The 72,089-nt window shown below is 37.1% G+C and overlaps 2 long non-coding RNA genes across 2 annotated transcripts in view; both read right to left on the reverse strand.

The window, feature by feature from the left end:
- Window positions 1-27,328: 27,328 nt before the first annotated feature.
- Window positions 27,329-39,861, reverse strand: Gm42395. The gene is made up of 2 exons (XR_882150.1): window positions 39,576-39,861; window positions 27,329-27,929 (listed from the first exon to the last, which is right to left on the reverse strand). It is a non-coding gene; the product is annotated as a predicted gene, 42395 (long non-coding RNA).
- A 27,874-nt stretch (window positions 39,862-67,735) lies between these two features.
- The window catches only part of Gm32061 (predicted gene, 32061), an 85,606-nt gene continuing 81,252 nt past the window's right edge, over window positions 67,736-72,089 (reverse strand). Inside the window, exons 2-3 of the long non-coding RNA NR_166566.1 lie at window positions 71,807-71,864; window positions 67,736-71,039 (exon numbers count right to left, since the gene is read on the reverse strand). This is a non-coding gene — a long non-coding RNA (predicted gene, 32061). The remainder of the gene's footprint in view (window positions 71,040-71,806; window positions 71,865-72,089) is intronic.

Genomic DNA, 72,089 nt, shown 5'->3' on the forward strand with positions numbered 1-72,089 from the left:
GGGACTGCTTTTGTTCCTGTTGTCAGAATAATGGCATGCCTTTCAACCTGGATCATGGAATGAATAAAATGCAAGGAAATGTAATGAGCCTCTATCAGAGGTATAGCAAACAAGAAAGTAGCATTAACAATTATGTGATATTTGGTGCTATATTTTACTATAGCATTAGATCAGTGAAATAGGAATTTAAAAAGAAAAAAAGAAAAATCTATCCATTGTGAGGCACCACCCCAAATAAAATATTAAAATATTTTTCTCAAGCCCTCAGAAATCTAAACAATTCTAAAGATGTAATTGGCTCCAGAAAAAATTTAGTTATTTCAAATTTTATTGAGAACAATATCTGCTAAAATGTTTGTACATGGTGATTCATACTGGAGTTGTGAAAAGGTGAAGATATTGGAAACTGTTAATAACTAGTATGTTTGGCTAATGTCATTTACTATAGAAATATTCAGGTGTGAAAAATAAGGTGAGCATGGTTCCAAAATACCCTTAAATACATTCTCTCAGTCACTGAAACTTCCTCCTGAGACAAACTTTTACTCTCTGCATCCTGTCCCAATGCATTATGTACTAGGGACCAAGCTTGTAACACATGGCCTTTTTGTAGGGTGGAATGTGAGATATAAACTATATAGTACAAGAGCATCCAGTCACTGTTTCTCACATAAAAACCCCAGGGTACAAAATAACCAATGTATATCTAATTATTTTAGCTCCAATAAATTAAACTTAACTTGATGTACAATGTTTCATCAACATACAAGTAGTGCATATCTGAAAAGTAATTATAGAGTTACTATTCAAATATTAGAATCACCTGGAATAAAAAGTAACTACATTTTGAATGAGATTTATTGACAGAATTTCTTATTAATATTTGAGACTTAAAATTATCTTTGAGCCAATAATATTTCCTTTACCCTTCAGAGAGACACTGCTCTTTAATTCTCTATTTTATTGTGGCCAAGAAAGATGATAGAGAATGAGAGATACCCCACATGGTAGAGCTGTAAACCACAGACACCTGCTGGAAAGAGTACTGATAACACTGACAAAAGATGATCTGAGAAATAGGTTGTTTGTCAGAATGTCTGTGTGCAAGATTTCAGACTTTCCACGAAGCCTCAAGACCTGAATACTCCAACAATACTGTTTTCTCATTTTAACTAAAAGTATTTGAGAATATCCTGGCCCTGTGTCATATGTTGACAGATGAATAAAAGGCAATTTGCATTTGCATCTATAGATAATTAGGATACAAGACATCCTACTAGAGACTGCAGTCTGCTGATGTGATTCGAGGATTAGATGATGCTTCGATATTTTCATTCAAAAAGTTAGCACATATCTTGTGCTAACAAGAAAAAGTATGTGTAAGATGTTGGATTATAATAGATTTTATTGTTTTTATTTGACACCCTTGTTCTTTTTTCCACAGATCTTGACCCCCAGCACATACTGCCTTTTAAATATGAGTAGAAGCAGCCAGGCTTGTTTTAAAAGGGCTCATTAAAGAAAGAGTGATTACACTAATTTCTTCTATAAGAACGTGATGTAATTTCTGCCTAGAAAATAGAAGCTACATAACATGAAACTGTAATCAACTGCTTCTTACATATGTGAGCAATAAACAAATGTTCATGATCACAGATGATGAGATTGGAAAGTGTCTGATTGTGGCACAACACCTTATTAAGAGCCAACTAACAAATTTATCTTATTTTCAGTTATGCCAAAAGAAGAATCTGAGAACAAAGAACTATTGTTTTCCACATTAAATTTCATTAAATTTTCATTTTGCCATATATATATATAAACTTAAATTTCTTGTACCTTTTTTTGTTTGAACCTTTCTTAGGAGAAAGAAATCATCCAAGATTTTCCCTGACATGAATGGTCTTATCCTGATATGAGAGCCAAAAAAAGCAGAAGGAGGCAACACGGATGTCAGAGACCAGAAAGGGGGGGGGAGAGAGAGAGAAAGAGAGAGAGAGAGAGAGAGAGAGAGAGAGAGAGAGAGAGAGAGAGAGAATAACCGGAGTTATGTGGGAAAATGCCAATGCTGAAGATAAAATCTTATTGATATATAATCTCATTAATGAAATTTGCGAACACTTTAAAACACAGTTTCTCTCGAAATATTCTCTATATCTAATGACACCAGTGAACCAAATTCAAAGCCTCTCTTGCTATCCTGACTCAAGCAGCCAGTTGCCAGCACTCCATCCCTACCATTTGCTGAGCAGGGATTCTGAGAATTTGTTGGATTAAGTTGAAGCAAGATCTTCCCTAGATATTTCATAGCTGAGCTTCCTCGGGCTTGGCTGGCTAGCATACCCTGCAGGTCAGCAAACAGGTGTCCATACTGCACTGCAGTTTCTTGAGCCTGTAAAACTCATGTGATTACACATTCAGAGATAGCTGTGGAAAGTGGCTCTTCCGAAGAGTGACAATTTAGCACATCACATATCCAATTTCAAACATCCTGCTCTAGTGGCAGATGAGTCACACACACCACGCCAGCATCCCATCATCTCTGTTCAAGCTTGGCAGAAATATGTGGGCAGAGGCAGCAGGTGAGTAATGGGGTCACTGGGGAGCAGAACACTGATTTATAGATGGGCTTTCATTACCCAGAAGAGATCTCTCTATTCAACTCCTCTGAAATTTCATCTACGAGTACCTTAAAGAACCCTTTTCTATCATGGAGCTGCCTAACACAGCACACCTCTTTTCACAGATTATCAACAGAAATTGTTATGTCCTATATCTGAGTCCTATACTAAAACAATAGCTGAAACTTTTATATTTTATGTATGTGTGAAAACACAAAGGCAGACACAGGGCTCTGCCTGAGGTTTTTTGGAAACACCACACCAATATATATGGGTCCAAAACATCAGGGAATCAGACAGAAAAAAGACAGATGAGAAAACACTATCTTTCCATCCATGTTTTCTTTAACCTTCACAATCTTGAAAAGGCATATATGTAGAGCAACGAGACTGTTCTTACCCATGCACCTTCACCTTCCTTTGATTTATACAACAAACAGCCAGTTAACCTTAACCAGCTTTCCTGTTTTGTTGTCATTGTTGTTTGTTTTTGTTTGTTTGTTTCATTGGAGGTTATTAGGTTTTGATGAACAGACATCTAAAATGACCAAGGCTGATTGTGATATCCGAAGTCTCCTAACTCTAATTTCTAAATGCCATAGTGATTAGAATGCACCACAATGCCCAGCTCCTTTCTGTGTTTTATCAAAACTAATGTTGGTGTCTCAGTGAGTCTGATGTCAGCCTTTATTCATTATCTGATTAATTAGAACAATCTAACATACTAGAGAAATCCTGTTAATTATTTTCCTCTAAAGTTTTTGCTCCATACATGAAATTAATCTTGAGTGTCACTATATTGGATTGTGATGCTCCTAAGAAATTAGCACAGAGTCCCTGTGGTAGTGTGTGAGCATATGAAAGACATTTTAAAACCCAGAAGTACCCTTCTCAGGCTCATATTGCCATGCAACCACAGCAGGCAGACCTCTTATCCATAAAGCAATCACAAAGAAAACCTTTGGATGTTTACTTTCTGGTCTTAAAACCTGTTCCAAGTGCTCTGTTTACAGAGTAATTTAGGGATGAGAATGAGTGCTAGGGCTGACAGGGAGAGGAGCTGAGATTTATGACCTTGGTCCTCCTTCCTCCCTGTTCTCTCATCAATCCGCCAGATTGAAAAGTACCATTTATTAAATTACACTAGCTGCCCATTCATTCTGAGTCATAGCTCATGAAATATCAGATTTGTTCTCATCCAGAATTAGAGACTTCAAATTGTACCATCATACAGTTAGACTTGTTTTACTGGCAGAAGGATGGCTTTTTGTGGGAAGTCATCTTTATGATAGATTTTTGGGTGACATTTCAAACCTGTACCATTAATTCCCAAGAGCTGAAAGAAAGAAGTCGTTGGCAAGAACATACATGCAGGGCCATATTGCTGCTTACTTCTCTCTATTAGTCTTCAGGTATTGAGGGAAGTATAGGGCACAGAAAACGGCTGTTTACTTGCTGCAAATCACATAGATAACCAGTTCTGTTTCCAGAGAGAGATGGAGAGAGAGAGAGAGAGAGAGATAGAGAGAGAGAGAGGGGGGGGAGAGAGAGAGAGAGAGAGAGAGAGAGAGAGAGAGAGAGAGAGAGAGAGAAGAGAGAGCTGCCCAGACACAAAAGTTAACGTTTATTTCTCTCAGTTATATAATAGATTATGTCCAGTAACTTTACAAATGTTATATATGCAGCTTGCCAGAGATAACCAACCAACCAAGCAGTCAGCTCCTTGAGCAGAGAACAGAGAATCTCTAATGCATGGGAAAAGTTTTCTGTTCTCATATAATTATATTCTATATTTAAATTTTCTCTTCTGACCTTGACGATTATAGACTTTTTTTGGAATATCAATTTTCCTGGAAGCTTCTAGCTCCAAATTTTCAAAGGTGATTATGTAATGTAGAGTAACCACAAAAAATGAGGAAAGTAAAAGGGACTATCAGAGGGATATCTAAAAAAATGGAAGATCAGGGGAAAGTGATATGAATGGGGAATCTGGAAAAAACAGATTGGGCTCTAGTTTGGGGGGTAGGGGGTCAATAAAGAAACAAAAGGAAGATTGAATGAGAAATAAAGTCAAGGCCATTAAACAATGCAAAATCAGACACAACAAATATAAGTGTATGCAATTGTACCAGTTGTGCTGGCAATGCCCACCACAGAAGGTAGAGACTAAAACTTTAGTACCAGAAATGAGAGGCCTCTGAGTAGTTGAACAAGCTAGACTATATGATTCCCAAAGCAAAATATGCTATTGCAGTACACCTTTCTTGCCTCCCAGAGGTTAAAGTTAACTCTCTAATGCTAAAGACACCACACATTTCAGATTCTAAAAATTAAATCTGGACCTAACCTGCAATTCTTTTGCCAGCAGTCTAGCTTTCAGGGTACTAGAAGGTATGATGTAAACTATGTAGAGTAGGGAGTAAACAAAAGTTTTATATAGCTGTGATACCTATGAACTCTAACAATGACAATATGGAAAGACATCCCTAAAGATGCAAAAGTGGCGTCCATACCCTGAAGCTAACCAACAACTCTACAGTGAGCCTTACAGGTCACTCATTGGAAGAGAAAATATACCTAGTTCTAAAAAACTGGCCCACTACTCAAGACTTGTGAGGCGGTATATTCTAGAAGATGATTGACTACTGTCAACTTACTAGGCAAGCATGACTCCTAACTTTATTCTGAAACTTATCCTTATACCCACAGGTACTCTCATCTTTCATCAGTGATCTTTGTTTTGTAAGAAACAGAAAATCATTACTGAAAAACACAACAGGTCATAGAGGAGACATAAACAGATTTTTGTGGGCTAGCACCAACAGATACATCAAGATTAGAACTTCTACATTTATGTTTCAAGGATCATGGCACATAAAGAGTCAGAAAAACATCTAAGAGCTAGAGCACCAGGACATCTGTGTGAGGATGTGTTTCCTGGAAATGACAGGGAAGCTTCACGTGTCATACCTCAATACATTGACTGCCTAAATAAGACATGAACAATGAAAACATCTATGGACATGCTAATATGAAAAAGGAAATTTTCAAAGGCGTCTTGTCCATAATTATGCCTGAATAAGGGAGAATTAATCTTCCCCACAGATGGTATTCTTAATTAGATATCCAATACAAAGTGATCATCCCAAAAGCTAAATGGACTTAGAAAGTTGTATCTACATATTTACGTATTTGTACATGTATGTACCATAATAATCAAAAGATACCACCAATTTGTGATGAACTGAGGGAATATTGGATGGATTTGAGGAGAAGACATACAAAAGATTGAAGAGATGACACATGAATGATTATAATTTTATTTCAATTTTTAAAAATGTAATATAAAAACAAAATGTAGAATAAGTTGGACTTTATTAAAATTGGTGATTTCTTTGCAGGAGACACAACTAAATCAGGGAGAAGAAAGCTACATACTAGCAGGAGTGTTTGCAAAAACACGGTATCAAAAATGTAAGGGTCTCTTAAAATCTACCAAGAAGAAATCCAATAATTCAATGAAAAGTCAAACATGAACAGACATCTCATCAAAGAAGACACACAAATATAAATCTGTGTGTGAAAAGTTGTGCAGTTTGTCATCGTGGAAGTGCAAACTAGAGCCAGATTCCACAGTGCTCCCTGGAGTGGCTCAACTCCAAAAGACAAAGAAGCTGACAGTACACTTATGGTGAGCATCTGGGATGCAGAAACACTAACCCATTGCTGACTGGGATTCGAAGCAACACAGTCACTTTGGAAGACAGTTTGGCAGTCTGTCAAAGCTAAACACAACATTGCCATATGATCCAGCACTCACACTCCTAGTTATTAACCAACTGATCTGAAAAACTCATGTCCACACACATATTGTACATGAGAATGGTTACAAAACTTTTACTCATAATCAGTAAACACTCTAACAACCAATATTTCTCTCCACCAGGAATAGGGGAAAGGATAAACTGCTACATTCATGTAAACTGAATACTTTTTAACTACAAAATAGAATGTCCAGAACACACATAAATATGAAATATGGATGTAATATATATATTACAATATATGTACATTACATACAAATGTGTGTGCATACATTCATACATACAAGCATACATACATACTAAAGGACTACTTTGGGTGTAATTTCCTTTATGTAATATTGTGAGAAAGGCAAAACTGTAAACATTGTTATTGTTAGTGTCAGGGTTTTAGAGACATAGAATCTAGAACAGGTTAGTCCTTTTGGGGACCATGAACTGTGGTGTATGATAATTGTAACAGTAAGCTGTGCTGAGTCCTAACTGTTAAAGTGCAGAACTGCACATGAAAATTCCACTCCACATTCAGACTATCAATAAGGGATAGAGAATGCATGCACTGGCTACGGGTCCTTTGCAACATTACAGAGATTTCTCCACAAAAACGTGAAATCTCCTCGCGAACCCACCCCTTAATAGAAACCTTTCCTTTGGTCGCCAACATCGCTCTTTCCAAAACAAGCACGGATACGCTTAAAGAGGCCCAGAGTGAAAACTTCAATTTCTCTAGTACCCTGGCACCTCATTCCCTCACTCAGATCTAAAGCATATCACAGGGTTAACAGAGGAGGGGGGCAGGAAGCAGTTATATTTGTTCCAACCCTTCAAGCCTTTAATTATGTCTCATGAAACATCTCTTGCCCTTTTATTCTACATCACAACTATCAGTGATCAGACATTGTAATTATATTTTACATCTAAATTTGGGATACTCATAGCCCATCTCAAATCCCTGACTGCCATTTGCGTCAATAGGACTGCACACGCAAGAGCTGCGCAAATCGAGTGGGGTGTTTATATCTGCAGCAATAGTGAGAAGTAGTTTATTAATAATCACAACGTCACAAGGATGGATGGGGTTCAGGGAGACAGGGAGCATACAGCCTCCCTCCCAGTCAGACCGCCCACTATCAAATGCCCAGTGTAGAAGAAACCTACCCCCCCCAACACACACACACACACACACACACACCTGGACATATGCTGGAATATCCATGAACAGGCTTGGAGAACATTCCTCCCAGGACACAGAGACTAGGGCCCTGCCCTCCCCCTCTATATTTCTGAACACAAGTGACTCCTGAAAAGCTTTGTTCTCAGTGGCAACCCATTACTGATGGACCTGAAATCAGCTAACTTCAAGGATTCTTATTTCAAACACCCAAGCCTCGCTAAACAGAAGGCTATGGCCAATGTTTAAAAGAAACACTGTCCAGAGGGCTATAATCAATTTTGTCAACAGAAGTACAAAACAAAATAATGACAACAATCACAAAACAAACAAACAAAACCCTGCATATCTATGTCAGTGTACAGAATCCTGTCTCTGTGTGGGCTGCTCTGAAGGGTATTTTGGCACACTGTTGCAGTCCTAAGAGACATATGCTTCTGAGGTAGAGAGTAAGATAGCAAAAAAAAAAAAACTTCAATAAACATAATCTATAGTTCTGCTATCAGGGACCACTGAGCCCCATGTTTTCACTCTTTGTTTTTCTTTATTTAGGGGCCGTACTTGAAGCAACCCTCGACGCATCTGGTTTTGAACTCACCTCTCGTCGAGTCCCATCTGCCTTTTAAACTTCAAATCTTAAACCAGAGAAGATCAGGACTTCACCATCCATCCATACCTGAAGCGAAGGCCCCAACATTTCATCCCAAATGTCCACACCCACAGCATATTGGAGAGGGAGCAGGAGATCAGAAAGGCAGTTTATTTGGAGCCACTGAAGGCTGTCTTCACAATGATAGAGGAAATGGCTGCTGAGAGACTGTCAGCCCAAAGAAAAGAATGGTGGTTTAGGAGGGTCTGCATAGCTTCAATCTCATCCATCTTACCACGATTCCCACCCCTGCTTCTGCCATAACCCTAAAACAGGCACAAGAACATCAAAGAAGAGAGTGCAAGGCCAGAAGCCCCCTCCTCACAATGGGAGGGCTCCTAGCTTGCCTCTCCCTCCCTACTGCACGCTTCCCCTCCCAGCTGTTGACCTACACATTTGCTTTCAAAACAAAGCTTTTGCAGATGCAGACCACCACACACATTTCCAAAGAATGTGCCCAGCCTCATAGTCTTCACTGAGCCTGTTACACAATGGATAAGGAAAAGGGGCAACAAGGCATGGTGGGGAATGGGAATGGCAGACCTGTTTGTCAGTATTTCAGAAATCCTAAAACTACATGATATATTCATTCATATTCTCTGCAAATTCTTCATAGTCTCAACTGATACTCTCCAGCCTCAGCTTCTAACAAATCCCCCTGTGAATCTATAGGCATTGTAGTTTTTGTTATACTTATATTCTGCACACGAACCAAAGATCCCTTCAGACCTTCCTGCAGAAGATCAGCAAATTAAAGTAACTTAAGTGGAGGCAATTTAAGTCTGAACAGTTATAGAATATAAAACAGATGATTAGTGCTCTTGAGCCCAGGGAGATGAATAGGCTGAGGTTAGAATAGAGAAGGAGCCTGCCCAGCCCCCACCTCACCTCCCCCCAGCAAGAGATAAAGAGAGACAGACACAAAGAAGCTCCCTTAGTCTACAAAGCTCAGTGTGAAGACCCCCTTGATGCACAAAGGAACTCTGCTTTTTCCCTTGACCACACTGCTTCGTGCTGGCTCTCACGTACAGCCAGCCTCTCCACATTTACAACGAGGACTCCATAATTTCTGAAGTGCCTTAATGCTGAGGGCCCTACAGTAGTTTTACCCACATAGGGAATCTTCTGAATCACACATAATCATTTTCTTTAGTACTGGAGTATAAATGAAGCTAATGGGAAGATAGTGGCCATTTATGAAATGATAGTAATTTTTCCAATTTTGTGTTCTGCACTCAATTTCGAACTTCTGTTCCATTTTTTGATACAGTTCGGCACTCTGTACCATTATCGCAGTTTGCTTAATTAAAACTTTTCCATCTCACTCTCAGCTTCAAATCATCTTATACAGATGGGCCCCAATTAACTACACTGTAATTCAGCTCCCACAAAAACATCCAGGGGTATCAGCCAGAGAAGCCTAAGGGTTTACCTGCAATCACGATATTCTGTAGTAAGGCACCACACAACAAGCAAACCAACACCATTACATCCAGAAAGAAAGAACAAGGTGGAGATGTAAGAAGGTATTAAAAAAGAAAAGAAAGAAAGCCAGCTGTCCCATATTTCCATGCCCCCAAATTTCTATGACCTTACCAATTCATGACCCCTTCATTCTGTGATACCACCTGTGATGCCACCTCTCTGTGTCCCCATCACTAATTTCTGTACCCCAACATTTTACTGATTCCACCTCCCCATGGTCCCAGTTTTCTGTAACCATCTTTTATCCATGCCCCGCTCTTTGTGCTCCACTCCTCTTCTTCAAGGAGGGCAGAGACAAAGGAAACACTACTGTGCCTCCCTGAATCTCCTGAAGACAAAGGACCCCTTTTTATGTCTCTTTCCTATCTTCAAGTCTATTTTCCATTTCTGTCACAGATTTGCTTTGTCTTCAAAAATAAAGCCTATACAAAATGCACAGTTATATCAAGGTTCCCGGATAGCCTTGATTTCAATTGTCATTGCCTTGCACCTGGCCACAAGACAAAATGTTCATTCTGTCTCCTTTTCCAGCACCTTAGCAGTAAATAATACAACAGGAAGATGAAAGAAAAGTTTATGAGGCCAAGGAAATGCTGCATGCTTGCTTTCTTCAGCCACCGTGAAGTGTTTTCACAGTGACAAACTCTTAACCAAGTTTCAGTCACAGTCCTATGGACTATTCATTCTCTAAACACACCCACATTGGTGTAGCAGGGGGAGACAAAGAGGTGAATGTTTCCAAGATGTCTAAACATGGGGAGGTTATTCAGTGATAGAGAGGCATGCTTGAGGAGTAACAATAAGCCTGGACTAATCAATGAGACACCAAAAACCGGTTATCAGTCAGATATCATATTGCACATCTGTAATACCAGTATATGGAAGACTAAGGGGATCTTTTATGAAAATCCTGGACTACTGACAAGCAAGACCCAGTCTGAAAATACCTAAACTAAAGAGGAAAAAAATCAGAAACAATGCTATTCAGAACAGAATCTATATGTAAATAGGAAGAACAAGCATGTGATGACCTAGAGAAATACATACACATTTTGTTATGAAACTAGTGCACAGAGAAATGTATGCAGGCTCCAGGAATTTTTTATTTCCCACAGAGAATTAAATTGAGCTATCCCCCTCCATCCTGTTACACCACCTTGGATGAAATCTGGATTTCAACAACAGAAATCCTACAAGCTCATGGCAAGTGAACAGAGTTTGACTTGATGAGAATGGTCCAGACAGAAATAAATTAAATACATCATATACTTCAATGAGAATGGAGGTGCAACATACCAAGACCTATGACACACAATGAAAGTGGTTCTAAAATAAAAGGACATACATGGTATGTGCTCACCTATATCACTATATGTGGATATTAGCCAAAAGAGTTAAGATTACCCATGATACAACTCACAGACCATATGAAGTTTAACAAGAAGCAGGTGCAAAATATGTATGTTTCAATCCCACATAGAAGGGGGAACCAAATAATCATGGGAGGCAGAGGCAGGGAGGGACCTGGGTGGTAGAGTGGAGAGGGAGGGAAGAGGGGCATAATCAGAGAGATGGAGACAGGGTAGAAGCCCAGAGTGCCAAACGAATGAATAGAAAAATGCAGCAGTGAGTGGTGGAGAACAGGAGAACCACTAGAAAGTCCCAGACACCAGGGATGTGGGAGGATCTCAGGACAGAATGGTAATGACATTATCATAAATGCCCATCAGGTACAATGTTTGGCCAAAATATATCTGGTCTTTCAAACCAATTATAAGATTCCATAGAATTATGTAGCCTTTATAGTAGGTGGGTAAGAGTTCTACAGCTGGATCTAAAACAAAAAAAAATATGTAGTGTTTAGTTCTCACCAACATCTTTGCATGAACAAAATATTAAATCTATATGTTATAGTCCCCATCAGTATTCTGAGTTTGCATTCTCAGAAAAATCAATATAAGACATTTCTTGACTTTTGTATAATATATTGATGACCTCTTTTGGTTGCCTCCCAGAGTTTGAAGATAACTCTATATTGCTGAAGACAACATACTCTCCAAACACAGGACTCAGATGAATTGTGTAAAATCTGACCCTTTGAGCAGAAGAAAGAACAGCATTATTCTTGTTTATGGCTAATTTCCACTTATAACTGACTACCTACCATGCATGTTATTTTGGGTCTGGGTTACCTCACTCAGGATATAATTTTCTAGTTCCATCCATTTTCCTGAAAAATTCATGATGTCCTTGTTTTTAATGGCTGAATAGTATTCCATTATGTAAATGAACCACATTTTTTTAAAGTTCATTTTTCAGCTGAGAGACATCTCACATCCAGTTTCTGGCCATTATGGCTGCTATGAACACAGTTAAGCAAGTGTTCTCATGGGATGGTGGTGCATCTTCGGGTATATGCCTAGGAGTATTGTTTTTGGAGTCACTTGAACTCCCCTGAACACCAGTCAAATGGAGATTTCTCATGCCTGATACTATGGCACATGCCCTTGTGCACACATATAAACACACACACAGATAGATTAGATAGATGATAGATAGATAGATAGATAGATAGATAGATAGATAGATAGATAGATGAATAAATTACTAAATAAATGATTGTAATCAAAACAAACAGATTTTATGATAGATGCATAGATAGATAGATAGATAGATAGATAGATAGATAGATAGATAAATAGATAGATAGATAGATCAAGATTTTCATATGGGGGTCTTGAGCTGTTGTCCACACTGGTTTCAAGCTTCTGAGTTAGCTGACATTCCTTTCTGAGCCTCCCACCTAAGCGGGTCTACAAAAGTGTTTGGATGCATTACTGATTCTTCAATTTATTATCCTTTATACATTTCCAGTGTTGCTTTTTCTACTTTGCCCACACCCTTCAAGAGAATACATTGTTATGTAATACCATAGTCCCGCGTACTTTCCATTCTGACATGAGAAACAAATATATGTGAAGAAAATGTTCAACATGGAAAATTTTGAATTGTTTCCTTTATTAAGGTAAAATATACAAGACAAGAAGTTTATTATATTAGCCATTTTAAAATACACTGTTCAGGGGGTAGTAAGTGTATTGATAGTTTTTGGTTAATTCTCAGCAACATCCACCTTCGGAAGATATTTTAATTTCTAAAGCAACAACTCTTCACCTGTAGATTTAAAGCTCTCCAATGCCATTCTCACAGCTCTCACTGACTGAGTCTCTATATTAAGTTCTATGACTCTAAACACTGAGTAATAGATAAGGAATTAACTATTTCACTGAAATGGAATTATTAAAAAAATCTCTTAGTTACATTCTTATTTACATAAACTTAATCTATGTCCCACAAACTGTCATTTTAAATGAAAGAATAATAATTAACTCTATCCCTGTTCTCCATTTTATTTATTCATTTTCTCAAGGGGGTCTGGTGTTTCCTTGTGTCAGCTACCATTGATAATACTTTTTGAGGATATTCATGCAAAAAAATCTCATCAATACTTAGATATTTAATTCCTTTGAATATACATAGGGAGTGGAATTCTGGATTCCTGTCTTAATTCAATCTTTACTTTTGATGAATATCTATTAATTTTGCATCAGCATCATTGCTGCACTGGGAGTTCAAATCCTCCACATTTCCCATTCTGCAGGTTATGTCTTCACTGGAATTATGTTGGTTTTTTACTGTACAGAAGATTTTCCATTCATTAATGGATTGCTGTTGTTGTCTTAATGCCTGTACTATGATATTGTTCAAAAAGTCCTTTGCTCTGACTGTGAGTTCAAGTGCATTTCCTCATTTCTTATCCAACAGATTCAGAGTGAAAGGACTTATGCCAATGCCCATCATCTATTTTAAGCTGATTTTTGTTCAGTGTGAGAGATAATGATCATTTTTCTTCTTCTATGTATAGTTATCTGGTTTGCTTCACACCATTTATTGATGATGCCGTCTTTTCTTCGAAGTTTGTAATTTTGTCAAATTTTAGGTGGTTATAGGAGGCTGAACCCATACATGAGTTTTCCATTCAGGATTATTTCAAAAATATCATATCCTATGATCAAGTTAATTCCATCTCAGAGATGTGAGGATATTTCAACATATGTAATTTACTAAGTTTGACCCAAGAAATAAATAGCCACAATGACAAGAACCCCAAGATGATCTTGTTTTGTGGAACAGGGGAAATTAACAAAAACTCAACATCCCTTCCTTCACAATGAAATTAATAAAGAATGTATGGTTAGGGTGAACATATTTCATCATAAGAAAGTAAATCCACAATAAGCCCACTGACAACTTCATGCTAAGTGAAAAAAATAATTTTTACTAAATTAGGAACAATAAAAAACATTTCCACTCTCATCTCTCTTGTTCAACATAGTGGTTGATGTCCCAGTTAAACCAAAAAGAAAGTTAAAGAGGTTAAAGTGTCTACAAATGGGGGGGGAAGGGTTCTTAGTATCCTTATTTGCAAATGATATGAATTTATACATAAATAATTTACAGGCTCAACCAGAAAATATCTATGGCTGATACACACTAATTAAGCAGCAGGAGAGAAAGTAAATAAACTAGCCCCTTTCCTATACACAAACAGCAGGCATACTGAAAAGTAAATCAGGGAAACCATCCCATTCACAATAACCCCAAGATCAATTATCTTGCAGTAAATCTAACCATAAAATTAAAGGACACATGTAATGAAAACTTTAGAATACTTAAAAAAGAAAATATAAGAAGGTAAGTGATGACAGAAACTACTACCATACTCATGGATTTGTAGGAATAATACTGTGACAATTATTATCCTCCCAAAATAATCTACAGGTTAAGTGCAATTCACACCAAAATTACAACACAATATTTTACAGAAAGTATGATTTACTGCTCTACCAGAGACCATGCTTGACAAGAAGTACAAGCTACAACTGACCAGAAGACCAAAGAAGCCATAGAAAGCAAGAAACAAAACAACCAGCCAACAAAAACAAGCTCAGTAACCAGCCCCCTACAACTATAGTCATTCCAAGGCCAGATACATAAAGTTTAGCACAAGATCACCATCAACAGCGAACAAGGCCTTATGTTATCACCAAGGGCCAGTTATCCTAGTACAGGAAGCCCTGAATATCCCAGCCCATCTGAACCATAAGAAAAAGATATTTAAAACAACTTTATGAAGATGACTGAGGTCCTTAAAGCAGAAATAAATAAATCGGTTAAATAAATCAAGTAAAAGGCAAACAATTGGAGGAAATGAGTAAAAATCTTTTTTAAAAAAAGCAACAACATTGAGGAAAACTTAAAAAGACAGTTGAAGGAAATGAGTAAAACTGATCAAGAACTGAAAATAGAAGCAATAAAGAAAACACAAACAGTGGAAACTCTGAAAACAAAAATCATGGGCAAGTTAACAGGAAATACACACACAAGCATAACCAACAGAATATAAACAATGGAAGAAAGAATCTCAGGAATTGATGAATCAATAGAAAAAAATAGGTACATCAATCAAATATTAAGTTAAGAAAACCCATGATACAGCTCAGAGACCATATGAAGTTTAACAAGAAGCAAGTCCAAAATATGGATGTTTCAATCCCACATAGAAGGGGGAACAAAATAATTGTGGGAGGCAGAGGCAGGAAGGGACCTGGGTGGTAGAGGGGAGGGGGAGGGAAAGGGGGTCAGGATCAGAGAGGGAAAGACAAGATAGAAGCCCAGAGTGCCAAAAGAATGAATAGAAATATGCAGCAGTGTGAGGTGGGGATCAGGAGAACCACTAGAAAGTTTCAGACACCAGGGATGTGGGAGGATCTCAGGACAGAATGGTGATGACACTAGCCAAAATGCCCAATAGTGGAGAGATGGAACCTGAAGAGACTATCTCCAGTAGAAAGATATAGCCCCCAGTTAAGGAATGGGTCTACAATCCCACCTCAAAAATTTTGATCCAGAATTGTTCCTGTCTAAAGGAAATGCAAGGAAAAAACATAGCATAGAGACCGAAATGCCATGGTGAGATCACACCTCCTTGGCATTCATCCCATGCACATCAAACCCTGACACTCTTGCTGATGGCAAGATGTTCTTGCAGGTAGGAACCTACCAGCACCTGACAGAGTCTGATGCAGATACTTAACAGCTAACCATAGGACTGAGCCCACAAACCACTATTGATGAGTTAAGAAAAAAACTGAAGGAGCTGAAGGGAATTGTAACCCCATAGGAAGAACAGTATCAACCTGACCCCAGGGAGCTCCAGGGACTAAGGCATCAACGAAAGAACTTATGTGGATTTTCCACTGACCCCCACCCAAATCCTATGTAGCAGAGGAGTCCTTTGTCTGGCCTCAGTGGGAAGGGATGCACTTGATCCTGTGGAGACTTGATGCCCCAAAGAAAGAGGATTCTAGAGGGTGAGGTGGGAGTGGTTGTGTGGGTAGGCGGGGGAGCACCCTCTTAGAAGTGAAGGGGAGAAGGATGGGGTGAACTCTTGGGGGGGGGGTTCCAGGAAGGGGGCAACATTTGGAATGTAAATAAATAAAACAATTTAAAAAATAAAATATATTTTACATCATCATTCATATATATATGAATATATATGAAACTGTTGTACAAGAAACTGGCATCTCTTACAAGGCTGGTAATAATTATTGGTTACAGGATTCACAACTGGGTAATAGTCATCATTAATTTTCCCTCTGGAAGTTTGTGTAGCTCCTTTAAGTAATATGAAAACTACCCAGCATTGATAAAGCTTACAAGCCAATCACTCCTTTAGAATTGCTGCCTATCCCAACTGTCATCAGAGAAACTTTAGTAGACAGCTGATAAAAGCAGTGACAGAGACCCTCAGCCAGACATCTCAGATTTCAAGTTATGCTTAAAATCATAGTTGAAACAACACAATACTGGTATTAAGACCCAATGGAAAAGCTAAGGGAAGGATTGAAGTAGCTAAAGGGGATTGCTTCCCTATAGGAAGAACAACAATATCAACTAACCAGACCACACAGAGCTCCCAGAGACTAAACCACCAACCAAAGAGGGTGGTTGGTTTATGGAGGGATCTATGGCTCTGGGTACATATGTAGCACAGGATAATCTTATATATAGCATCAATGGGGAGGGAGGCCCTTAGTCCTGTGGAGGCTTGATGCCCCATCATAGGGGAATGCTAGGGTGGTGAGGTGGGAGTGAGTGAGTGGGTATAGGAACCTACAGATAAAAGGGAGGGGGCATGGGATGGGGAGGGGTTGGATAGGAAACAAGGAAGGGGAATACCATTTAAAATGTAAATAAGTAAAATGATTATAAAAACACACATTAAATGATGTAACATCATCTGGACATTTTTGGTCAAAAATCATATTCACTTTTAGATGATGCCTAACATATTTTTTCCATAATCTAAATGTGCATAAATGTACTTATTTCCAAAATAGTTATGAATATGAGTTATATTGCCATTATTTAAGTCATCAAAATCCTACCATTGTATGGACTTTGGCCAGATTTAACCTTTCTTATTCATTCTGTTCTTCTTACATTGGAACATGCATCATCTAAAATCTAAACATCCTGACCATATGTTCTGCTTCATGCTTTATGTCAATTATGACAGAAAGTCATTGTTGTTATTGTTTTTGCAACCTTATGGTATTGCATAGATGATTTATGCTGCTTGCATGGATATGGCCAGCTGGATTTTGAATCCTATCCTACATATTGAATACCATTAATTGGTCATTTGTGTGACCACTAAATTTAAAACAGGCACAGTTTCTTCATTTTAGATACTGTCCATTAATTTATTACAACATACAGTATCTGTAACAGGTCCAAAAATCTCTTCAAAACAAACTATGGAAGTAAACGTAAAAAGTCAACATTTCTGTGGCAATACAAGTGTAAATTGGATCTTTTTCACTTGAAGACAAGCTCAGTTTGACTTTTTTTTCTCAAATTAGTCATGAGAAAAAAATCATTTACAAAAATCAATCCTGTCATTTGCAACAACATGGACAGAACTGGAGATCATCAGCTTAAGTGAAATAAGCCAGACACAGAAACACAACCACCTGGTGTTCCCAATCATATGTGGAATCCAAAGTGTTATTCTCGTAAAGGCATTGATTGCAGTTATCAAGGGTTAGTAAAGGTGGGAAGAGATGGATCAATGCATAAAAAGTTATACTTAGATAAAAAAAAAAAGTTACCATGTGCATGAACAACAGGGAACCAAATGTTCTCTCAGTAGGGTGACTATATGTCACTATAATGCAACATACACTTCAGAAGTAGAAGGATTTATATGACATTCATCACAAAGAAACAATGTTTAAAATAATTTAAGTATTAAACAATGTATATATGGATTCACATATACATATATGTAGTGTGTCAGTTAAAAATAAATTGGGACTCGGGTACAGCAACATTGTAGATCATGAGCTTGATATGTGCCAGTTAAATGCCTAGTAGTAAAAATAAACAAATTAAATAAATATTTATTTTTTGAAAAAGGAAACTTCAAGAAGACTATCACTGAGTCGGTTATCTGAAATTTTCTAGCTAAATATTTGTATTGGTTTCAATACGCCTTTTAGTCTCATTTAGGATATCTAGTTAATGGTACATTTTAAAAGTACTTCCATGGTTTCTGTATCACAGAAACTAGAGACCATAATTGTTCTTCAAGTCACATACAACTCCATGGAGACAGTATTAAATAAAGAAGATAAAATTATTTTCACACAATCTGTCATCTTAATCCCATCAGTTATTCCTTGTTCATCACTGTTGTTGATGGATAGGCAATGGGTACACCACAAATCCAGACCTGTTAGAGTCAGGTCACACAAGATTAACCTACTTTTGGCTTTGAGTCTATTCAAATGGTGCAAGCTAGCCTCACTGTAGTGGAGAGATGTGTGTCAGCACTCCATCAGTATCTCAGCCTGAGGAGCTTAGTGGCTCATGGAAAATGGCTGTAAGTTTCAGAATGCAAGTTACATACATACATAACACTACATCCAAAACTATTCTTTCAATAAAATTATCTTTTCATATTGTCATCCTGGGTACCACAATCAGGCCCTTTGTCAAAATAATAATAACAGGAAAGATACTATGTTTAAAATCAATAGAAAAAAGGATGAGTTTCTATGAACCGTACTAGTTAGCAGTGGAAGTAATACTTAATATAGATTTTTTTAACATCCTGATTTCATGTCTATGTAGTAAGTTACTATAGAAATCAGAAAACAAAATTTTCCATTTGTAAGAAAAGTATACTGGGCACAGTGGCACATGTCTATTTTCACAAATATTTAAAGGAGTGATTCAGGGAATTTCTAGGGATCAGGAACTTGAAGCCAGCTTGAGAAATTTAATCAAATTCCTGACTCAAGATATTAACCACATACAGAAGAATGTATATTATGATTGCTAAACCCTGAAAAAACTATAGGAAAAAGAATATAAGACAAGGTTAGATATCAGAAACCCAAGCGTTTCCTGATATGAGCGTCTCTTCCAACCTTATTATATTTGCTAGAACCTTCATTATCATGATGATAAAAAAGGAAAAAAAATGGGAGGAGAGACCCTTGGTCCTGTGAGAGCTCTATGCCCCAGGATAGGGGAATGCTAGAGCAAGGAGGTGGGAGTGGATGGGTGGGTGGGAGAGCACCCTCATAGAAGAAGGAGGAGGGTGGATGGGATGGGGAGCTTCTGGGGTGGGGGGAGACTGAGAAATGGGAAAACATTTGAAATGTAAATTTAAAAATCCAATAAAAAATAAAATTAGTTTTAAAAAGGAAAACTGGAATTATTTCTTGAATGACATTTCTACCTTATGAATATGTTACTTCTATTAGAAATATAAGAGATATCATATGCAGTGTATTCTATTTTTCCTCAAAGGCTGTGGAAATGACATTTTATAATAAATTATTATGAATTTATTAATTTCCATAAGATTAACTCAGCAGTATCACACATAAGGTAGTATTCAAGAGTTAAAAATGTAAGAACTCTTTAAAGTTACACACACACACACACACACACACACACACACACAAACATACATATTCCAGTGTTGCAATGACATGGACATTTTTACATCTGTTAACAAAAAATTAAATACTTAATGAGATAAAGACATTAATTTTCTTGGTTTAACCATTGTATACAATACATGTGCACTGAATTATCAAAGAGTATGTAAGAAGTCTGTGTAATTAAAATATGATATAATGTAAAATATTTTAAGTCAAGTTAACAAACTGGCCTTGTATATACATGAAATATATACATGTACAGAGTAAAATATTTCTAGGATATAGGTGCAATTAATGAATGTATTCAACAAGGGTATATTAGACACAACATAGAAATGTAAATTTAATATATACTCGTATATACTACTGACATAAAAGAATAATTGGAAAATACATTTATATGACATTAAGTGATTGTTACACGTGCTTACTAACATTAAAGTATTTAAAAGAATACCACATTAACAATTGCTAGCCATCCTGTTGACATAATTAAAGATATCATAAGTAAATTTGTCAACTGGAAAACTCAGCTCTCTGACAGTTGCAGAACAGATGATCTAGGGAAGAGGATGAAAGTTATTCAAAATGGATTAATAAACCCAAAGAAATAGTAAATGTTTTATGGGACACATTACTCAATTTATTCTAAAACTTATGAGCAAATAGTAATTCCAAAAAACAGTCAAGCAAATATTTCTGAAATTGTATGAAGCTATTGTAACTCAAGTCATTTGTGGGAGAGCCAAAAGATAGACTCATATATCAATGGATTAGAAAAATTAACAGACTCAAACACATATTTGACTAGCTAACTTTTGACAGGATAACAATTAATATAGCAGTGTATGGGTTATTTTCACAAAAGTGATCCCCACAGCAATGAAACGCAATCTTTTTTTTTAATTACCATTTATTTACGGTTTAAAAATATCTACCTCTACAAGAAGAGAGTGGTACAGTTAATGTTTAATGATAAAAATAGCAAGAGAATTTTAAACTTTTGTGGTAATCAATGACAATAAAATGATCAGCATGCATTTGCCTTGCAATTTCATAAATTTATTCTTTTTAATAGCTCAGTAGTACTCCATTGTGTAAATGTATCACATTTTCTGTATCTATTCCTCTGTTGGGGGGCATCTGGGTTCTTTCTAGCTTCTGGCTATTATAAATAAGGCTGCTATGAACATAGTGGAGCATGGGGGGAGGGCATGGAGGACTTTTGGGATAGCATTGGAAATGTAAATGAAGAAAATAACTAATTAAAAAAAGAAAAAAAATGCCCTTCCGGCCCACTGCAGCACTGGGGTCCCTGGCCTGGGGAGTCTCCGGACATCCGCAAGGACCCACACAGGATCCGCCACGGGAACCTAATACCTCTGGTGAGTGGAACACAGCACCTGCTCCAATCCAATCGTGCGGGACCTGAGACTGCATTAATTAAGGAAGCAGATAGCCCGGCCTGATCCGGGGCTCAAGTCCCTTCCAGTCCACTGCAGCACCGGGGTCCCTGGCCTGGGGAGTCTCCGGACACCAGCAAGGACCCAACCAGGATCTGACACGGGAACCTAAGACCTCTGGTGAGTGGAACACAACTTCTGCCAGGAGGCAGGTTCAAACACCAGATATCTGGGCACCTTCCCTGCAAGAAGAGAACTTGCCTGCAGAGAGTGCTCTGACCACTGAAACTAAGGATAGAGCTAGTCTCCCAGGTCTGCTGATAGAGGATAACATAATCACCTGAGGAACAAGCTCTAACCAGAGACAACGATAACAACTAGCCCCAGAGAATAAAAGATGGCGAAAGGCAAATGTAAGAATCCTACTAACAGAAATCAAGACCGCTTACCATCATCAGAACTCAGCACTCCCACCCCACCTAGTCCTGGGCACCCCAACACAACTGAAAAGCTAGACCCGGATTTAAAAGCATATCTCATGATGATGGTAGAGGACATCAAGAAGGACTTTAAAAGCTCACTTAAAGAAATACAGGAGAACACTGCTAAAGAGTTACAAGTCCTTAAAGAAAAACAGGAAAACACAACAAAACAGGTAGAAGTCCTTATAGAAAAACAGGAAAACACATCCAAACAGGTGATGGAAAAGAACAAAACTATACTAGACCTAAAAAGGGAAGTAGACACAATAAAGAAAACCCAAAGTGAGGCAATGCTGGAGATAGAAACCCTAGGAAAGAAATCTGGAACCACAGACGTGAGCATCAGCAACAGAATACAAGAGATGGAAGAGGGAATCTCAGGTGCAGAAGATTCCATAGAGAACATTGGCACAACATTCAAAGATAATACAAAACACAAAAAGATCCTAACTCAAAACATCCAGGAAATCCAGGACACAATGAGAAGACCAAACCTATGGATAATAGGAGTTGATGAGAGCAAAGACTTTCAACTTAAAGGGCCGGGAAATATCTTCAACAAAATTATAGAAGAAAACTTTCCAAACCTAAAGAATGACTTGCCCATGAACATACAAGAAGCCTACAGAACTCCAAATAGACTGGACCAGAAAAGAAATTCCTCCCAACACATAATAATCAGAACAACAAATGCACTAAATAAAGAGAGAATATTAAAAGCAGTAAGGGAGAAAGGTCAAGTAACATATAAAGGCAAGCCTATCAGAATTGCACCAGACTTTTCACCAGAGACTATGAAAGCCAGATGAGCCTAGACAGATGATATACAGACACGAGGAGAACACAAATGCCAGCCCAGGCTACTATACCCGGCCAAACTCTCAATTACCATAGATGGAGAAACCAAAGTATTTCACGAGAAAACTAAATTCACACATTATCTTTCCATGAATCCAACCCTTCAAAGGAAAATAACAGAAAAAAAAAATACAAGGACGGAAATCATGCCCTAGAAAAAGCAAGAAAGTAATCCCTCCACAAACCAAAAAGAAGACAGCCACAAGAACAGAATGCCAACTCTAACAACAAAAATAAAAAGAAGCAACAATTACTTTTCCTTAATATTTCTTAATATCAATGGATTCAATTCCCCAATAAAAAGACATAGACTAACAGACTGGCTACACAAACAGGAACCAACATTCTGCTGCTTACAGGAAACCCATCTCAGGGAAAAAGACAGACACTACCTCAGAGTGAAAGGCTGGAAAACTATTTTCCAAGCAAGTGGTCTGAAGAAACAAGCTTGAGTAGCCATTCTAATATCGGATAAAATCAACTTCCAACCCAAAGTTATCAAAAAAGATAAGGAGGGACACTTCATACTCAACAAAGGTAAAATCCTCCAAGAGGAACACTCAATTCTGAATATCTATGTTTCAAATGCAAGGGCAGCCACATTCATTAAAGGCACTTTAGTAAAGCTCAAAGCACACATTGTACCTCACACAAGAATTAGTGGGAGACTTCAACACAACACTTTCATCAATGGACAGATCGTGGAAACAGAAAGTAAACAGGGACATAGTGAAACCAACAGAAGTTATGAAACAAATGGATCTGACAGATATCTACAGAACATTTTATCCTAAAACAAAAGGATATACCTTCTTCTCAGCACCTCACGGGACCTTCTCCAAAATTGACCATATAATTGGTCACAAAACAGGCCTCAACAGATACAAAAATATAGACATTGTCCCATGCATCCTATAAGACCAACATGGCTTAAGGCTGATCTTCAATAACAACATAAATAAGGGAAAGCCAACATTCATGTGGAAACTGAACAACAATCTTCTCAATGATACCTTGGTCAAGGAAGGAATAAAGAAAGAAATTAAAGACTTTTTAGAGTTTAATGAAAATGAATCCACAACATGCCCAAACCTATGGGACACAATGAAAGCATTTCTAAGAGGGAAACTCATAGCTCTGAGTGCTTCCAAGAAGAAACTGGAGAGAGCACACACTAGCAGCTTGAAAAAACATCTAAAAGCTCTAGAAAAAAAGGAAGAAAATTCACCCAAGAGGAGTAGAAGGCAGGAAATATTCAAACTCAGGGGTGAAATCAACCAAGTGGAAACAAGAAGAACTATTCAAAGATTTATCCATAGGAGGAGTTGGTTCTTTGAGAAAATCAACAAGATAGATAAACCCTTAGCTAGACTCACTAGAGGGCACAGGGACGACATCCTAATTAACAAAATCAGAAATGAAAAGGGAGACATAACAAAAGATCATGAAGAAATCCAAAACAGCATCAGATCCTTCTACAAAAGGCTATACTCAACAAAACTGGAAAGCCTGGAAGAAATGGACAAATTTCTAGACAGATACCAGATACCAAAGTTAAATCAGGATCAAGTTAACGATCTAAACAATCCCATATCCTCTAAAGAAATAGAAGCAGTCATTAATACTCTTCCAGCCAAAAAAAGCCCAGGACCAGATGGGTTTAGTGCATAGTTCTACCAGACCTTCAAAGAAGATCTAATTCCAGTTCTGCACAAACAATTCCACAAAATAGAAGTAGAGGGAACTCTACCCAACTCATTCTATGAAGTCGAAATTACTCTGATACCTAAAACACAGAGAGATCCAACAAAGATAGAGAACTTCAGACCAATTTCCCTTATGAATATCTATGCAAAGATACTCAATAAAGTTCTCGCTAACCGCATCCAAGAACACATTAAAGCAATCATCCATCCTGACCAAGTAGGTTTTATTCCAGGGATGCAGGGATGGTTTAATATACAGAAATCCATCAATGTAGTCCATTATATAAACAAACTCAAAGACAAAAACCACATGATCATCTCGTTAGATGCAGAAAAAGCATTTGACAAGATCCAACACCCATTCATGATAAAAGTCTTAGAAAGATCAGGAATTCAGGGCCCATAACTAAACATGATAAAAGCTGTCTACAGTAAACCAGTAGCCAACATCAAAGTAAATGGTGAGAAGCTTGAAGCAATCTCACTAAAATCAGGGACTAGACAAGGCTGCCCACTTTCTCCCTACCTATTCAACATAGTACTTGAAGTCCTAGCCAGAGCAATTCGACAACAAAAGGAGATCAAGGGGATACAAATTGGAAAAGATGAAGTCAAAATATCACTTTTTGCAGATGATATGATAGTATATCTAAGTGACCCTAAAAATTCCACCAGAGAACTCCTAAACCTGATAAACAGCTTTGGTGAAGTAGCTGGATATAAAATTAACTCAAACAAGTCAATGGCCTTTCTCTACACGAAGAATAAACAGGCTGAGAAAGAAATTAGGGAAACAACACCCTTCTCAATAGCCACAAATAACAAAATATCTTGGTGTGACTCTAACTAAGGAAGTGAAAGATCTGTATGATAAAAACTACAAGTCTCTGAAGAAAGAAATTAAAGAAGATCTCAGAAGATGGAAAGATCTCCCATGCTCATGGATTGGCAGGATACACATTGTAAAAATGGCTATCTTGCCAAAAGCAATCTACAGATTCAATGCAATCCCCATCAAAATTCCAACTCAATTCTTCAACAAATTAGAAAGACCATTCTGCAAATTCATCTGGAATAACAAAAAAACCTAGGATAGCAAAAACTCTTCTCAAGGATAAAAGTACCTCTGGTGGAATCACCATGCCTGACCTAAAGCTTTAATACAGAGCAATTGTGATAAAAACTGCATGACAGACAAGTAGACCAATAGAATAGAATCGAAGACCCAGAAATGAACACACACACTTATGGTCACTTGATCTTCGACAAGGGAGCTAAAACCATCCAGTGGAAGAAAGACAGCATTTTCAACAAATGGTGCTGGCACAACTGGTTGTTATCATGTAGAAGAATGCGAATCGATCCATACTTATCTCCTTGTACTAAGGTCAAATCTAAGTGGATCAAGGAACTTCACATAAAACCAGAGACACTGAAACTTATAGAGGAGAAATTAGGAAAAAGCCTGGAAATATGGGCACAGGGGGAAAATTCCTGAATAGAACAGCAATGGCTTGTGCTGTAAGATCGAGTATTGACAAATGAGGGACCTCATGAAACTGCAAAGCTTCTGCAAGGAAAAAGGCACCATCAATAAGACAAAAAGGCCACCAACAGATTAGGAAAGCATCTTTACCTATCTTAAATCAGATAGGTGACTAATATCCAATATATATAAAGAACTCAAGAGGGTGGACTCCAGAAAATCAAATAAACCCCTTAAAAGATGGGGCTCAGAGCTAAACAAAGAATTCTCACCGAGGAATACCGAATGGCTGAGAAGCACCTGAAAAAATGTTCAACATCCTTAATCACCAGAGAAATGCAAATCAAAACAACCCTGAGATTCCATCCCACACCAGTCAGAATGGCTAAGATCAAATATTCAGGTGACAGCAGATGCTGGCGAGGATGTGGAGAAAGGGGAACACTCCTCCATTGTTGGTGGGATTGCAAGCTTCTACAACCACTCTGGAAATCAGTCTGGAGGTTCCTCAGAAAATTGGACATGGTACTACCAGAAGATCCAGCAATACCTCTCCTGGGCATATATCCAGAAGATGTTCCAACTAGTAAGAAAGAAACATGCTCCAATATGTTCACAGCAGCCTTATTTATAATAGCCAGAATCTGGAAAGAACCCAGATGCCCCTCAACCGAGGAATGGATACAAAAAATGTGGTACATTTACACAATGGAGTACTACTCAGCTATTAAAAAGAATGAATTTTTGAAATTCCTAGGGAAATGGTTGGACCTGGAGGGCATCATCCTGGGTGAGGTAACACAGTCACAAAAGAACTCAAATGATATGTACTCACTGAGAAGTGGACATTAGCCCAGAAACTTATTATAGCGAGATATAAGGTACAATTTGCAAAACACATGAAACTGAAGAAGAACGAAGACCAAAGTGTAGACACTTTGCCCCTTCTTAGAATTGGAAACAATCACCCATGGATGGAGTTACAGAAACAAAGTGTGGATCTGAGACAAAACGATGGACCATCTAGAGACTGCCATATCCAGCGATCCATCCCATAATTAGCCTCCAAACTATGACACCATTGCATACACTAGCAAGCGTTTGTTGCAAGGACAGTGATATAGCTGTCTCTTGTGAGACTAGGCTGGGGCCTAGCAAACACAGAAGTGGATGCTCACAGTCAGCTATTGGATGGATCATATGGCCCCCAATGGAGGAGCTAGAGAAAGTATCTAAGAAGCTAAAGAGATCTGCAACCCTGTAGGTGCAACATTATGAACTAACCAGTACCCTGGAGCTCTTGTCTCTAGCTGCATATGTATCAAAATATGCCCTAGTAAGCCATCACTGGAAAGAGAGGCCCATTGGACAGGCAAACTTTATATGCCCCAGTACAGGGGAAAGCCAGGGCCAAAAAATGGGAATGGGTGGGTAGGGGAGGTAGGGGGGGACTTTTGGGATAGCATTGGAAATGTAACTGAGGAAAATACGTAACAAAAAATTTTTATCCATAAAAAAATGATCAGCATGAAAGAGAGACCACTGAGTTCACACCTCACCCTCAAAACTTTTTAAAGTTAACTTTTATTCTGTTCCTTTGATATGAAAGTGTTTTTTGTCTCTTGCAAATTCCATAATGTATCAGTTGGTAGAGTATTGTCACATTTTTCTGTCACCTGGAAATGTCATGTTTTTAAAAGTATTTTTCAGTAGACAGAGCTCCTGAGGTGGCTGTCCTTTCCATTAAGAACTTGAAAATTGTTGTTCCACCTCCCTCTGTCACCTATGGCTTTTGATGGTCATGTCACTGATTTTTCAAGTTGCTTTTATCCTGCAGGCAAGGTGTTTCTTCTCAAGGGCATCCAATACTTTTTCTTTGAGCTTTGGTGTTCTAAAATGACTATGGCATGTCTTAGTGTCTACTTGTCTGACTTCTCTGCTGAAGCATCCTTCTACTTCTTCAATAAGTGTGTTCACATCTCTTGCAAGTCTAGATTCTTTCAGACTTTTTTCTTTGAAGTTGCCAATCTTGCTGTCCTTTTTCTTCCAGTAACTCTTCCAGTGTAAAGTTTAAACCTCTTATATAGTCACAAAAAAACCTTGAGATTCTATGGTATTGCTTTGAGACTTCCTGAAGCTTCATTGAATCATTTGTTGGATCCATCCTAAAAAAAAAAAAAGCAAAAAACCTTCGATTCTATACTGTTTTACATTATTTTTTTTCTCATAGAACTTCTTGACACATCTGTATACATGGTCATCTTTTCTATGGATAAGAACATCTTGAAAACTTATTCTATCTGCTAGAACCTTTATTATCATGTTTAGTGAAAAGGGTGAGAATGGAATTACTTCACTTCCCTATTTTCTTGTAATTGTGTTACTTTTGTTAGAAATGATAGAACCAAAAATGTTCACAGTGTATATACAAGTTCAAAAATTCAAATAAATAGGTCCTGAAACTTGTGGTACTGTAGTATTCTTCCTGAACTATAAACCTTCAGAACTACACATTATATTGAGGACCTCCCTCTAGATAGGGAGGGGAAAAGTTTAGGATGAGCAACTGTAACTTCAAAGAAGGTTTTAATTGTCTTGAATCCAGATTTTCAACAGCTGTGAACTCACTTCAAGAAACAGAAAGTGGTTTCATCAGATAAAAGTTCAGACAGGTAGACATCAAGATATACCATACTCAACTTGGAACACCAAAGCTCAAGGAAAAAAATGAATGCAGTTGATAGAAACAACACCTTTCCTGTGGGGTAAAAGCAATTTGAAAAACAGTGGCATTCTCATTAGAAGCCACAGGGGACAGAGAGAGATAGAACAACAATTTTCAAGTTCTGAATGGAAAGAACAGCCACCTCAGGAGCTCTGTCTACTGGAAATATATATCTATAAATGCAGAAAAATCAAGGCATTTCAGGATAAAATGAAAATAATTTATCTAACAACTATCACCTTCAGGTGAGCTATGGCAGAAACCAGGGCAATAAAACATTTCTGAAGAAAATAAAGAAAAGAAAAAAAGAGAAGAGAAAAGAAGGAATGAAAGAAAAAGAGAGTTAGAGGAAGGGGAACAGAAGAAGAAAGGATAAAATGAAAAAATGTGTGCATTTATTAAATACTTTTCGTTGTTGAATGTCTCAGAATATGTTTAATGCTGGAAGAAAAAAATACAGTAAGTTCTTACTGAGGTAACAGTGTAAAAAGTATAATATTCAATATCACATGAAGAAGAAAATCATATTAAAATTTCCACACTTCATTTGAACTAGTAAAATTACAACCTCAATAGCTCATGGTAAGCTGTGTACACACATATATAATCAGAAAATCACACATAGTGAGAGTAGATAAGTATACATTAAATATCTTCTAGAAGCCAGACTTTTTGACTCATGCCTACAATTCTAGCACTAAGGTACTAGGACAAGGAAATGGTTGTGAGGTCCTATACAAACTGTTACATTATGAATGATAAACATTTCAATGTTTTTGTAGCTATATCATAACTGAATGATCTAAATTCCCAGCCTTTAAAAAAGTAAAATACACATAAAAGAAAGAAAACGTACAACAAAATAGACAAAGTATCATTAAAAAGAGGTATATAATCTTTTATTAGTTAGAAGCATGAAACAAATCAAAGTACTAACTCTCATTTTACCTAAAGAACCTAAAATCATAATAAATCTAAAGTAAGCACAGTAATGATAATTAAATAGTCAAAAGATCAAATTCAGGTTTTTAAAAACATACTGTAAAAACCAGTGAAACCAACTAACAGACTGTCAGATCATCAGGGAAACTGACAAAGGTCTGTGACGCTAAAAAGAGAAAGGAAAGATGCAAATTTTGGACAATGAGAATCAAACAAGAATTGGTACAATGGCTCTGAAGTTAATAACAAAAACACTATAAATAGTTCACCAAGGATTTAAAACTTGCTTGAAATGAACCAAGACAGGAAATACCACAAATGGCTACAACTCACTCAGCATGTATTACAAGGTTTGACTATTCCTATGATGGAAACTGAATAGAATGTACAATTTAAAAAATTTTCCCTATGAATACTCCACCTATGGACAATTGCACAGCATAACACTCCTAAGTCTTAAAATAATGAGCTTCAAGTTTATAGCATTTTTCAAGAGGGAAGGACTTGTTCCCAACTCATCTCATGAAACACTAAAAAAAAAAAAACCAAACAAATAAACAAACAAACAAAAAACCCAGAAGTTAGCACAAGGTAATAAACTGTAAATTGCTATAGACCAATGCACATCATGAACAAAGAGGTAAAAAAACACCCGAAGAAGCATTAGCGTTCGTTATTCAACAATAAATCAAACAAGAAACCTAAGTAGATTTTTTTTCTTTTGGAACATATATCCAGTTCAATACTTATTAAATTATAAATAAAATTGATTAAAATAGCTAAAGAACAGCAACTGTGTAGTCATTGGAAGCCTTGATGATAGTGAGCATGTTAAGTGCCCACTACACTAATCACGTCTTGATGTTTCTACGTGCACTGATGAAAGGAAAAGACATCTTAGGACTGCATTTGTAAGCACTCCAAATGATCTGAGCCTGGAAGAAGAGCACAGCCTGAATTCAGAAGCATAAAACAAGCTTTAATAACTAATACAACACAATGAGATCTAATCTCAAAACATACACATGCTAAAATTGTTTGGAAATCATGAAAACATAGACAAAAAGAATACCAGATACAATAATATTACTACCTCTGTGAAAAAGAGAGGTACTGAATACAAATTTACAGAATAGTTGAGGAATGTGTTTTGCTATGCAGCCTGTGTTAGCCTTAAACTACTCAGTCACTTGTATTTACTTTGCGAAGAGATTACTACCATGTGAACTCCTGACTGTTTAAAATGACAGTTTTGAACATAACCACGGAAGCATACAAAGATATAAGACTTTATGATTCACATTCTTGGGAAAAAAATGAAAGCAATCTTTTGAAACTGATCCTAAGGAAAATAGACATCCAGAAGATTAACTCAATTCTTCACCAAATCAAGTATCAAATAAGCATCAAGAATGTTAAGGAAATAAGGAAATCCTGTCTGAAGAATGCTAGATATATGCAAAGTATTTCATAGGTAAATAACAATAAACTGTTTGGTTTCTTTTAATAAAAAAACCAGACTTTGCTGTAAAAATTATATTTAAAATTTAAAGTTTAGGGCATAAATAAATTGAAAATGGAAACATAAATTGCTGAATAAATAGTGGACAAGTTCAAAGAAGACTCTGTTGAAATTAAACAATCTGAAAATGAAAATAAAAGCATTCAGAAGGATGAGAAGGGCTTTATTGACCTGCTGAACAGCATAAAGTACTATGGCAAGAAAATAACGAGTGTCAGGAGACCAGGAGGTGGAGAGAGGCAAAAAGAATATTCAAAGAAACAATATCTCTGAGCTTGATGAAAAACATTAATATACCCATCTAGACTCTATAATAAACTTCAAGTAAGATTAACTCAGAGACATCAATCTCAAAAACTCCTAATAACCACAATGTCAAAGCCGAGGACAAAGAGAAATACTGAAAGCCGAAAGAGTAGAGTACCACCATATACACAGCTCATCAGCAGTATGAACAGGTGCCTACTTAAACCATAGACGAACAAAGCATTGCAGAAGTTCACAATTAGAATGACGGGAGAAAAACAGCTGTCAATTAATACTGCTTATATTGAGAAAATGCATGTTGAAAACAGAAAGAAGAAAGCAGGATATCCTTTGACATAAAATAACAATAACAGCCAAAAGAAAACACAAAGGGTAAATTGAATTTTTCAATAAACCCATGCTGCAAGCAACAAGCACCGGGGTTTATTAAAATGAACGAAAAGAAAATTAAACATAAAGAGCTTTAGTGGCACTAACTATTGCAGTAAAATAGAAAAGTCAATAGAAAGAGATTTGTTGTTCGTAACTATGTTTTAATCCTATCTAATTTAATGGCAACTGCATAAAGGAATGATTACAAGTCTGTGCTGATGGGATTAAAATGTACAAAGGGGTAATTTGTCTGACAATAACAAGACAAATTAGAGGGAGGCAATACAGCTATAAAGGGGCATGATTCTTGTATACTATTCAATTAAGTTGCTTTTAATTTTCTCTAGATTGTTATAAATTAAGCTGCTAATTATAATGTTTAAAGGCTCCACTAAGAAAATTAAAAAAAAATACCATCAAAGAAAAAGCAAGAAAAATAAAATTGTACAGCAGCAAATATTTATTTCACAAGAAATTTTATACTTACAGAAGGAATTGATAGTATAAGATACAAGGAAACTAGTTACTTAGCAGGTGCGAATGCTATATCATAAGTTACTTAACTAAATGGAAGTAAATCCCAAAGAAAAGTAAGGAGGAAATATTAGAATAACAATTATATGCTCTATACATGAGATATAAATATGTCAGTTGGAGAAAACAGTTTACATAAAGGAATCAGAAAAACATAACCTATGCCAATATTGAAAATATTAACCTTTAAGATAAAAATTACTATTGAAGAAAAAGATGGATAGTATACAATAGCAAATTTCCCATTTATCACAAACACAAAATAGTTGCAAATTCATCTAACAATAGATGTCCAAATAGGTGAAGCAATACAGAATTCAAGGGAGAATAAGCAATTCAAACATAATTGTTGAATTTTTCAATAACCTACTTTCAATAATGGATAGAACAACTGCACAGAGAATTAGCATGGAAATAGAGCACTCCTACAGCACAACACACCAATTACACATAATAGACAAATGCGAAGCGCTCTACTCAGAAGCAGCAGAGCACACATTCTGCCCACGATGAACACAAAAACACTGTCCAGGGGCACCATATGTCAGGGCAAAATGAGTTTCAATCAATTCAAAAGGATTTTAATCATACACAGTATTATCCTACAAACAAAATGCCATAAAATTAGAAATCAAGGAAACAAAAAAAGCAGGCAAAGGGGAATCACAAATACAGAATGAATTAAATGACACAGTCTTAATTGATGTAAAATAAGAAAGCAAAATGAGAATTAGAAAATGCTCTGTGATGAATGAAAATGAAAGCACACAATGCCAAAATTTAAGTAATGCTAAAAACAAGTTTTTCCTAGGTATACTACATTTACATCGATCCTACATATGTTTATTTACTTAGAAAATTAGGATACCAAATAAATGACTCTATCTTGCATTTCAGAAAGCAAAAGTAACAATAGCTAACTAATGACAAAATGTGCAAAAAATTAAAAATTAGAAAAGAAATAAAAAATATAAATTCTCTATTTAGCCACCTAACCAGAGTGTGATATTTCATAACGGTGAACCATTAGTTGTACTAAAACAATATAAGAATGAAAATAAGCACTGAGTCTTAAAGAATAAATATATATAAAGCATATACAGACATGACATGAACAAGTTACAAAACCTAGTTAAACAGAAAATCTTTGTAGTAAGACATAAGCTCTGAAACTTGTTAAAAATTAGAAAACTAGAACAAATTAACAGCAAGCAATAATTTTGATAACTAATTTAAAAAATATTAAAAGCTAATAACCAAAGACATCTTCAAGGAGAAAAATACAAATGTTTAAAATTACCAGAAATCTTTCACAATTTTTTTCAATGAATGGAAAATGAAACTGTCTTTAAAATAATCAGTTTTGCCTAGGAAGAACTGAGCAAATATAAAACAAAATGAAAACCATAAACAACAGATACACATTGGAAGTGTAGATTCAGAAATCCTTAACAAAATACTATAAAACCAAAATACACCAAACCTGCGTGTGTATATGATGACTGTGCAACATAATTAAATAGCAACAACAAAGGGGAAAAGACGTCTGAATAGCGGCACTATTCACCATAATCTAAAGAGAAAAAGCACCTAGGTGAATGAGAGGAACAAAAAATCCTTTCCAAAGTTACACTGGATGGATACAAGGGTGTGCAACACATTAAACACTAAAGGTTGCATATTTTATACTTTGATTATGATCCTGAGAAATATACAACATTGGTGTGAAAACTTAGAATGACATGTGTCTCTGGGATAATGAAAAGTCTGTGCATAAGACATTTGGAATGATTGCAAACTTTGTGAATATACTAAACCTCACTGAACTTATAATTTAATTGATATTTCATAGAATTTGAGTACTTATATCTCAATTAAAATTAGTATCTAAGAGTCACGTAGATGTAGACATTGATTAACAATACAAAAGAAATATTAAAAAATATACTCATCACAGGGGCAAAACAAATAAATGGAGAGATTTGTCATTTCAACAAGTAGCATGAGAGTGATGAATATCAACAGATCAGTATGGATCATTAACTTAACTCTCACTCTGTCCAGATGTTGCTCCAAATGCACCACATATGTAAATGGAAAATGAATAAACAAAATTTTGTAGGAATAGGCTATTTTCAGGATATTCAAATAGAAAAATAGTTCTCAAACCAAGAAGTAAATTATGCAAAAAAAGAATTTGATAAGCTAGAAGTCAACAAAAATATTGTTATTGTACATTTTTTTTTGCTCAGAAATTATGAAAGTGTAAGCACCAACTACAAACTGGGTAAAAATATTTCTAAACCATGTATTTAATGTAGAAGTAAAATTTTAAAATATAAAGAAATAACAAGACATATGTCAAAGAGATAAGAGAAGTAAATTATCATGCCACTGAAAAGAACTACAAACAGTAAGTAAATACATGTGAGATGATCAAAATTATGTGAGAGTAAAAATAAGCAGGTTAAAATTATGATGTACTATATGTACAGCAGAAGGAAGAAAGGCAAGGAAGAGAAAAAGGAGGCCTGGATCTTGAGTGTGTTAATGCTCACACTCACTCTTGTGCCTGTACTCTGGGTTTAGAAGATGAAATGAGTTGAAAGAGTGCAAAAGAATACTCTGTGTCCTGTCTTAAGTTTATTGTTTGGAGGCACAACCTTGTTATGTATAGCAGAATGCACAAGAGCTTTTTGGTAGACCAAGCTGCATTCACATTTGCTGCAACCCTTCATCTAATTGCTGAGTGTGAGGATAATAGGTGTAGATACCCATAACCAGCTTTCTGCACCACTTCTCATATTATTCTGTAAATATATGATTATCTCATAAGTATACCAAAATTTTGTATTCTAATATGCTAACAATGAAAAATCAAAATAAAAAATAAATTCAAAGGATTTAATAACATCTCAAAATACAATATAAAGATAAAAGAATGTTATAAACAAGACCACATAAAAAACAATGATAATAATTCTTTCATTGTTGGTCAAAAAAAGCATCCATATTGACAATCTGTTTAGGCCCCTCGTAGCAGTCCACTTCTGGCTAATACAGGAAGGAACAGTGCTTTGTAGAACCTATTTCCCTGAAGCCTATTTCCTCTAATTTATTCTCTTATACCTAATGCATTTCTAGGGCCTTGTTCATCCAACACTGCAATTTTCTCTCAACAGAATCCCGTTCTAAGGGCCATAGAGTACATTCAAGGGCATAAATCCCCACACTTATTTGGAAACAACATGCCCACATTCATTTACTTTCTAAAAATCACTGTACCCCAGAGGATAATGTTCTGTCCTTTCATTCAATATGGATTTTAAATGTCTTTCTCTGAAACATAAATGATAGAGATAAACAGATAAATAAAATGCACCGTGTGTCCTCTAGGCATCCACTCTATTGAGGATGGTCTAATTCGCTTAGAAGACCTCCAATTACAAAAGGCATGTCTCAGTAAACTTATGTGAAACTTAAAGGATCCCAATAGCCTGTCTCCTTTTCAACAATTTCCAATCTAACCATCGCCTGAGGACTGATTTTCTTCGATCCTTTCCCATCCCCTCCAATTGCTCTATGTCTTGATCAAATTAATTTCAATGACATACACATAATACAACAAAGAGGAGGTACAAGAAAGAGAAAATAGAACCTAGAGGTGGTACACATTGCTGCTGTAGGGTGTGCGTGGCTCTATACCTCCACTTCTTCAGGGAACCTCAGAGTGATTAGATTAGTCCAGGGGTATTACTCCACTTGTCTTGAAGACACAAAGACTTCGTTCCTTGGTGGGCCCCTCACTCTGTGCAGATTGGAGGGAGTGGCTTCACTGCAAAGAATCTTGGAACTTGTGAATATATGTTATTGTTTTTACTTTTTTTATTTCCTAATTGATGGAATCAAAGATGTTAGGGAAGCTTTTATAGTAAAAAAATAACAAACAAATCTGAGGATATCACATAATATTAAAACCAATAAAGGAACAAAAGAAAATAACAAAACATCAAAACAAAAGAAAGCATTTGGAGAAATACCGCAGGTGCTTTTACACTGCTAAGGCAGAGCTCCTGCTCATTGTAAAACAAACAAACAAAAAACAAAACAAACACAAGCAAATCGATATGTGTGACCTGGGGATGTGAATAGCTACAGTAGAATGTCCTTCCCACACACACATTTACACACAGTGAAAAGCTTTTGTAATCTGAGCTTGGCTAATCATTAAACTAAAGCAAAGGTTATAATTTATCACTGTAAAATTAAGAAATTTTTTCATTCCTTAAATGGAAAGCTAGGCTAAGTGAAAAAACACAGTTCTTATGTCTTTGGAAACTGATGCAATATACACAAGGGCCCATCAAGATTGAGCCACTACATTTGGAAATAAACTGGCATTATGATCAACTGCTGCAAAACATTACCAACCCTTGCCACATGGACATTACTCCTGCATACTTTTTTTTAAATGATGAAATTATTCAAAATTGAGGAAAATATCATTATACACGCTGACCTCTAAAATAACGTAATTTAAACAACCTTGGGAAATTGGAGGCAACCTTCATTTCAAACACAGTATGCAATAATTAATTGAATGATGGTCTTTTTTCCCTGATAGACCCTCATGTTGCTGAAAAAAAATAATTGCCAAGCCTTCTTAGCAGCCTGGAAAGTGCTTGTAAAATTACTGTTAGGTGAAAATCAGAATATAAATTATATGTAGCTATCATTTCAACTACTCAGAAATGTGTATTCATATGCAAAAAAATCTGGCCAGGCACACAAACAATATTATACCACATTATATGTATGGCACTGAAATTCATTTGATCGAGAAGATAGAAGAATAGGAGGGGATGGGAGGGGAGGAGAGGGGAGGAAATCAGTCCTTAGGCGATGAGTAGAGTGGAAACTGTTGCCAGGGAGACGGGTTACCAGGCTCCTGAAATTGCGTAAATGAGAGGTGATGAAATTCCTAACCAAGGCAGAGGCTGTGAGGATAAAGGGAAAAGAAAATTGAGGTTATTATATATTTTAAAGAAAAAATCATTATCAGAAAAATGTAGGTTTTTTTTCATGGAAAAGTAATAACAAAAACACTGAAAGGAAACATCCGTTGGGTTTTCTATTATCATCATTTGGAATAATAATATTACACGTTGCTTGTAAATAATTTGAAAAGATAATGGTGGGCACTGTTAGTTAATTGCTTAATCAGTGCCAGGCATATCATCTTGTCATGATTCTATGCAGCACATGTGCTTGTTTTAATCAGTATTCTCAATTTAAAGAGGTGACTGAGGTTAAGTATCTCATTCCACATTATCTAAAAGATAAAAAAGCAGGAAATACAGAATTTCTGATAGAGAAAGAGAGTATATTTTGTAAAGAAAATGTCCAATTCCTGGATCAGAGTGATAAGATACACAGACCTCGGCCAAACTGAAAGCCTCTGTACATTTCTCAGCATTCACTTTTGGACTGTCTTCCTTCATTTTTTTAAATTTTATTTCCTTCCTTTGTCTTTCTGGTAAATATATTTCAAAAATACTTAATATAATTCACATAGGGTTTTTTCTTTATATTTCTGGAGGAGCAGAAATTTCAGCATTTGTCCCACTGCAGCATTCAAATAGTTAATAAGCCTTCATTCAGGCTTGTGGGCCTTTCAATTCAAGAAGAAAAAAGAAGCCAGCATCTCCCTTTGAGAGTCTGTTAGGCATGGACAGCTGGAATTGAAAAGTTAGAGGAAATTGTGTTAAGTCCAAAGGAACACCCACAGGTCATTTCAGATCATTTGTCCACAGAGAGTTAAAAATCGTGTCTTTGAAACTCTGCTGTCTCTCCTTAGGTAAATATTGGCAGAACTGAGAAGGACAGTCAGTGGATTATACTGTATATATATAATAAGTACAAGACAAAGGATCCCTGCTTCAATGATTAAGTGATATAGAGAAGTCAGGAGGGGGGGGGGATGGACACAAATAGGCTCTATATCACACAAAAGTAGACATTGCAGAAATGAAAATTCTCCAAACAGCAATATTGTCAGCTCACAACCATGGAATGATAACAGTGTTTTGTTTTTCATAGTTCCCAAGTTGCATAATAAGACATACACTATATGAAATTAATTAAAACCAGTGGATTTAGTTGCTCTGTTTCATGGGCTTTCATTAGAAACCATTGTGTAGTACCATTTTGATCTCCACTTACACTGCGTACCTCAAGATTCACTAAGTCTAGTCCTTTTCCTAGATAATGATCCATATGTCAGAAACATTGTTCAAGGTGTGTGTAACTTGTTTAAATCTATGGCTTTTCTGAAATGATAGTGTAGAAAGGGTCAACTACACATAAAACTGTAAGACCAATCATAAACCTGTCAGATTCTATTGATACATGCCTTTTTCTCTGCAGAAATAGCAATAAGATTAACAGGTAACAATTTTTAAAATGAAATATTTGCCTCAAATGTGGTCAATAAATACTTATTCTTTTTATACTAGCAATAAAAAAGACATGTATAAGACAGTTGTATGCCTTTTTAAAGTAATTTGAAGAAGCAAATTAGGTCAGTGAGACATTGTTCATTTCAAAATGAACAACTTTATGGGTTCTTGAATGCATGTATACATAAAGGATTAGTTTTTAGTAGACAGAATGTGAGCAATGAGAAATTCATATTGATGAGTTGACCACCAAAATATCTATGAAGGCAAACTGACAATGTACAGTTATATTAGTTAACAGAACAATTCTACATATATATGTAGAATACATATTTGACCACATCTATATACATATATACAGTGTGTGGCAATTTATACAAGCAAATTTCAGAAAAACCCTTGAATAGAAATTCATAAAACAATTATTTCAAAAATCTATGCCTCATTTATATGATAGAGTAGCAAATATTCCTAAGAGGGGAGAAGAAACTGAAATGAAAATGACTTCAATTTGAAGTGAGGTAAAAACCATGTTTAAATGCACTGCCATTATATTCCCTCCAAGTGTGCACATGTACAACATTGCTATAAAGTAAATAAACCCAAGCATTGCTTCTATGAAAAGAGATCCTAGCAGCAATGTAAAAGAGGCTGGAAATGGCTGAAAGTGAGCCTGTAACTCCAGCTGAGCAGAGTGACATAGGAAAATTGCAGAGGGTTTCTGACTTCCAGCCTAGTGCCAGGTTCTGCAAGGGACACCGTCTCAAAAAAAAAAAAAAAAAAAAAAAAACAGGTTTGAGAGTCACAGATAGATACCCAGAATCCTCCTTTGGCCTTCTGATAGGCACTCATGCTCACATGTATGTACACAAAATCTACAGACATATGCTATCCAGACATATACATATATTAAATAAAAATTGATGATGGTTGTGGTAATGATGATACAGAGGAATTTATTGGAAATTCTTCATTATAAATTTTATGCTACCTTAGCCTCAGTAATCGTGTCAGGCCTTGGGGACTCCCCTTGAGCTGGATCCCACTTTGGGCATGTCGCTGGACGATCTTTTCCTCGGTCTCCTCTCCATTTCCATCACTGAAGTTCTTTCAGACAGAAACAATTATGGGTCAGAGTTTTGACTGTGGGATAGCAAGCCTCACTTGCTGGTCTGTCTTTCTGTTGGATTATGCTCTGACAGTATTACTGAGTGCCCCCCAAAAGGGACCTATCATGATGACCTTCTGAAAGACCCAACAAGTGTCCAACCAATATACAGAAGCTGCTGACCCCTTTAGTTGAATTAGGGAAAAGCTGGTAGAAGCTAAGGAGGAGGGTGACCCTGTAGGAACACCAGCAGTTTCAGTTAACCTGGACTCCTGAAATCTCTCAGACACTGGACCACCAACCATGTAGCATATACCTGCTGATATGAGGCTCCCAACACATACACAGCAGAGGACTGCCAGGTCTTAGTTCAGTCAGAGAAGATGCACTTAACCTTCAAGAGACTGGAGGCCCCAGGAAGTTTAGAGGTCTGGTAAGCGGGAGGGAATAGGAGGATATCCTTGTTGAGATAGGGGAGGAGGAAGGAGGTATGGGGTGTGGAACAGTTGGAGGGTAGATGGGAGGGGAATAAAATCTGGAGTGTAAAATATAAATAAATAAAAAATTAAATTTTTAAATAAGGAAAGTTCTAAACCTAGATATGCTGCCTTAATGGATTTAAATAGAAATTAGTGGTTTAGTCCTGCAAAAATATCATTAAATTAAAAAAAAAAGAAAGAATTGCTTTTACAGATAGACAAACACAGAGATGAATTAAAATATAAATATGAACAGTATAAAGTTTGATATTTTTAATAGTGAAAGGCTCAGAGTTACATCATGATATCCCACATCAACATGTATAGCTGAAAAACACAAGTATTATGAACACAATGAGTTAACATGCCTTTCACATCACTGCCTATACTTTAGGCATGTATACTAGTCCAATTTCCATTACTGTGAATGAATCTCTGATACAGCAATGTAAGTGAGGAAATATTATGCTAAGAGCTCCTGGGAGTTGTGGCCATGATGTCAAAGAGGTAGCAAACAGCTTACCTTATGGTAAACAGGAGGCAGAAATAGAGTAGCTGCACTGTGCTTTCTCCCTTTTTCTCCTTTATATCATCTGAACCCTCACCATATGGGCTGGAATATTGCCCATTTGAAACAAGCCTTCCTATTTAGTCATCTCTGGAAATTCCCTCACAGCCATATCCTGAAATATACTCAGTTCAATCGAGTTGGTAGTAAAGATCAATGATCATAACAAGCACTGGAAGTATACCAAAAATGTCATATTTCTTTTACAGTGGGCTAACTTATTTGTAAGTCATAAGTCTGATAAGGGTCAAGTAAGTGAAATGGATTGTAAAGTTCTTTGGTGGGCTGCTAAAAAAGAGACCATAAATCAGATAATGAATAAACAACAGAAATTTACTTCTGCTATTTCTGAAGATTCGGAATCCAAAACTAGGGCATCCTTGGATCTAATATTTGATTTTAAAAGTACTACTTTCAGCTGTTCCTCATTCTGTAAACAGGAAGCAGGACAGAAATCCCTCTGTAACGAGGTCATTAATACTAGTCAAGAAGTTTTTCACAGAGGTCCTAATGATGTACCATTAGCCCCTCCTGATCTATCATTTTAGAGGTTAGAATTCCTTTCTTCTTCTCCTTCTCCTTCTCCTTCTCCTTCTCCTTCTCCTTCTCCTTCTCCTTCTCCTTCTCCTTCTCCTCCTCCTCCTCCTCCTCCTCCTCCTCCTCCTCCTCCTCCTCCTCCTTCTTCTTCTTCTTCTTCTTCTTCTTCTTCATCTTTTGGTTTTTCAAGACAGGGTTTCTCTGTGTTGCCCTGGCTGTCCTGAAACTCACGCTGTAGACCAGGCTGGCCTTGAACTCAAAAATCTTCCTGCCTCTGCCACCCAAGTACTGGGATTAAAGGCATGTGCCACCACTGCCCACTGAGGTTGGAATTTCAACATATACATTTATAAAGCAAAACAAAATTCATTCTGGTTAAATAATCCCCTAAAGCTCACTAAAATAAATAAATAAATAAATAAATAAATAAATAAATAGATAGATAAATAAATAAATAAATCGAAGTTTTCTAGTAATCTACACAAATATCTAATAAGCACATTAAATAATGTTTCAAATGTATAACACTTAAAGAAGTGAGCATCAAAACTACAATATTCAATTTTTCACTAACTGGACAGCATTATCCATTAAAACCAATATAACATGTATTGATAAAAATGTGGAGAGGCACATTTAAAAGCTGATAGAGAATGTAGAACAGTTGGGTAGCTCCACAAAAATAGTAGGAAGAATAAAATTCACAGCATTTTACACATTTCCAGGATTGAACTTCTATACCCCTTACCAATAGCTGAATAAATTTAGTTCGTATATGATGGAGAAATAAATACTTTCCCAGACAAAGGAAAGCTGAGTGAATAGGAGATCCAACATGTAAAACCATATTAAAATATGGAAATAAAATAATTTATAAAAGTACATGATTAATTTTAAAAGAAAGCAACATTAAAGACAAAATAGGGACAGGCAGCAAGGTACTGATGACAAGTGTAGACAAATAGAATGTGCAGGCCAGGTGACAAACCGGAACAAATTTTTGGTGAAAAAAAGGCAATATCACATAATGACATCAAAATCAAATGGTATAAATGTCACATATAAACTTGGTGGAATTTCTGTCTGGAAAATCACTTTATGAAATCCACTTACGAACCAGCAAAATGGATTAGCAGTTACTTCAATATGCCAAACAAACCTAGTGACCTGAGTACAATCCCTAGTACTCAAGAAAAGAAGTAAGGAGAGAACCAGTCCCAGCAAGTTGTCTTCTGGGTTGCTCTATTCACCAACTATGGAACAGGTATCATGCACACACAAATATATTCTCATACAGCAATCAATCAGACAGTATGGCTTCACTAGAATCCTAAGGAAATGATTAAGTGATTAAAGTGCTTAGCAAACTAAGAAAGTAAGAGGAACTGAGTTTGGATCCCTAGCATACATGTGAAATGCTGAGCATGATGGAATATCTGTAATACAAGCAGGGAGCAAGTGAAGAAGGGCCTAGTCACAGAACTCTTTGCAAGCTTATTTATCTTTATCTGTAATCTTCAATTTCAATGAAAAGTCCCTTTTCACAGGGAGTTAATGCTACTCATTAAAATAGATTTTCTATCACAGAATTTCTTTCAAATCAAGCAAAAACTAGACACAAAATAATTATATGTGGTGATTGATCTATGAAATATATTAATCTAATCTGTCCAAAATAAATACACAATCACAAAAAGAGAGATCAACTTCATATGTATTATATAAGTATGTGTATCATTTATCTATTAAAATACAATATTTTTGAAATGTTTACTCCTAATGACAAAATAATTATTGGATAGCACATGCAAATATAACATCCCCTAAGTCAACACAGGCAGAACATCCCTTGGAACAAATAAGAAGCACACAGTAAAAATGACAAAGTAGTGGTAGAATAGGAGATCTGGAAAAGATGAATTCTTTTTTTTTATGAATTCTTATATAAGAAGAATTCACATAGCACATTCAAAGCCATAGATAGAAATGCAGTGCAAACCAAGGTACTCATGGAGTATGTCCTGTAGAAAACCATAAATTCAGAAATCCAACAGGATCTAGGAGCACAAGCTAGAAACTGAAAGCAGAGTTTCTTCTACTCTGTACCTTAAATACTAGAACCAGTAAAGCCTACGAGAAAAAAATTGTGCAATGGTATGCCCTGTGTTAAACAACAACACAAAAATGCAAGAGTTAATGAAAACCAAATTCTGAAGAAACCAGACATTGTATTAAGAAAAAATATATTATAAAAGCTGCAATTATTATATCAAAGACTTAAACAGATTAGTTGATATTTTAAAAACATAATCAAATAAGTTAATAACAAGGGAGGTCACTTAGGAAATTCAAAACAGAGAGTGATAAAAAGAAATAAGAGTTTGACAAATTAGGAAAGGCATAGGTTCAGGATCACCATGAGGGAGGCTCAGTGTGCCAAGGCATTATCATAGATGTCCATAATACCAGCAGAATACAGTGGGAAGGGACAGTCAGGAGGGCTGGTAATTTTGAGGATAAAAAGGCTACACATTGAGCTTTAGGATAGCCTAAATTATACAGTAGGAACTTTCATCCAAATTAAAAAAAATACAGAGTTTGGATGTCATTTAATGGCACATCCACTGCCTATAAAGGCCTAGGTTGTTCTGACTCAGTATTGGAATAGAAGCAAAAATCTTATAATGGATGTGTGGTAGTATTGATATGACCAAGTAAAATAATCATTAATTAAATAAACACTATTAAATTATCCAAAGAGACACAAATCAAAAATCAAAAGTGATGAAAAACAGACTAAGCAAAAGAATTTGTGTGATTGTATTTCCTTAAAAAACAGAAGTAAGCAGAGTTGACATATTTCAAGAAATAATGACCATTAACTCTAAGATTATTAAAGAAAAGCAATGGCAGAGTCCTATGCAGATAACATTGAATCAACAGACAAACATTATTCAACCCTATAAAATAATAATGGTGGAGATAATATGAATGATAACTGTGTGAGGAAACATTAAGAAGCACATGCGTGTTCAAAGGAATGAAAGTAAAAGGACAAGAGGAGGAGTCTTGTGGCCTAAAACACACAGACACAGACACACACACATGCAGGCTCACACATATACACACAGAAGCACACACACACACACACACACACACACACACACACACATGAATTTGAACATTCAAACACACAAAGATAAAAATCCTGAAAGGAGAAGATGGCCTCAGAAAATAAAACGGTCTCCCATGCTCATGTGTTTGTAGGATTAGCTTAGTAAAAAAAAAAAAAAAAAAAAAAAAAAAAAAAAGCTATCTTACCAAAAGCAGTCTACAGATTCAATGTAATTCCCATCAAAATTCCAACATAATTCTTCACAGACATGGAAAGAGCAATTCTCAACTTCATTTGGGGAAAAAAAAATCCAGGACAATGAAAAGATTTCTCAACAATAAAAGAACTTCTCAAGGAATCACCATCCCTGACTTCAAGCTGTACTACAGAGCAATAGTGATAAAATGCACATGGCAATGGTACAGACATAGACAGGTCAATCAATGGAATAGAACTGAAGAGTCAGAAATAAACCCACACAGTTATGGTCACTTGATCTTTGACAAAGAAGCCAAAACCATACAGTGAACAAAGAAAGCATCTTCAACAAATGGTTCTGGTCTATCTGGCAGTCTGCTTGTAGAATAATGCAAATTGATCCTATATTTATCACCTGGTAGAGAGGTTAGGTCCAAATGGAACGAAAAAACTCAATATAACACCAGATACAATGAATCTAAGGGAGGAAAAGTAGGAAATAGCCTCCAATGCATTGGCACGGGGGTTGGGGGGAGCATTTCCTGAAGAGAACATAAATGTCTCAGGCTCTAAAATCAACAAGTGACAAATGTGACCTCATGAAACTTAAAAGCCACTGTAAAGCAAAGAACACTGTAAATAGGACAAAATGGCTAACAAAATGTTGGGAAAAAGATCTTCACTAACCCCACATCCAATAGAGCGCTAATACCCAAAGTATATAAAGAACTCAAGAAATAAAACTCAACAAACAAAAAGAAAACAATTAAAAATGGGGCACATAACTAAAAAGAGAATTCTCAACAAAGGAAATTGAATGGCCAAGAAGCACTTAAAGAAATATTTAACATTCTTAGTCATCAGGGAGATTCAAATCAAAATAACCCTGAGATTCGATCCTTACACATGTCAGAATGGCTAAGAAATAAACCTCAAGTGACAGAACATGCTGGTAAAGATATAAAGTCAGAGGAACACTGAGGCCCAATTAGGCAAACAGGATCCACAGGTAAGCAAACAGAGTCATGGACAGCTCCTGCTCCAGTTGTTGGGGGACCCATATGCGGAAAAAGCTGTACATCTCCCACATATGGAATGCACAACTTTCAATGGAATATCTATGTGATACCCCCTAATACCAAGAACAAGGGATGATTGCACAAAATACAGTGGAAAGATAGTAAGAGCCAGAGGTAACAAGAAAAAAAAAAAACTTTGGACATATAAGTTCAAACCAAACAAAACCTCAGCACTGAAAAGAGGAAGAAAAATCAAAGTTCCAGCCATAACCAAGAACATATTTGTAACTGATACCAGCTAAGAAAGAAAATTAGTTATTTTCAATGGAATGCCAGTGAGTATATCAACCATACTCAAAAGCAGGCTGCATAACTTTGAGTAGTTATCCAATATAAAACATATTCCATAACTTTGTTCTTGTTTCAGAGGGTTTCTGGAGTGGGAAATTTTTTCTTATTATTAGTATTATTCTTACTTTTTCTTAATTTTCTTCACTTTTGTTTTAGTTTTTGAAAAGACAGAGAAGACGGAGAGAGAGAGAGAGAGAGAGAGAGAGAGAGAGAGAGAGAGAGAGAAATGAATCAATGAAGCATGAAGTTGGGTAGGTACTGAGGTGAAGAGAACTCAACATATGTTGTTTGGAAATAATTACGTATACAAAAAAACCCTAAAACTCTGGATCAAAATCTTAATAACTGAGATCACTATGTGGATGATGACTTTGGATAAGAAACTACAAAACTAAAACCTGATAAATGAATAGGTGAGGCTTTAAATCGGTAGAACAAGAGTGCATAATAAAGTTGTTTCTCTAGCTATTGGCACATTAGCCTTTACTAAAAACTAAATGAATGTTGAAAAGCCAGATACCTTCTGTACTGAACATGTTTGCTGCTAGTTTGTGTTTCATGAGTCAAAAGCACATTTAAGTTAAACTATTCTTTTATTATGGACTTGCTAATTCAGTCTGCCACAAACATAGATAAAAAGCAGAAACCTCATATTGACTCATGCTTCATAACTGTGCTTTGTGTTTTGAAAGTACTTATGTTTGTTTGTCCATACACCTGCATGAGGTCAATGCTATCTTATGAGGAAACAGGAAAAGGTAAACATTTCTAAAACTTATTTGAAGAGACCTTGGGCGCTGGCTCCACACCCAGTCCCACAACACTTAGAGGAAGCTCGAAGACCAGGTGCTCTAACATGCCCAGGATCACAGATGAAGAGATCTCAATGTCTGCCCTAACACCCAGAGTAACTGGGTCCCCCAGGATCCAGGATGCAGGAACCCCGGCCCAGCCAGTGTCATGGGTTCCTTCTGGTCTGAACCTGCACCTGGAGCAGACCCGTGATGCTGGCTTTGCACCCACTCTTACAACACCCAGAGGGAGCCAGACTCCTATAAGCTCTGAAACACCCAGGACCACAGAATCACATGATCACAGAAGAAGCTCTACTCCTAGGAGATCAGACAGACGCAAAAGCATGGGAGCTCTAACACACTCAAGATCACAGTTGAGGCCACAACATCTTTCCCAACACCCAGTATAACTGGGACAACCACAGAAGCCAGGAAAGCACAACACTCCCCCACACCCCCGCCGCCCATGCAGAGGCAAGAGTTCCTCCCAGCAGGCTCCCGTGCCTGAAGCAAACCAAGGGCTCTGGATACCCATCTACCCCTGCAACACCCAGAAAAAGCATGACTCCCAGAAGTTCTGACACAACAAGATCTCAGGAGCTTGGTCAAACCAGGATTTCAGGATCCTAGAGGCAGGTTGACCCCCCCACCCCCCACCCCGCTCAGGAGCTCTGACACACCCAGTATATCAGGATCACAGGATCACAGATTCACAGAATCACAGAGACAGCTGGACTTTGAAGAGTTCTGACACAACCAGGATCAAAGGAGGGACAGTCTTCACTAATAGACAGCAAGAGCAGGTAGCACTAGAGGCAACCAGATGGCAAGAGGCAAGTATATGAACATAAGCAACAGAAACCAAGGTTACTTGGCATCATCAGAAGCCAGTTCTACTACAGCAAGTCCTGGATACCCCATCATGCCAGAAAAGCAAGATTTGGATTTAAAAATCACATCTCATTATAATGATGAGAGAGGACATTAAGAAGGGCATAAATAACTCCCTTAAAGAAATACAGGAGAACACGGGTAATCAGGTGCCCTTAAAGAAGAAACATAAAAATTCCTTAAACAATTACGGGAAAAGACAACCAAACAGGTGAAAGAATTGAGCAAGACCATCCAGGATTTAAAAACGGAAATAAAAACAGTAAAAAAAAAAAAACACACAAAGGGAGACAACCCTGGAGAAAGAAAAACTAGGAAAGAGATCAGGAGTTATAGATGCAAGCATCCCCAACAGAATACAAGAGAAAATACTGTGGGAGATGAAAGATAAAGTTATCTACAAAGCTCCTCTCTTCTTAAGGCAAGACAAAGACTATATCAGTAAACTGGGGGGAAGAAAGAGAGCTTCCCACTAGGTGTTGGTGGTGCACCCCTTTAATCCCAGCACTTGGGAGGCAGAGGCAGGCTGATTTCTGAGTTAGAGGCCAGCCTGGTCTACAAAGTGAGTTCCAGGACAGCTAGGGCTATAAAGAGAAACCTTGTCTCGAAAAACCAAGAAAAGAGAAGAGAAGAGAAGAGAAGAGAAGAGAAGAGAAGAGAAGAGAAGAGAAGAGAAGAGAAGAGAAGAGAAGAGAAGAGAAGAGAAAGAGAGCTTCCTTAGCATAGTAGGGGGGAATCTATGAAAAATTGAAAACTTTCCCCTGGAGATGAAAACAAGACCAAGGTGCCTACATCTGTAACATCTATTAGGTGTTGGATGAAAATTGCAGGCAGAGCATTTGGATCAGAAAAAGAACAAGATACCACTGGAACTGGAAATAAAGAAGCAAAATTTCAATAAAACAAAAAGACCTGCATTGTATTGGTACAGAGACAGGCAAGTAGATCAATGGAACAGAAGTGAAGACCCAGAAATAAATCCACACACCTTAGGTCATTTGATCTTTGATAAAGGAGCTAAAATCATTCAGGGGAAAAACATTTTTCAACAAATGATGCTGGTACAACTGGAGGTCAACATGTAGAAGAATAAATACAAACTGATCCATTCGTATCTCCTTGTACAAAGCTCAAGTCCAATATTTGATCCAGCACCTCCACATAAAACCAGATACAATGAAACTAATAGAAGAGAAAGTGGGGGAGAGCCTTAAACACATGTGCACAAGGGAAAATTTCTTGAACAGAACACTAATGGCATATTCTGTAAGATCAAGAATTGGCAAATGGGACCTCATAAAATCACAAAGCTTCTATAAGGCAAAGAACACTGTCAATAGGACAAAAAGGCAACCCACAGGTTGGGAAAAGATTTTTACCAATCCTACATCCAATAGAGGGCTAATATCCAATATACACAAAGAACTCAAGAAGTTTAGATGCCAGAGAACCAAATAACCCTATTAAAAATGGTGTACAAAGTTAAACAAATAATTCTCACCTGAGGAATATGAATGGCTGAGAATCACCTAAAAAATATTCAACATCCTTAGTCATCAGGGAAATGTAAATCAAAACAACCCTGAAGTTCTACCTCACACCAGTCAGAATGGCTAAGATCAAAAACTCAGGTGACAGCAGATGCTGGTGAGGATGTGGAGAAAGAGAAACAACCCTTTATTGTTGGTGGGCTTGAAAGCTGGTATAACCACTCTGGAAATCAGTCTCATGGTTCCTCAGAAAATTGAACACAGTACTACGTGAGGATCCAGATATAACACTCCTGGGCATATACCCAAAAGATGCTCTAACATATAACAAGGACCCATGCTCCACTATGTTCATAGCAGCCATATTTATAATAGCCAGAAGCTGAAAAGAACCCAAATGATCCTCAACAGAAGAATGGATACAGAAATTTTGGTACATTGACACAATAGAGTACTACTCAGCTATTAAAAACAAAGAATTCATAAAATTCTTAGGCAAATGGATGGAATTAGAAAATATCATCCTGAGTGAGGTAACCCAGTCACAAAAGAACACACAGGGTATGCACTCACTGATAAGTGGATATTAGCCCAAAATCTTGGAATAGCCAACACAATTTACAGGCCACATGAAGCTCAGGAAGAAGGAGGACCAAAGTGTGGATGCTTCAATCCTTCTTAGAAAGTAGAAGAAAATACACATGGGAGGAAATAGGGAGACAATGTAAGGAGCAGATACTGAAATAAAGGCCATCAAGAAACTGCCCCACCTGGGGATCAATCATATATACAATCACCAAACCCATACACTATTGCTGATGCCAAGAAATGCTTGCTGCCAAGAGCCTGATATAGCTGTCTCCCAAGAGGCTCTGCCAGAGCCTGACAAATACAGAGGCAGATGTTTGCAGCCAACCATTGGACTGAGCATGGGAATGGAGAAGTTAGAGAGAGGACTGAAGAAACTGAAGGGGTTTGCAACCCCATATGAAGAACAACAGTATAAACCAACTAGTCCCCTCCCCCATAGCTCCCAAGGACTAATCCACCAACCAAAGAATATACATGTATTGAGTGACCCATGTCTCCAGCTACATATGTATCAGAGGATAGTGTTGTCTGACATCAATGGGAGGAGAGACCCTTGGTCCTTTTAAAGCTCAATGCCCCAGTGTAGGGGAATGCCAGCGCATGGAGGCTGGAGAGGGTTGGTGGGGAGCACCCTCAAAGAAACAGGGCGAAGGATGGGTGCTGGAGGGGAAACTGGGAAAGGGGATAACGTTTGAAATGTAAATAAAGAAATATCCAATAAAAGAAAAGGAAAAATTGCTAAAATTGTTTTTTAAACTTATTTGAAGATTACAATTGTAAGAAAGAAGAAATTTTAATTGATTCTACAAACCATAATGAATTATTAAGTGGACTTCAACTTACAGCAGATGAAGGACTTCATTATAACTCTCATGTTTTTATTCAGATCAATCTATATGGTAAAACAATTTAAAGTATTGGATTGGCAACATAGTTCAGCAGGGACTTCACTTCAGCTTAAAATTATACTATCCTCATATGAAATATATGCTTCATTATATTTCTGGGACACATTGCATGCTCTAAGTATATGCACCTGGGATTTTCACTGTTTGGTACAATTTTATGGTCTGTATACCTAATTAATGTAACTGTGTTACTGTAATTAATAAGTCTCAGTGTTTATGCTTTCATAACTACTTGTTTTTAACACTTTTGCTCATGTGATATTCAGTTGTCTATGAAGTACACAAATGCATTTCTCAAATTAACCTACTTTCACAAAATAATTAATGCTCTTCTGTTATTGTGATGCCCAATTCTTCTTTGCAGTGTACTAAATGAACATTTTTTGTTTGACTATGAATACATAAAATTATAATTAAATAAAATAAATATATGTATTTGGTCTTTGGGAGGTGACTCTGTAGACAAAGTGCTAGAGACAAAACAAGGAACACTAGAGTTCAGAGTCCCAACACCCATATATATGATGTGTGAGCATAGCAGATTGCCCATAGTCAAAGCATTCCTAAGTCAGAGATACAGGTTCTACACAGCTAGATGGCTAGCTAACATAAATGGCAAGCCGCATAGCTAACCTTGACAACTCAGAAAGATCTGAGTTCTAGTGAGAGAGTCTTTTTAAATAAGTAAGATTAGAAGGGATACATATGACATTAACCTCTGTCCTACTAGAATATGCACATATGTACACAAACATTCACATTTACCTCCTAATATATGTATCAGCATTAATTACCATAGGTACACACATACACAGCCTGTGCATGTATACTTTCAAAAATACATGGGAAGATTTTAGACATTATTGTCTGGCTGAAGTAAAAAAAGAAAAAAGCAATGTAGAATAAAGGTCGTCATATCATATGTAATAAGAAAGACAATCTGGGCCTGAGTGTCAAATCTTAGCTTTAAAAAACAACATAGAACAATTAAATTATTAAAATTTTAGAACTATACATTCTTTGGGGGTTTTTTAGTATTAAACGTCAAAAATATAATTCTTTGAGGATTTTGACAATTTTGTATAGTATTCAAGCCCATGTCTTTTGGAATCATTGTTCAAACCCTAGTGGAATGTCTTTTAAATTCTAAGGCAAAATGGCAATCATATCAAAGCTTAATTCTCCGTCCAAAAGTTTCTAAGCAAAAATTTTGCTCAATCTTGAAGTGTCGATATTTCTCTAACTCTAGTTTTCTACACTTTATCTTAATTAGAAGGATGGAAAGGTCAAAAATATTATATAGTTTACATCTCAAGAATTCAAGTCTTCTAAAGATGAAATTTAGTAAGATTATAGCCTATCTTTTCTCCTCTTCTATCTTAGCACACAGGAAAGCAAGGGCCAAATCATGCAGACTCTAACAAGAAACTTTACAAATGATCAAGAGAAGCAGGAGGTACCAGCACAGATACAAGAAGAATGTGAGTACCTTGACATCAACAGCTAGTGAACATTAAGTACAATTCTTATATATATTAATAGAAAATTACCCATAACCTCACTTCCAATTTTTCTATACAATATGCCCTACTTCCCACAAAATATTCAAAGCAAAAGAGACCCAATATGAAGACATGAAGCTACACTTAATTATAAAAAACAGACTCGGTCCCCGCCAGCACCAGGGTAGCTTGGCGCGGAGTCTGTGAACACCCACAAGCTACCCACAAGACCCTCCACAGGATCTTAAGACCTCTGGGGAGTGGAACAAAGCTGCTGCTCCAATCCAATCACCCAGGGCCTGAGACTACATTAATTAGGGAAGCAGAAAACCCGGCCTGATCAGGGGCACAAGTCCCTTCTGGTCCCCGCCAGCACTGGGGTAGCTTGGGTGCAGAGTGACCAAACAGGTGATGGAATTGAATAAAACCATCTAAGACCTAAAAAGGGAAGTAGACACAATAAAGAAAACCCAAAGTGAGGCAACGCTGGAGATAGAAAACCTGGGAAAGAAATCTGGAACCATAGATGCAAGCATCAGCAACAGAATACAAGAGATAGAAGAGAGAATCTCAGGTGCAGAAGATTCCATAGAGACCATCGGCACAACAATCAAAAAAAATACAAAATGCAAAAAGATCCTAACTCAAAACATCCAGGAAATCCAGGACACAATAGAAGACCAAACCTATGGATGATAGGAGTAGATGAGAATGGAGATTTTCAACTTAAAGGGCCAGCAAATATCTTCAACAAAATTATAGAAGAAAACTTCCCAAACCTAAAGAAAGAGATGCCCATGAATATACAAGAAGCCTACAGAACTCCAAATAGACTAGACCAGAAAAGAAATTCCTCCTGACACATAATAATCAGAACAACAAATGCACTAAATAAAGATAGAATATTAAAAGCAGTAAGGGAAAAAGGTCAAGTAACATATAAAGGCAGGCCTGTCAGAATTACACCAGACTTTTCACCAGAGTCTATGAAAGCCAGAAGATCCTGGACAGATGTTATACAGACACTAAGAGAACACAAATGCCAGCCCAGGCTAACATACCCAGCCAAACTCTCAATTACCATAGATGGAAAAACCAAAGTTTTCCATGACAAAACCAAATTCTCACATTTACTTTGCACGAATCCAGCCCTTCAAAGGATAATAACAGAAAAAAAACAATACAAGGACTGAAACCACGCCCTAGAAAACGTAAGAAAGTAATTCCTCAACAAAACAAAAAGAAGACAGCCACAAGAACAGAATGCCAACTCTAAAAACAAAAATAATAGGAAGCAACAATTACTTTTCCTTAGTATCTCTTAATATTAATGGACTCAATTCTCCAGTAAAAGGACATAGACTAACATACTGGCTACACAAACAGGACCCAACATTCTTCTGCTTACATGAAACCCATCTTAGGGAAAAAGACAGACACTACTTCAGAGTGAAAGGCTGGAAAACAAATTTCCAAGCAAATGGTCTGAAGAAACCAGTGCTAGTAGCCATTCTACTATCGAATAAAATCGAATTCCAACCCAAAGTTATCAAAAAAGACAAGGAGGGACACTTCATACTCATCAAAGGTAAAATCCTCCAAGAGGAACTCTCAATTCTGAATGTCTGTGCTCCAAATGCAAGGGCAGCCACATTCATTAAAAAAACTTTAGTAAAGCTCAAAGCACATATTGTACCTCACACAATAATAGTGGGAGACTTCAACACACCACTTCCATCAATGGACAGATCGTGGAAACAGAAACTAAACAGGGGCAGAGTGAAACTAACAGAAGTGATGAAACAAATGGACTTAACAGATACCTACAGAACATTTTATCCTAAAACAAAAGGATATACCTTCTTCTCAGCACCTCATGGTACCTTCTCCAAAATTGACCATATAATTGATCACAAAACAGGCCTCAACAGATACAAAAATACTGAAATCGCCCCATGCATCCTATCAGACTACCATGGATAAAGGCTGATCTTCAATAACAACATAAATAACAGAAAGCCAACATTCACATAGAAAATGAACAACACTCTCCTCAATGATAAATTGGTCAAGGAAGGAATAAAGAAAGAAATTAAAGACTTTTTAGAGTTTAATGAAAATGAAGCCACAACATACCCAAACCTATGGGACACTATGAAAGCATTTCTAAGAGGGAAACTCATAGCTCTGAGTGCCTCCAAAAAGAAACTAGAGAGAGCACACACTAGCAGCTTGACAACACAGCTAAAATCTCTAGAAAAAAAAGGAAGCAAATTCACCCAAAAGGAGTAGATGGCAGGAAATAATCAAACTCAGGGGAGAAATCAACCAAGTGAAAACAAGAACTATTCAAAGAATCAACCAATTGAGGAGTTGGTTCTCTGAGAAAGTCAACAAGATTGATAAACCCTTAGCCAGACTCACTAGAGGGCACAGGGACAGCATCCTAATTAACAAAATCAGAAATGAAAAGGGAGACATAAAAACAGATCCTGAAGAAATCCAAAACAGCATCAGATCCTTCTACAAAAGGCTATACTCAACAAAACTGGAAAATCTGGACGAAATGGACAAATTTCTAGACAGATACTAAGTACCAAAGTTAAACAAGGATCAAGTTAATGATCTAAACAGTCCCATATACCCTAAAGAAATAGAAGCAGTCATTAATAGCCTCTCAACCAATAAAAGCCAAGGACCAGATGGGTTTAGTGCAGAGTTCTATCAGACCTTCAAAGAAGATCTAATTGCAGTTCTGCACAAACTATTCCACAAAATAGAAGTAGAAGGTACTCTACCCAACTCATCCTATGAAGCCACAATTACTCTGATACCTAAACAGAAAGATGCAACAAAGATAGAGTACTTCAGATCAATTTCCCTTATGAATATCGATGCAAAAATACTCAATAATATTCTCGCTATCCAAATCCAAGAACACATTGAAACAATCATCCATCCTGACCAAGGAGGTTTTATTCCAGGGATGCAGGGATGGTTTAATATACGGAAATTCATCAATGTAATCCATATAAACAAACTCAAAGACAAAAACCACATGATCATCTCATTAGATGCTGAGAAAGCATTTGACAAAATCCAACACCCAGTCATGATAAAAGTCTTGGAAAGATCAGAACTTCAAGGCCCATACCTAAACATAATAAAAGCAATCTACAGCAAATCATTAGCGAACATCAAAGTAAATTGTGAGAAGCTGGAATCAATCCCACTAAAATCAGGGATGAAACAAGGCTACCCACTTTCTCCCTACCTATTCAACATAGTACTTGAATTTCTAGCCACAGCAATTCGACAACAAAAGTAGATCAAGGGGATACCAATTGAAAAGAAAGAAGTCAAAATATCATTTTTTGCAGATGATATGATAGTATATATAGATGACCCTAAAAACTCTACCAGAGAACTCCTAAACCTGATAAAAAGCTTCAGTGCATTAGCTGTGTATAAAATTAACTCAAATAAGTCAATGACCTTTCTCTACTCAAAGGATAAAGAGGCTGAGAAAGAAATTAGGGAGACAACACCCTTCACAATAATCACAAATAATATAAAATAACTTGGCATGACTCTAACTAAGGAAGTGAAAGATCTGTATGATAAGAACTTCAAGATTCTGAAGAAAGAAATTAAGGAAGATCTCAGAAGATGGAAAGATCTCCCATGCTCATGGATTGGCAGGATCAATATAGTAAATATGCCTATCTTGCCAAAATCAATCTACAGATTCAATGCAATCCCCATCAAAATTCCAACTCAATTCTTCAATGAATTAGTAGGGCAATCTGGAAATTCATCTGGAGTAACAAAAAACCTAGGATAGCAAAAACTCTTCTCAAGGATAAAAAAGCCTCCGGTGGAATCACCATGCCTGACCTAAAGCAAACCAGTAGCCAACATCAAAGTAAATGGTGAGAAGCTGGAAGCAATCTCACTAAAATCAGGGAGTAGACAAGGCTGCCCACTTTCTCCCTACCTATTCAACATTGTACTTGAAGTCCTGGCCAGAGCAATTCGACAACAAAAGGAGTTCAAGTGGATACAAATTGGAAAAGAAGAAGTCAAAATATCACTTTTTGCAGATGATATGATAGTATATCTAAGTGACCCTAAAAATTCCACCAGAGAACTCCTAAACCTGAAAAACAGCTTCAGTGAAGTAGCTGGATATAAAATTAACTCAAACAAGTCAATGGCCTTTCTCTACACAAAGAATAAACGGGTTTAGAAAAAAATTAGGGAAACAACATCCTTCTCAATAGTCACAAATAACATAAAATATCTTGGCGTGACTCTAACTAAGGAAGTGAAAGATCTGTATGATAAGAACTTAAAGTCTCTGAAGAAGGAAATTAAAGAAGATCTCAAAAGATGGAAAGATCTGGCTTGGCAGGATTAACATTGTAAAAATGGCTATCTTGCCTAAAGCAATCTTCAGATTCAATGCAATCCCCATCAAAATTCCAACTCAATTCTTCAACGAATTAGAAAGACCAATCTGCAAATTCATATGGAATTACAAAAAAACTGGGATAGCAAAAAGTCTTCTCAAGGATAAAAGAACCTCTGGTGGAATAACCTAAAGCTTTACTACAGAGAAATTGTGATAAAAACAGCATGGTACTGGTATAGCTACAGACAAGTAGACCAATGGAATAGAATTGAAGACCCAGAAATGAACCCACACACCTATGGTCACTTGATCTTCGACAAGGGAGCTAAAACCATCCAGTGGAAAAAAGACAGCATTTTCAACAAATGGTACTGTCACAACTGGTTGTCAACATGTAGAAGAACGCGAATTGATCTGTTCCTATCTCCTTGTACTAATGGCAAATCTAAGTGGATAAAGGAGCTCCACATAAAATCAGAGACACTGAAACTTATAGAGGAGAAAGTGGGGAAAAGCCTCGAAGATATTGGCACAGGGGAAAAATTCCTGAATAGAACAGCAATGGCTTATGCTGTAAGATCGAGAATTGACAAATGGGACCTCATGAAACTGCAAAGTTTCTATAAGGCAAAAGACACTGTCAATAAGACAAAAGTCCACCAACAGATTGGGAAATGATCTTTACCTATCCTAAATCAGATAGAGCACTAATATCCAATATATATATATATATATAAAGAACTCGAGAAGGTGGACTCCAGAAAATCAAATAACCCCATTAAAAAAATGGGGCTCAGAGCTAAACAAAGAATTCTCACCTGAGGAATATCGAATGGCTGAGAAAAAATGTTCAGCATCCTTAATCATCAGGGAAATGCTAATCAAAACAACTCTGAGATTCCATCTCAGACCAGTCAGAATGGCTAAGATCAAAAATTCAGGTGACAGCCGAAGCTGGCGAGGATGTGGAGAAAGAAGAACACTCCTCCATTGTTGGTGGGATTGCAAGCTTCTACAACCACTCTGGAAATCAGTCTGGCGGTTCCTCAGAAAATTGGACATGATACTACCAGAGGATCCCGCAATACCTCTCCTGGGCATATATCCAGAAGATGTTCCAACTAGTAAGAAAGAAACATGCTCCACTATGTTCATAGCAGCCTTATTTATAATAGCCAGAAGCTGGAAAGAACCCAGATGCCCCTCAACAGAGGAATGGATACAAAAAATGTGGTACATTTACACAATGGAGTACTACTCAGCTATTAAAAGGAATGAACTTATGAAATTCCTAGCCAAATGGTTGGACCTGGAGGGCATTATCCTGAGTGAGGTAACCCAATCACAAAAGAACTCTAATGGTATGTACTCACTGATAAGTGGTTATTATCACAGAAACTTAGAATACCCCAGATATAAGTTACAATTTGTGAAACACATTGTGAAACACACTCAAGAAGAACGAAGACCAAAGTGTTGACAAATTGCCCCTTCTTAGAATTGGGAACAAAACACCCATGGAAGGAGTTCCAGAGACAAAGTTTGGAGCTGAGACCAAAGGATGGACCATCTAGAGACTGCCATATCCGGGGATCCATACCATAATCAGCCTCCAAACGCTGACACCATTGCATACACTAGCAAGATTTTGCTGAAAGACTCCTGATATAGCTGTCTCTTGTGAGACTATGCTGGGGCCTAGCAAACACACAAGTGGATGCTCACAGTCAGCTATTGGATGTATCACAGGGCCCCCAATGGAGGAGCTAGAGAAAGTACCCAAGGAGCTAAAGGGATCTGCAACCCTATAGGTGGAACAACATTATGAACTAACCAGTACCCCGGAGCTCTTGACTCTAGCTGCATATGTATCAAAAGATGGCCTAGTCAGCCATCACTGGAAAGAGAGGCCCATTGGACTTGAAAACTTTATATGCCCCAGTACAGGGGAATGCCAGGGCCAAAAAGTGGGAGTGGGTGGGTAGGGGAGTGAGGGGGAGGGTATGAGGGACTTTTGGGATAGCATTGGAAATGTAAATGAGGAAAATACCTAATTAAAAAACAGACTCTGATGAAATACAAACATTTTAATTAACAGCATACATATTTAAAATAATTGAAAATTATGCTTATCTCCGAATTTTAAAAAAAATCTCATGCAAAATAAGATGAGCAACATGAACAGAAATGAATACCTATATGAAGGAGTTAAAAGTAATGTAGGAAAAATAAAGGATGACTATATTGAGCTCATCTGTATACTGAACATAACTGAAATAAAGAAATAAAAAAGAAATAGCAAGCTTGAAGTTGGGTATGTTAGTTAGCTTTTCACTTTTGACAGAGTTCTTTAAATAATTACCTCTTTTTTTTTTTTTTTCAGCTGCTGCTGGGGTTCCCACACCCCACTCTTCTTTCTTCTTCTTCTTTGGGTTTTTTTTTTTCATTTTTTTTTATTAGGTATTTAGCTCATTTACATTTCCAATGCTATACCAAAAGTCCCCCTTACCCACCCACCCCCACTCCCCTACCCACCCACTCCCCCCCTTTGGCCCTGGCGTTCCCCTGTACCGGGGCACACAAAGTCTGCGTGTCCAATGGGCCTCTCTTTCCAGTGATGGCCGACTAGGCCATCTTTTGATACATATGCAGCTAGAGTCAAGAGCTCAGGGGTACTGGTTAGTTCATAATGTTGTTCCACCTATAGGGTTGAAGATCCCTTTAGCTCCTTGGGTACTTTCTCTAGCTCCTCCATTGGGAGCCCTGTGATCCATCCATTAGCTGACTGTGAGCATCCACTTCTGTGTTTGCTATGCCCCGGCATAGTCTCACAAGAGACAGCTACATCTGGGTCCTTTCAGTAAAATCTTGCTAGTGTATGCAATGGTGTCAGCATTTGGAAGCTGATTATGGGGTGGATCCCTGGATATGGCAGTCTCTACATGGTCCATCCTTTCATCTCAGCTCCATACTTTGTTTCTGTAACTCCTTCCATGGGTGTTTTGTTCCCACTTCTAAGGAGGGGCATAGTGTCCACACTTCAGTCTTCATTTTTCTTGAGTTTCATGTGTTTAGGAAATTGTATCTTATATCGTGGGTATCCTAGGTTTTGGGCTAGTATCCACTTATCAGTGAGTACATATTGTGTGAGTTCCTTTGTGATTGTGTTACCTCACTCAGGATGATGCTCTCCAGGTCCATCCATTTGGCTAGGAATTTCATAAATTCATTCTTTTTAATAGCTGAGTAGTACTCCATTGTGTAGATGTACCACATTTTCTGTATCCATTCCTCTGTTGAGGGGCATCTGGGTTCTTTCCAGTTTCTGGCTATTATAAATAAGGCTGCTATGAACATAGTGGAGCATGTGTCCTTCTTACCAGTTGGGGCTTCTTCTGGATATATGCCCAGGAGAGGTATTGCTGGATCCTCCGGTAGTACTATGTCCAATTTTCTGAGGAACCGCCAGACTGATTTCCAGAGTGGTTGTACAAGCCTGCAATCCCACCAACAATGGAGGAGTGTTCCTCTTTCTCCACATCCTCGCCAGCATCTGTTGTCACCTGAATTTTTGATCTTAGCCATTCTCACTGGTGTGAGGTGGAATCTCAGGGTTGTTTTGATTTGCATTTCCCTGATGATTAAGGATGTTGAACATTTTTTCAGGTGCTTCTCTGCCATTCGGTATTCCTCAGGTGAGAATTCTTTGTTCAGTTCTGAGCCCCATTTTTTAAGGGGGTTATTTGATTTTCTGAGGTCCACCTTCTTGAGTTCTTTATATATGTTGGATATTAGTCCCCTATCTGATTTAGGATAGGTAAAGATCCTTTCCCAGTCTGTTGGTGGTCTTTTTGTCTTATAGACAGTGTCTTTTGCCTTGCAGAAACTTTGGAGTTTCATTAGGTCCCATTTGTCAATTCTCGATCTTACAGCACAAGCCATTGCTGTTCTGTTCAGGAATTTTTCCCCTGTGCCCATATCTTCAAGGCTTTTCCCCACTTTCTCCTCTATAAGTTTCAGTGTCTCTGGTTTTATGTGAAGTTCCTTGATCCACTTAGATTTGACCTTAGTACAAGGAGATAAGTATGGATCGATTCGCATTCTTCTACATGATAACAACCAGTTGTGCCAGCACCAATTGTTGAAAATGCTGTCTTTCTTCCACTGGATGGTTTTGGCTCCCTTGTCGAAGATCAAGTGACCATAGGTGTGTGGGTTCATTTCTGGGTCTTCAATTCTATACCATTGGTCCACTCGTCTGTCTCTATACCTGTACCATGCAGTTTTTATCACAATTGCTCTGTAGTAAAGCTTTAGGTCAGGCATGGTGATTCCACCAGAGGTTCTTTTATCCTTGAGAAGAGTTTTTGCTATCCTCGGTTTTTTGTTATTCCAGATGAATTTGCAAATTGCTCCTTCTAATTCGTTGAAGAATTGAGTTGGAATTTTAATGGGGATTGCATTGAATCTGTAGATTGCTTTTGGCAAGATAGCCATTTTTACAATGTTGGTCCTGCCAATCCATGAGCATGGGAGATCTTTCCATCTTCTGAGATCTTCTTTAATTTCTTTCTTCAGGGACTTGAAGTTTTTATCATACAGATCTTTCACTTCCTTCGTTAGAGTCACGCCGAGATATTTTATATTATTTGTGGCTATTGAGAAGGGTGTTGTTTCCCTAATTTCTTTCTCAGCCTGTTTATTCTTTGTGTAGAGAAAGGCCATTGACTTGTTTGAGTTAATTTTATATCCAGCTACTTCACCGAAGCTGTTTATCAGGTTTAGGAGTTCTCTGTTGGAAATTTTAGGGTCACTTATATATACTATCATATCATCTGCAAAAAGTGATATTTTGACTTCCTCTTTTCCAATTTGTATCCCCTTGATCTCCTTTTGTTGTCGAATTGCTCTGGCTAATACTTCAAGTACTATGTTGAAAAGGTAGGGAGAAAGTGGGCAGCCTTGTCTAGTCCCTGATTTTAGTGGGATTGCTTCCAGCTTCTCTCCATTTACTTTGATGTTGGCTACTGGTTTGCTGTAGATTGCTTTTATCATGTTTAGGTATTGGCCTTGAATTCCTGATCTTTCCAGAACTTTTATCATGAATGGGTGTTGGATCTTGTCAAATGCTTTTTCTGCATCTAACGAGATGATCATGTGGTTTTTGTCTTTGAGTTTGTTTATATAATGGATTACATTGATGGATTTTCGTATATTAAACCATCCCTGCATCCCTGGAATAAAACCTACTTGGTCAGGATGGATGATTGCTTTAATGTGTTCTTGGATTCGGTTAGCAAGAATTTTATTAAGAATTTTTGCATCGATGTTCATAAGAGAAATTGGTCTGAAGTTCTCTATCTTTGTTGGATCTTTCTGTGGTTTAGGTATCAGAGTAATAGTGGCTTCATAAAATGAGTTGGGTAGAATACCTTCTACTTCTATCTTGTGAAAAAGTTTGTGCAGAACTGGAGTTAGATCTTCTTTGAAGGTCTGATAGAACTCTGCACTAAACCCGTCTGGTCCTGGGCTTTTTTTGGCTGGGAGACTATTAATAACTGCTTCTATTTCTTTAGGGGATATGGGACTGTTTAGAAGGTCAACTTGATCCTGATTCAACTTTGGTACCTGGTATCTGTCCAGAAATTTGTCCATTTCGTCCAGGTTTTCCAGTTTTGTTGAGTATAGCCTTTTGTAGAAGGATCTGATGGTGTTTTGGATTTCTTCAGGATCTGTTGTTATGTCTCCCTTTTCATTTCTGATTTTGTTAATTAGGATTTTGTCCCTGTGCCCTTTAGTGAGTCTAGCTAAGGGTTTATCTATCTTGTTGATTTTCTCAAAGAACCAACTCCTCGTTTGGTTAATTCTTTGAATAGTTCTTCTTGTTTCCACTTGGTTGATTTCACCCCTGAGTTTGATTATTTCCTGCCGTCTACTCCTCTTGGGTGAATTTGCTTCCTTTTTTTCTAGAGCTTTTAGATGTGTTGTCAAGCTGCTAGTATGTGCTCTCTCCCGTTTTTTCTTGAAGGCACTCATAGCTATGAGTTTCCCTCTTAGAAATGCTTTCATTGTGTCCCAAAGGTTTGGGTACGTTGTGGCTTCATTTTCATTAAACTCTAAAAAGTCTTTAATTTCTTTCTTTATTCCTTCCTTGACCAAGGTATCATTGAGAAGAGTGTTGTTCAGTTTCCATGTGAATGTTGGCTTTCTGTTATTTATTTTGTTATTGAAGATCAGCCTTAGTGCATGGTGATCTGATAGGATACATGGGACAATTTCAATATTTTTGAATCTGTTGAGGCCTGATTTGTGACCTATTATGTGGTCAATTTTGGAGAAGGTACCATGAGGTGCTGAGAAGAAGGTATATCCTTTTTGTTTTAGGATAAAATGTTCTGTAGATATCTGTCAGATCCATTTGTTTCATCACTTCTGTTAGTTTCAGTGTGTCCCTGTTTAGTTTCTGTTTCCATGATCTGTCCATTGGTGAAAGTGGTGTGTTGAAGTCTCCCACTATTATTGTGTGAGGCGCAATGTGTGCTTTGAGCTTTACTAAAGTTTCTTTAGTGAATGTGGCTGCTCTTGTATTTGGAGCATAGATATTCAGAATTGAGAGTTCCTCTTTGAGGATTTTACCTTTGATGAGAATGAAGTGTCCCTCCTTGTCTTTTTTGATGACTTTGGGTTGGAAGTCAATCTTATCAGATATTAGGATGGCTACTCCTGCTTGTTTCTTCATACCATTTGCTTGGAAAATTGTTTTCCAGCCTTTCATTCTGAGGTAGTGTCTATCTTTTTCTCTGAGATGAGTTTCCTGTAAGCAGCAAAATGTTGGGTCTTGTTTGTGTAGCCAGTTTGTTAGTCTATGTCTTTTTATTGGCGAGTTGAGACCATTGATGTTAAGAGATATTAAGGAAAAGTAATTGTTGCTTCCTGTTATTTTAGTTGTTAAAGGTGGCATTCTGTTCTTGTGGCTGTCTTCTTTTAGGTTTGTTGAGGGATTACCTTCTTGTTTTTTCTAGGGCGTTGTTCCCGTTCTTGTATTGGTTTTTTTCTGTTATTATCCTTTGAAGGGCTGGATTCGTGGAGAGATAATGCGTGAATTTGGTTTTGTCGTGGAATACTTTGGTTTCTCCCTCTATGATAATTGAGAGTTTGGCTGGGTATAGTAGCCTGGGCTGCAGTTTGTGTTCTCTTAGTGTCTGTATAACATCTGTCCAGGCTCTTCTGGCTTTCATAGTCTCTGGTGAAAAATCTGGTGTAATTCTGATAGGCTTGCCTTTATATGTTACTTGACCTTTTTCCCTTACTGCTTTTAGTATTCTATCTTTATTTAGTGCATTTGATGTTCTGATTATTATGTGTCGGGAGGAATTTCTTTTCTGGTCCAGTCTATTTGGAGTTCTGTAGGCTTCTTGTATGTTCATATGCATCTCATTCTTTAGATTTGGGAAGTTTTCTTCAATAATTTTGTTGAAGATGTTTGCTGGACCTTTGAGTTGAAAATCTTCATTCTCATCCACTCCTATTATCCGTACGTTTGGTCTTCTTATTGTGTCCTGGATTTCCTGGATATTTTGAGTTAGGATGTTTTTGCATTTTCCATTTTCTTTGATTGTTGTGCCGATGTTCTCTATGGAATCTTCTGCACCTGAGATTCTCTCTTCCATCTCTTGTATTCTGTTGCTGATGCTCAAATCTATGGTTCCAGATTTCTTTCCTAGGGTTTCTATCTCTAGTGTTGCCTCGCTTTGAGTTTTCTTTATTGTGTCTACTTCCCTTTTTAGGTCTAGTATGGTTTTGTTCATTTCCATCACCTGTTTGTATGTTTTTTCCTCTTTTTCTGTAAGGACTTCTACCTGTTTGATTGTGTTTTCCTGTTTTTCTTTAAGGACTTGTAACTCTTTAGCAGTGTTCTCCTGTATTTCTTTAAGTGATTTATTAAAATCCTTCTTGATGTCCTCTACCATCATCATGAGATATGCTTTTAAATCTAGGTCTAGGTTCTCAGGTGTGTTGGGGTTCCCTGGACTGGGCGAAGTGGGTGTGCTGGGTTCTTTTGATGGTGAGTGGTCTTGGTTCCTGTTAGTAAGATTCCTCCGTTTACCTTTCGCCATCTGGTAATCTCTGGAGTTAGTAGTTATAGTTGACTCTGTTTAGAGATTGTTCTTCTGGTGATTCTGTTACCGTCTCTCAGCAGACCTGGGAGACAGATTCTCTCCTCTGAGTTTCAGTGCTCAGAGCACTCTCTGCTGGCAAGCTCTCTTACAGGGAAGGTGCGCAGATATCTTGTATTTGGACCTCCTCCTGGCCGAAGAAGAAGGCCCAAAACAGGACCTTTCTCAGACAGTGTGTTGCTTTGGCAGTTCCCAGGTGGTACAGACTCTCACCTAAGCAGACTAAATTCCTAAGTTCCTTGGAGTCCCGGGACCAAGATGGCGACCGCTGCTGCTGTGGCTTAGGCCGCCTCCCCAGCCGGGTGGGCACCTGTCCTCTGGTCCGGAAGGTGGCCGGCTGTCCCCGGCCCACACAGGGTGCTGCCTCAGCGCCTCTGTGCTTCTGCCTGTTCCAGAAGCTGTCAGGTTCTCTGGCGCACCCTCTCACCTGTTCAGACTAATTTCCTAAGTTCGGCGGGTCTTGGACCAAGATGGCGACCGCTGCTGCTGTGGCTTAGGCCGCCTCCCCAGCCGGGCGGGCACCTGTCCTCCGGTCCGGACGGTGGCTGGCTGTCCCCGGCCCACAAAGGGTGCTTCCTCAGCGCCTCTGTGCTTCCGCCTGTTCCAGAAGCTGTCAGGTTCTCTGGCGCACCCTCTCACCTGTTCAGACTAATTTCCTAAATTCGGCGGGTCCCGGACCAAGATGGCGACCGCTGCTGCTGTGGCTTAGGCCGCCTCCCCAGCTGGGTGGGCACCTGTCCTCCGGTCCGGAAGGTGGCCGGCTGTCCCCGGCCCACACAGGGTGCTGCCTCAGCGCCTCTGTGCTTCTGCCTGTTCCAGAAGCTGTCAGGTTCTCTGGCGCACCCTCTCACCTGTTCAGACTAACTTCCTAAGTTCGGCGGGTCTCGGACCAAGATGGCGACCGCTGCTGCTGTGGCTTAGGCCGCCTCCCCAGCCGGGCCAAATAATTACCTCTTAATGAGAAACATTGTCTTTCAGCTCATAGTGTCAGAGACTTCAGTGTATGATTGACTGCTGCTAGGCTTGTGGCAGACAACAACTCACAGGAGGAGCATTCAAGGGAGGATAAAATCTGAGAAATCGATGAAGGGAAGCGAAAACCCAAAACGATATCCTCTGTAAGTTTAGCTAAAGGTGATCTAGTCATTAATTGAACTCATAATGGTAGCATAGCAATGTACAACGTGAAAACATTTTTTCATTGGCTTCATGACATAGCAATGTGCTATATTAATTCACTCTTCAACTGGAAGACGCCTTCCATACTTGAAATATGTTTTATACTAGGTCATTGTGTGTAATATTTCCATGCATTATTGCAGTCAGTTTGCTTATCTTTTGAAATATTTTGCACTTATTTCAGAAGAAAATAATTTACCTGATGAAGGACTAATATCTGAAATCATATAATAAATATGGAACTACTGAAGCTCAAATATTCCAGCTCAAATAACAGGTGAGCCAACTGAATACATATTTGTCCAAGAAAACTAGTAAATATGCAGTAAGCATAAAAGTGCTTTAATATCAGTTAGAGAGATGGATCAATAGATGAACTCCTTGCCACACAAGGGTAAGGACCTGAGTTTGGATACTCAGAACATATACAAAATTCAGACTGGGATAGTCTGATTCTGTAACCCCAGCATTACTACCGTGATTTACAAACCAGAGACAGTAGAATCCCTAGATCAATCTAGGCCAATCAGCCTTACAAAACCAGAGACAGTTAAGAGATCTTGTCTCAAATGAAGTGGAAGGTGAGAACTAACACCCAAGGATTTCTTCTAACATTCACAATTATGCTGTGGCACATGCGTGCTCTCATTGCCACAAAAATGTTCACATACATACATACATACATACATACATACATGCATGCATGCATGCATACACATGCACATAATAAACAAACATACATAAACAAAATAAAAACACATACATAAGAATATACATGTATATAAGCATAAATGCACCTGAAAACTTAAAATTATACATATACATATATACATACATACAAATAATTTTGGGTCTATTAACACATATCCATATGCATGCATAAATACACATAATTACATATACATACATTTACAGAGATAAAAATATATATAATTATACATACATACAAACATTTACATGTAAACATACATATGCAAATAGACATAAACACATTATTAATTATACAAATACACCAATACAAACATTAAAGATGTACACACATGAGTGAAAATATGTACACTTAAATTCATATAAACATATGTACATACCCACACATAAATATATGTACACATGAACACAAACACACATATACACATGAACTTCAGCATACACACACATTAGATATGCATTTTAACATATACATGCATGCACACATACATAAACATACATATACACATAAGCCACAGAGGAATCACATTTACATGCATAAACTTAAACACACATTCACACATACCCATCAATGCAAACACATATACACACATTTACATATAGGTATTTATTACTTAGATATGCATATATACATCCACACATATGCAAACACAATTTCACATACATATATAGCCATAAGCATGCCTACATGCATGCACACATGTACACACATGTGAACATTCACATACACATAAACACATAAACTTAAAATAGGTAAAATATAATCTTTTATGCACATATGAATACACAATACACTCATACATGCACATGAAAACAATCATGCATAGACATAAACACACACACATATATAGGTATATGTATATATAATACACTCATACATGCATATGCAAACAAACCTGCATAGACATAAGCACACACATATATATGTATATGTATATTAAACATATACATATAAGGGCAGAAATAATTCACATTATATATATATGTTCACAGATATGTATATATATAATACACACATCACATTCATATACACATAAAAATTTACATAAATATACATTTACACACATACACATATTTATACATACTACACACACAGAGATTAATACACACAGAGATTGTTTTAATTGTTAAAAATGTTTAATGTTGTTTTCATTAGGAAAATGAAGTTCAAAAGTATAATAAGCATTATTGTAGCCAGCTATTATCACTAATATAATTAATACAATTCAATACAATGTGATATGATGTGATGCAATGCAATGCAATACAATATAAACCTAAATGAAGGACATTTTCATAAGTTGGTGATATTGTAGTGTAATTGGAAGGCTTGTATGCTGTCCATGAGAGTGTAAAAATATAGATACACTGAAAAATAGATATGTATGTTATACAATCAATGAACACAGTAAACATATGATTCAACTATTTTCATCTATGAAAAATAAAACGCATTTCCACTCAGATTTTATATTAGTGTTTCTAGAAACAGTGTTTAAAATATGAAAAAGTAAGCTGGGCAGTTGTGGTGCAAACCTTTAATCCCAGCACTTGGAAGGCAGAGGCAGGCAGATTTCTGAGTTCGAGGCCAGCTTGGTCTATAGAGTGAGTTCCAGAACAGCCAGTGCTACACAGAGCAACCCTGTCTCAAAAAAAAACAAAAAGAAAAAAAAGTAAATACAATTTCCATTAACCACTAAAAAGAAAAAAAAAGTTCTTCCAATTTAGTGGGATAGTACTGAACCAAAGAAAACATTCTTATACATATTTCCATAAGTATATTGAAAAACAGAATTAAAGGGAAATAAAATAGCTAGTCACAAACACTCTAATTTTGTATTACATCCAGTGTCATCATTTTATGTGTGAAGACAAGTATTGCTGTGGTTGACTAGGTCCAATTGACTGTAGTGTTCCAGTGACCTATACCTGTTATGCAAGTGTTTTTCCTATGAGCTATAGTCCCAGGTTACCAAGGCATCCTGATAATTGTTGTGATTTATAGATATAATCCTTCATTAAGACTGCATATGACTTCCCTTCTTTGGAAAAAAAAGAAGGTAGATCAATGGAACAAGATGGCCAGTCCTGGTATAGAAGCACAGGTACACAGGTGGACAGGTGATAAATTCCAAAGGAGTAGCAATGCCAAACAATCTTGTCTTCCAACCTAATAAGCTCAACAGATATGTCATACTTTCAAGAATGAAAATAGGCTACTATAAAAAGTAACATTTGTGGTATACAATGATCCAAATATTATACCTAAAATTTCTTTTTTTTTTCTAGAAGAAAAATAGTGTATATTCAGTTTCGCACAATGTTTCTCAGCTTTAATGCTTATTCACTGAGAATAAGTTTTTTCAGGACTAGAAATGTGGCTCAGTGACTAAGAATACTTGCTTCCCATGTAGATGACCGAAGTTTGGTTCCAAGCACCAGGTGCTCAAACACTTCTGATGTACAGGCACCCAGGTTTACATGTACATAACTACACATAGGCACAAACTTACACAGTAAAAAGGAATCTTCAAAGGAAGAAGGTCATTTGTATATAGTGTAGATAAAAATATTTTACTCCTAACATATACTATTAGATGATGACAACGAGTCACCTATAGCAGTCTATGTAATCCCAGAGAGTTGCAGGCAACCTCAAACTTTAGCCACAAGTAAGGCAAAGAGTAGAGTGTGTGTATGTGTGAGTGTATGTCGGGGGGGGGGAGGCTAGAGAGAGGTGGAGGGAAAGAGGGGAGATTTGTGTGATTACCAAAGATAGCATGGAGATAAAAGAAATCACAAGAAAGATCACTAATCATTAGGAAGATGCAATTAGAAATTGAAGACATTGATATACTTACGTGGAAAAAATAAAAAAAAAACAAAACCCAAAACTTTAAAGCACCTTATCCAAGATTTCCATAGATGTGGAGGACCTGACTCTATCACACATGATAGTATAGAGATGAAATGCTAAAACCTTCCATTTAACTTTTAAAAGGTAAACAATGAATTAATATATGATTTAAACATCCAGTTTCTAAGTGGCATATTTCCATGCCTGGTTGATCCTCACTGGGAGAGAATAATCCTGCTGTATCTAGATGTCTCAGCGTGGGGTGGTACCCAAAGGGGACTCCCTTTCTTGGAAGAGATGGGGGATAATGAGGATTTGTAAGGAAATGACTTGAAAGAGGGGAGGGAGGGTGACTGTGATCAGGATGTTAAGTGAAGATTTCTAAACAAACAAACAAACAAACAAACAAATAAATAAATGTTTAAAAAAAATAAAAGGTTTTTACCAGAACAGTTACATCAATTATACCTATCGGGATGTCAAATTGGAGATCAAGATATTATTAATAATTAAATGATAAATAAATTTTAGTATGTTCATACAGTATCATCATTTTGTTTTGACTATGAAAACCCTCATAGGTTCATGTTGTAGTAGGCTATGGAAGATTTTGCAAGGTGGGGCTCACCTGGTCAAAGGAGGCCACCAGCAACTGGGTTTCATATGAATTGTGATCATGTTTACCTACATTGCACCTCTTTCTTTTCCCAGCTAATATGCTTCTATCTTTCAAATAGGTTTGTGCAAGTATTATGCAGGTAGATACAGCTGTTACACGTTCATGATGGAGGTAAGACTGTAATGTTAGAGCCCAGAAACACATTGTAGCTGCTATCTGTTCTTAGTATGCTGCTATTCAAGTGGTTCTCACTTCATGTCCACACCACAATAAAACCTGCTTTGTTCATCATGATAGACTGAGACTCTCTGAAACCATGAGCTAAAATAAAGTATTCCTAACATATATTGTTGGTCACAGTATTTTAGTCACATTAATATAAAAGGAATAGCTGTACAATACTATTCAGTGAGGGATTAAAATCTAGACATATCTTAAACAGGAAGAGTCTCATAACTACAAAGTAGAAAGGTGTCAGAGAAAATGAGTAAAAGAGAAATTCCATTTATAACCACTATTGAAATTGCAGACAACCTTACTGAGTCAGAAATCAGCTCACTGCTAAACTGAGAAGACAAAAATGGGGTGCATTGGAAAATTATGAAAGGACATAAAAAAGAAAGTGATGAGTATATTTATTATATAGTGGTAATGGATACATGGATACACATGTCAGGAACAGTCAAATTATATACTATCAATATGTGGATATCATAGGGGATCTTAATAAAAAGTATAGAGCTGTAGTGATTTATGTAAATGTAATATATATATATATATATATATATATATATATATATTCAAGGTGTGGGAAGCAAATATACCCAAAGGCACATATCTGACAACAGCAACACCTTCTTTCTACTGCATCAAGATGAGTAGACAGCATATTCCCAAGGAGAGTTCGGTGATTCCAAATCACTGTCCTGTAGCTGTCACCGAAGCTTTTCCTAGAATAGAGACATTTAAGAACAAAATATAAGGTATAATAGACACCAAATGGACAAAATTTTAGTACCAGAAAGAGTGAAGATTAATCTGGTGTTTTATGAAAGGCTAGACCCTACATACAAATGTTTGGTGTTTGCATCTGAATCCAAAATCCTGTGTACTATCTTCAGTTACAGGAGTGTCCTTATTACACTGAAACAGTAATTTAGGGTTCAGGGGATAGTTAATAATCAAGAATATTATTAACACTATGGAAACTTCAATAGGCTAGTATGGCATGCACCTGGAGTTCTGGTTAATCACTCACTAAGGGTTCAATTACAAAATTTAGGAGTGATAGATAATGGGTTTGTATGCCACTCTTCTATTGATAAATTAAGACCAGACTATCTGACACTCATTTTTAGTATAAGCATATGCATCAGTCATGAAATCAGAACTCTACTTTCCCTATGTGTATTAGAGTATTCAGTTTACAGAGAGACCGCATCTGCCTGTGAATAGGGATGTCTAATCACTAATTTTTGTAAATACATGGTTTATAAAACTATGTAAACTCATTTTTTTTCTCATCATCTTACTTGGCTCCTTTTCTATTAATGTACCATTTGTTAATTTGTGTGTGTGTGTGTGTGTGTGTACTGTGGCCCTACAACCTGCAGGGATTCACCATGGCACTACAACCTGCAGGGATTCGGTCTCTCTGTACATTTTATATGGAAAGAATTGAGCTCTGGCTGTCAGGCTTATTGGCAACTCTGCTTACCTGTTTTCCATATCATCAATCTTGTATTTTTTTTAATCCATCTCTTCCAGGAGATAATCTTTGGAGAAAAAAAGTTTGTTATAATTTGTTGTTTATTTGTTTGGGGATTTCTTTTTAAACTCTCGGGTTATTCTTTACTTATCAGCATAATGCAATGTCTAGGTTAGCTTAATCTGGGTTTGGCCATTGTGGTTAACAATATATAGAACCCTTTAAAGAGTGGTCATGTTCCTAATAACTGGAATGTGTTAATATCCATCTCATATAAAAACAAAGAAGCAAG

This window comes from Mus musculus, chromosome 7 (assembly GCF_000001635.26).
Source record: "Mus musculus strain C57BL/6J chromosome 7, GRCm38.p6 C57BL/6J".
In the NCBI taxonomy this organism is placed as follows: Eukaryota; Metazoa; Chordata; class Mammalia; order Rodentia; family Muridae; genus Mus; species Mus musculus.